Source organism: Carassius auratus, unplaced genomic scaffold, assembly GCF_003368295.1.
Source record: "Carassius auratus strain Wakin unplaced genomic scaffold, ASM336829v1 scaf_tig00027223, whole genome shotgun sequence".
Classification (NCBI taxonomy): Eukaryota; Metazoa; Chordata; class Actinopteri; order Cypriniformes; family Cyprinidae; genus Carassius; species Carassius auratus.
The window spans coordinates 375,118-447,206 of record NW_020525574.1 but is presented as its reverse complement, the minus strand read 5'-3'; the positions used below and the strand labels follow the sequence as shown (position 1 = coordinate 447,206).

General features: G+C 39.8%; 1 protein-coding gene across 1 annotated transcript; it reads right to left on the bottom strand.

Annotated features, from left to right (window-relative positions):
- Positions 1 to 16,639: 16,639 nt before the first annotated feature.
- LOC113079145 (interleukin-8-like) lies at positions 16,640 to 27,242 on the bottom strand. The gene is made up of 5 exons (XM_026251351.1): positions 27,061 to 27,242; positions 26,840 to 26,969; positions 21,578 to 21,646; positions 16,946 to 17,001; positions 16,640 to 16,853 (listed from the first exon to the last, which is right to left on the bottom strand). Exons 1-5 carry the CDS (start codon positions 27,131 to 27,133, stop codon positions 16,720 to 16,722), a joined length of 462 nt encoding a protein of 153 aa, XP_026107136.1. The 5' UTR covers positions 27,134 to 27,242; the 3' UTR covers positions 16,640 to 16,719.
- Between the last annotated feature and the right edge of the window lie 44,847 nt (positions 27,243 to 72,089).

Genomic DNA, 72,089 nt, shown 5'->3' with positions numbered 1-72,089 from the left:
TAATCGTTGCAGCACAACAGAAATAGTGAAATCTCTGCTGACTCAGTGAAATAGTACCAGTATTGCAAAAAAGAAAATGTCAAAGGGACATGCCATTAACTTTGCTGTGTCGTTCAGTATATATCAGATATAAGAAAGCATGAAATATGTTACCAAAGACAACAGATGACATTCTCAAGCACTTGGTCGAGCTCCTCTGAATTTTGAACATCCTGTGAAACCAGGATGAAACTGTGGGAAGTTGGATCCTGGTTCAATTCCAAACAAAGTGTTGATGATAAAAACAGTCCAGTTTTCCTGATTATTCCCAAATGTTTTTCAAGTCAACCACGAAAAATAAATGATTTCACCCTTCAAAATAATATAAATGCATACTTCAGTTAAGTTGTTTACAAACATATAATATAAGGTAAACATGAAACAAATCAAAGGAAAATTCTTTAGAATAGGGAACTCTTATTTACTATTAACTATGATTTTCCCCTCAATAAATGTTAATAATAGCTAGTAAGGTAGATTTTAAGTTTAGGTATTGGGTAGGATTAGGCATGTACAATAAGGTTATCTACAATAAGGAATTAATATTAGCTTAATTACTACTAATAAATGGCGAATATTCTAGTAATATGCATGCTAATAAGCAACTAGTTAGGAGACCCTAAAATAAAATGTTACCGTTAAAAGTTCTTTCCCAAGAAACACACAATACTGGAGCTGAAAGTAATTCCAGAAATGGTGAGGATCAGTCTGGGAAGGATTCCAAAATCAAGTGCTCTTGGCCTCCAAGGAACCAGAGTCAGAGGCATAGTCCAAATCCAGCAGATTAGCAAACTTTCCCAGAGGTAGATGACCTTACAAAATTCCTCCAATAGTATAGCGCTGACTCATGCCACACATGCACCAAGGTCAGTATAAAAGGAATCACAGACCTCTTTTGCATCAGTAAAAGTCACTGGTCATGACACAACTATCCAAAAGACACAGGCGGAAAACAGCTTCCATGAGAGAGTGGTGAGACGAATGCTAGTCAGAACCTCGAGGAGCACAACTGAGATGCTGTTGCCGGATTTGTAAATGAGCCGATCTGATGTCTCTGAACTTCAGCAGTTGTGGAAACAAGAGTGGGCCAAAATCACACCACAGTGCTGACAGCACAACTACTGTAGATAAAGAATGAATAAATAAAAACCGAATATGTTGACTTTATTGTATTGTTTGAAGATCTAAAACTGTTTTGTATGAAATTAATCTGGGTGGGTGCAAATCATTTTTCACAACGACTGTTAAAGATATAGTAGGGATGGAGAGATTCCCAGATTCGCTCTGTGCATCGGCATAAAAAGTTAATGATGCGATGCATCAGTTTAAAAAGTGTTCATCAGCTACAAGTTATCATTTATATCACAATGCGTCATTTCTAACATACTTGCATCAGATTCATTTATATATAACCTAACTAGTAGTGGATGCTCTATACTTTTATTATTTAGAAAGTGAACAATAATCAGCGACCAATATTTCTAATCTCTAAACTGTTTCTCAGGCACATTCTCTCATCGCTGCAGCTGCTGAGTGATTGTGATGCATCACAACACTGCGGAGAATGGAGGAAAACTGGGATTAAAGTCCAAAACCTGACTTGACAAAACCTAACAATTTAATCAGGGCTAAAGCGGTTCCATTAACGCCAAATTAAAATCACACAATCTCACTCATTCCAGCACGATTAATCTTAAACAGACCTTAATGTCGATCATGGATTAAACCATCAACCATGACAAACAGAGAATATATCTGTGCTGTTTAATGCATTTGAGATGTTGTGTTTTCCTCAGTGCATAACTGACATGTGACAGGTATATTTTTAATCTGTAAATGTTAGAAAGTCATGAAAACATATCCATTTTGTTGTCAGGAGTGAGCAAGACTACTGAATGAGCGCTGCTTCACGCATGCGCACTAAACTAACTGAGCACAATCGAGTAGGACAGCAGTAATTCTTAGTAAAATATTCTGATAAAAAAATATATAGTTTTTGGACATTAAATGTGTCTTTTGTAGAATTTAAACAACATATAAAGTGTATTTATATGATAGCATTAACTGTAAATGGACTATTGTAATAGGTAAATCAAAAGCTACAGTACTAATTACAAAGCTTAAATAAGTAAATGTATGTTTCTTATAGCAGTTAAAATATAGTAATTTTAATTCAGTTATTTTATTAGTTATTTATCTAATGGTTAGAGAGTCAGCCTTGTAACCCGAAGGTTGCAGGTTTGAGTCTCGGTGCTGGCAGTAGTAGGTGGGGGGTGAATGAACAGCGCTCTCTTCCACCCTCAATACTCATGGCTAAAGTGCTCTTGAGCAAGGCACTGAATTGCTCCCCGGCGCTGGTTATATAGCTGCCCACTCCTGCGGGTGTGTGTTCATGCTGTGTTCACTTATCATTGCTGTGTGTGTGCTTGGATGGGTTAAATGCAGAGCACAAATTCCAAGTATGGGTTACCATACTTCACAAATGTCACGACTTTTCCTTTCACTAGGAGAAGCTTAACCTGACAGTTTTAGCCTGCTTTAGACCAGATTAGTGTCTCCCAGCATAAGTCCCCGCAGTAACTAAGCTTGATCTAGGCATATGTTAAATTTGCATAACGGAGCCAAATCATTTGACAATGAGTAAGACTAACTGAAATAACCCTGTTTGGTTAACTTGTTTTATGAAACTGGCCTTGAGGCATTAAAAGTATTGTTTTTCAAGTATTATTACTGGTTTTTCAAGTATTATTTTCTCCATTGCATCAAATGCATTGTGTTGAATCAAATCGAAACGTAATTGAATCGCACTGCATCAAAACAGGTGAATCTTATCACATTGGTAGCAGCTTCTTATGTATATTTTATGTATCATATCGTTTGCTATGTATCGAGATGTGTATCATATCGGAGTCATAAGATGCACATGCCTAACATATAGGCTACTACGACACATATAAAAAAAAGTATATATTTGTATATATATACTGTATGACCCTGAAGCACAAAACCAGTCTTATGTCACTGGGGTATATTTGTAGCAATAGCCAAAAATACAATGTATGGGTCAAAATTATAGATTTTTTTTTTATGAAAATAATAATTCACATTTGTAATTGATTGCATTATACTAGGAAGGAGAAGAAAATGATTACTAGTAAAAAAAAAAATATCTATACACACTGTAGTCTACATAAAAACAACTTTCCCTAAAAGATTCATTTTCTTTCTGCAAAATTTTTTAAATATTTATACAAATAAAGCCTCAGGGAGACCACACACACAGCATCTAATCAGTGGAGTCCAATGTGTAAACAGTGATTGCATCATCTTTCCACTGAAACATTTTTGTATAGGCTGCTAATAAGATTAATCTTTCTCACCTCCAGTGTGTTTTTACTTGCTCTATAACTTTCTGTAAGAACTCCAGACATGAAGAGCGGGAAGGGTTTGATGACGTTTGTAAAGTATCAGGGGATGAGTGCGGTTGAAATATGAGATAAAACGCTGTTCTACTATTCATCACAATAATTAGACTCTGCCTCATGACTCATTTTAACATAGAAACAACATTGTTTCCTTACTCAAAATAATATTTCACCTACAAATTAAAGCTCGGTCAAGCTAACTCATCCATGTGGAGAAGCCGTATGCGTTTTTCCCGACACAACTCCAATCCACCTCATCAGTCAGTACTATATTTCCTCATATCTTTGTGTGAGAAATAAAAAAGAAAATTCAAGTTCTGAAACTGTGTGTGTACAAGTTCAGATGGATAAAGTTTTGAATGTTTTGTATTTAACATGTAGTCCTAATCAGGATCAGTATTGGGGAAAGTTACTTTATAGTTACTTTAAAATAGCAGAGTGCATGCTATTTTAACTCTATATCCTTCTCAGCCTCTGTTTCATGCATCTACATAAAATTCAAAATTGCATCTAAGGTCTATTATGTTGTGATAGAGAGGATTTTCAGTGAATAATGTAACTATGGTCCTGTTTGTCACACAAAAAGTATCATATAAATTAAGTAGAACTGGAATAGTGCACACAAATCATTAATTTTAATATAGTCTTACTGACAAACTTGAACAACGTGAGATGAGTCAACATGACAGATTTATCATTTTGGTTTGAACTACTTCCTTGAACACCTCAACCCATTCAGTTGGTTTCGTTAAATATCTTTTTGTTTTATTGTTGTAGTACAAGTTTGTATAAGACACTCAAGGTACTTGTGATAAGGACAGGAAAAACCAATCACAATTCATTAGCAAACATCACAATGACGTCTGTTAACTGGATTTCGAAATTGCAAACATTTTGACAATATGAAGTCAGTAGGAGATTTTAAGATTCTATTTGAAAATTTGTTCATTATTAAAGTAGAGCTAATAAACATACTTAATCTATAAAAAGATTTTATGTGCAGCTAAATTATTTTCAGATAATGTAGAAATTAAGCCAAATAATATAAGAAAAGAATAACTTTTTTCTTTAAAAAAATAGACAGTTTTCATGGATTCATAGTTTCCCAGAAGTACTTCTGGTTAATGTTTGAAAGAGTTACATTGCTTTGTCGTCAACTTGCGCAAACTCCTACATTTCATCCAAAACAACGTCAAATGGTTTCTTCATGGAGCCTGAAGCAGACATGGGAACTGAAAAGGAAGAGTTGGAATATGCCCAAATCACATTTTAAAGAGTCCTGCTTTTATCCTGGAGTGATGAATCAATTGCCCTGTAGCTAAATATCATAGCTGCATGTCACGTCTGTTGATTGCACAAGCAACATATTAATCTTTCTCCGTCAGACTATGACTATGTGAGACTCAAAGGAGTATTTCATATGATACTGTGTTCCACAATCTACAGCTTTGTCAGTTAATATTGCACATTTTCTGCTCATACGTTCTTGTGCATTTCAAGATTTTCTGAAAACCATTGATTTTTATCTGCTATCAAGTTGATATAATCTGAAATATACACTCATGTCTGTTGAGCAGTAGTTAGTTGTGATAAAAAAAAGAAAAAAAAAAAGGTGTGTAGTAACTAACTCAAACACTCTAAATATAAGTGTCCCATAAATTATTACATTTAAATGATAAATTTAGTCTGGATAAGCCTGGCAGTTGTGGAATATCACAAACATGGAGGGATTCTGCAAATTATCCACCACACTGTCATATCGGTCAGGTTCCTCACGAACAGGGGGCGTCTTCATGTTCGCCTTACCCCGAGTGTGGAAACCCGTAAGCATAGGAGCCACAAACATGAGCTGTGTCCCGTCTGCTGCAGGAACTGCATACTACTTCGTACTTCGTACTTCATAGCGAAGTACGTCCCATGTCCATAGTAGGTGGCTGAGAAAGATATAAAAGTTATCAATATCAATTAGTCTGCAAACTCAGTGAGACATCAGTGGTTGATGGTGGCTGGGAAGCTGTTTACTAGACTCTTAATCTATAAAGAAGTTGTTCATCCAATGCAATCACAGTTGTGTCAACACTGTTAGGTTTGTTACTCCCACAGATATTGTGCTCAGATGAACTTCACATTATGTTGTATTGTTTTGTTTTTTGGTGGTATTAGAAATATGTTAGTGTGTTATGTGTATGTCAGGTTAAAGAAATGTTTTTTTAATATGTTTTTTAATCTTTTTTAATCTGGAAGAATGTGTCTGCCTAGCAATTTGAGCAATAAATAGGAAAAGGATCTGCTGCCTGCAGTTGATTTTGATATTCTAGGTATTATCAAATTGCCTGAATTTTGAGAACGCAGCGGACGTGGAGGATTATAACGTAACAAGAGCTTGTTTAAATACAAGTGCTAAACCATTCAGGGCTTTATGAGTAATAAGCAATATTTAAAAAAATCTGTACAATGTTTGATAGGGAGCCAGTGCAGTGTTGACAGAACTTGGCTAATAGGGTCATAATCCTGTTTCAAGTAAGACCTCTAGCTACTGCATTTTGGACTAGTTGCTAGAAATGCTAGAAATGTGGCTTTCAAAGGAAAGATTGCTATAAAATAGCACACCTAGGTTCCTAACTGATGATGAAGAATTGACAGAGAAGCCTTCAAGTCTTAGACAGTGTTCTAGGTTAATACATGCAGAGTTTTTAGGTCCTATAATTAACACTTCAGTTTTTTCAGAATTTAGCAGAAGGAAATCACTCCTCATCCAGGTTTTTATATTGACTATGCATCCTGCTAGTTTTTCAAATTGGTATGTTTCACCAGGCTGCAAAGAAATATAGAGCTAGGTATCATCAGCATAACAGTGAACGCTAACACTGTGCCGCCTAATGATATCTACTGAGGGTAACATGTCAAGCGTGAAGAGTAATGGCCCTAGTACTGAGACTTGAGGTACTCCATACTGCACTTGTGATCGATATGATACTTCTTCATTCACTGCTGCAAATTGATGACGGTCAGAAAAGTACGATTTGAACCATGCTAATACACTTCCAATAATGCCAGCAAAGTTTCCTAGTCTATTCAAGAGAATGTTATGGTCAATAGTGTCGAACAAAGCGCTGAGATCCAATAGCACTAATAGAGAGATACAACCACGATCAGATGATAAGAGCAGGTCATTTGTAACTCTAAGGAGAGCAGTCTCAGTATGACATGGTCTAAATCCTGACTGGAAATCCTTACAGGTAAAAAAGTTCTCTAAGAAGGAATATAATTGTGAGGATACCTTTTCTAGTATCTTAGACATAAAATGAATTGTGTGTGTATATATAACTTGGGACACTCATAGCCAGTGTTGGGGTGTTAAATGCAGTGTCAGTAATTAGTTTCATGTAACCGCATTACGTAATTTATTTACAAAAAAAATGTAACTGTAATCAGTTACAGTTACTAAGAAAAAATGAGTAATTAAATTAGTTACTTATGAAAATTGTAACGATTACAAAGGGGATTACATTTGAATATTAACACACATCCACATACATCTTATTTCTTTCCCAAATTGCACTAAGACAAACGGCCCATAATCTCTGCAACATGGAAAACACATTCTGGTTCGTAGAGTCCAGTAATAAAAAATGGAATCCAGCCTAACGCAGACGGAATATGCCACATTTTGGACGAATAAATCAAAAGTATGTGAGTACATTTGAATCAAAACGCGACATGGGAGTGACTGTGAAAATTAAGCCACAAAATGACAATCTATGAATCCTGCACATTCTGCGTGTCTTTGGAAACCAGGCGCTGACTGGCCATCGGGAGAACCAGGACAATTCCCGGTGGCCTGGCAGACAATTTGGCCCTCTATTTTAATATTGTTATTGTATAATTGCACGTTGAATGTACTAAAGCAAATATTTCAGAATCCGCCATTCGATAATTAAATCTCTAATAAATCATGAATCGGTTAGTCGTGGCTGCAATGGTAGGGCTCGCGTGCTCTCCGTGCCTCCGACGAATGGTTTGGATCAGAGTAATCAATGCAAGAGAGAGAATAGAGTGGACTGTGGAAGCGCACAGCTGGAGCAGAGAAGCTACACTTCTGTTCAGTGTTTCAAGTGCAGGTCAGTTTCATCTGTTAAAATGCTATTGTAGTTTTGTCTTTGTTTACTTAGTCAAGCAGCAGCAGCAGCACATTGCTCACACTCACTCAAAATATTGTAAAAACAACATCATTATTATCTATCGTAATGTTACAGTAGTAATTTAGCAGACAAATAATCATATTTTATCATAGGTTTAGGGGGAGCGAGTGCAGACAAATACACAACCCTTAGGAAAATTAATGTAGCATGTCATGGCACTAACCATTGTTTAACCATGGAATTTGTTGTATAAATAAATACAAGTGGTAATTAATTTGCCAAAAAACAAAAATGCACTTACAAAACATGGTCAAGTCAAATAAAAATCTTCAGTATTAAAGTCATGAGAGGATGGATGGATAACGGAAGTGAAGGTGCAGTTCAGGAGAGAACTCTTAATTATGTTGCATGTTCCCAACCTAAGGATTTAAATCTTTATCATGTCAGGTCCATACATAAAATAGGGTTGTCCATGTTTCAGAATGTGTTGTGGGTGTATGAGTGTGAGATTTCCCAGCCTAATTTTTTTCCCCAGTCCTGCTAATAAAGGGGAAATTAATGGCGCAGACATGCGGTTTCATTTACTACACATAGGCCTACTGAAGCTTGCAGTGTTTTCAGCCTCTGCCGCCTCAATATATGAGTACATGAACACAAACGTAATCTCTACAACTGCTGTGAGTGACTTCATGAGCATTTTACTTATTTTGAGAAACTATCATCATATCATATACAAAGAGACAGCAGTGTTTCAAAAAGACACCAATGTTGCAAGATAACCGTATTTGAGTTTATGTATATATATATATATATATTTTATTAACTATTTTTTTACCAAACCATTGTTAGATGCAGTGTTTCCTGTAGTTATAGAAATATTTGGTTTCAAAAACAGCATCTATAAACTATTTATTTTGATTTTAAATCTACATTGTACTTCAGATCAATCTCAAAGTAAAATGCAGTACTAAAGTCACATTTTGTGGTGGATGTGTTCAAATGTGCTCATCTTAATTCAGGTGATGAAGGATGGTGAAAGTCTGACAGTATTGAGCACTACTTTAAGGTTAAACCTGCATGGTGTAAATGTATGAAAATGTTGCAAATAAATACTCATTAGAAATTTAGGAAAGTAATCAAAATCTACTCAAAATTAATTAGTTACATTACTTTATTAAAGTAATTAAAAAAGTTACATTACTATTACATTTTAAATAGGGTAACTTGTAATCTGTAACCTATTACATTTCCAAAGTAACCTTCCCAACACTGCTCATAGCACAACAGCACTACTGTATATTTTAGCACGCTGCCCATAAGGCTATCAGCATCAACTATTATATACAAATTCTATGCATTATTCGCTGAGGCAATTGTGTGGAAAACTAATTATTTTTATGGTCAAATCATTGTTATTCTCAGCTGTCTGCAAAGTGCGTCTTGTATCAGTCTAACCACCTCATTCACTCCATCCTTCAGTCCTTTTACTACCCATCTATCAGAGCTGATCTGCTCTATCTGCAGGTGCAGTGAACTCACTTTAGAGTACAGCTGCTTCTTTTCATCTTCATTGAGACACCTGATCTCATCACGAAAGATAGTGTGTGTGGAGCACTGGCTCTTATATGCCTGCTGTATTTCTCTACAGGCATTAGACACATTATTTGTGTAACCAATGACTAGAAATGCTTCTCTGCATACTGTCAGGCAACGATGTCACTAGATGCGACTGGTGAGGTTAAGGAATGTGATCTTGATCGAGTTGATCCACTGCGCCCTCTGGTGATTACACTGGTACAAGTGGTGCAGGAGCTGAAAATGGTTAATGTGCAAAATTATGAATGTGCAGAATTACTTTTTATAATGTATGAGTTGGGCAAGTATTAAATGCCTCTGCATTATACAGATTTCTGCTCACCTGTTAACTGGGTATTACCACCAAAGTTGTGCTTTGCCATTGTTTGGAATGCCAGGAAAAAGTTAATCTTCAGCAGAATGAAGTGAATATTTTTGAGATGGTAAAGGTTCGCTCCTTGAACACCATCCTTTACTCCCTCTAAAATGGACTTGGCCACCACATATGGATCCAATCCAAACCTCCTTGCCCTGCAAAGCCCACAAATTTACCTTGACATTGTTGGGAACTCAGAAACGAAGACCAGGAGACTCTTGGGTAATCTTCAGCAGGAACGTTTCACTCTTATTGCGAGTATACGTTTATTTTTGTGTAAAGTGTGTTCATCCCATATGTGTAATGGTTTTTATACTGTACAAACTGTATATTCTATGGCCCTACACCAACCCTACACCTAACCCTAACCCTCACAGGAAACTTTGTGCATTTTTACTTTCTCAAAAAAACTCATTCTGTATGATTTATAAGCGTTTTGAAAAATGGGGACATGGGTAATGTCCTCATAAGTCACCCTCTCCTTGTAATACCTGTGTCACACCCATGTCATTATACAGAGAAGTGTCCTGATATGTCACAAAAAAAAAGAGCACACACACACACACACATATACGGCACATGTGCATTGATTTCACATGCACGTTGAGCAAACGTCGGCCACATATTTCAATGAAGAGAAATGACAAGCAGCAGCTTCTAATTTGTCGTTAACAATTAAGGATATGGAGATAAACATTGCAAGTATCGATAACAGTATTGTTTGTCCTGAAGCTTATCAGTACTCTGGTATCGACCCAATTATGAATCAGAAATGCAAGTTCTCTATACCCATCCCTAATGGTCACCCTACTTTAGATTACTCAGTAGTCCTGCGTTCGTAGTTGGTGCAGAAATGTGTCAGATGAAACAATTAAAATGCAACTTTATAAAATGGTCCTAAATTGTTAATATATTAATGCTAGAAAGCCTGTGCATTGTGCCTGTGCAGCTTTCTCTCTCTCTCTCTGTATATTATTTATTTTTTCTAAAATAAACCATTATATTTCATAATTAAAATCTATTTTCACACTCATCTTGAGTGAGGGGTAGTGAGGGATAGTCAGAGAGATGCTGTCACACCCCTGGCCTGGACTCATTATGTGCGTTTTTGTCCCTGTGACTGAGTTTCTGTCTCCCGTGGTTGGTTAATTTGATTCCAGGTGTGTGTAGTTTCTTCCCCATGTGTTCCGGCAGCACAGCGTGACAGACGCCAGCTCTGGTGTGTTTTCTGGATTGTGTCATACTTTGTATAATAAATAAATAAATGAATTAACTGATAACAAAAAAAAAATATTTTAAAAATCATGTTTTCAATTATCCCTGATTACAAAAAAGTACACTGTACAAATTGTGAGTAAAAAAGGAATGGAATAATTAACAAGTCTCATAAACTTATATTTTATTCACAATAGAATATAGATAACATATGAAATGTTGAAAGTGAGAAATGTTAAAAATGTCATGCCAAATATTGGCTCATTTTTAGTTTCATGAGAGCTACACATTCCAAAAAAGTTTGGACAGGTAGCAATAAGAGGCCGGAAAAGTTAAATGTACATATAAGGAACAGCTGGAGGACCGATTTGCAAAAAAAATCAGAAAGGAGATTTCTCAGAAAAAATTGCTAAGAGTTTGAAGTTATCGTCATCTACGGTGCATAATATCATCCAAAGATTCAGAGAATCTGGAACAATCTCTGTGCGTAAGGGTAAAGGCTGGAAAACCATACTGGATTCCCCTGATCTTCGGGCCCTTAGACAGCACTGCATCACATACAGGAATGATACTGTGATGGAAATCACAACATGGGCTCAGCAATACTTCCAGAAAACATCGGTGAACACAATCCACCGTGCCATTCGCCGTTGCCGGCTTAAACTCTATAGGTCAAAAAAGAAGCCATATCTAAACATGATCCAGAAGGGCAGGCGTTTTCTCTGGACCAAGGCTCATTTAAAATGGACTGTGACAAAGTGGAAAACTGTTCATCTCTTTCAGGGAAGGCCTTGCATTTTTCAACATGACAATGCCAGACCACATACTGCATCAATTACATCAATTGAGCAACTAAAAGCCTGTATTAGACAAGAATGGGACAACATTCCTATTCCTAAACTTGAGCAACTTGTCTTCTCAGTCCCCAGACGTTTGCAGACTGTTATAAAAAGAAGAAGGGATGCACACAGTGGTAAACATGGACTTGTCCCAACTTTTTTGAGATGTGTTGATGCCATGAAATTTTAAATTATCTTATTTTTCCCTTAAAATTATAAATTTTCTCACTTTAAACATTTGATATGTCATCTATGTTGTATTCTGAATAAAATATTGAAATTTGAAACTTCCATGTCATTGCATTCTGTTTTTATTCACAATTTGTACAGTGTCCCAACTTTTTTGGAATCGGGTTTGTAATTTCCTATGCTGGGTCAAACTGACCCGGAGAAGACGATTAAGTATTATTATTATTGTTTGTTTACGAACTAAAAATCTTTTCCTCTTTTTAAAGAGAGCCATCTTTTAAATTTTCAATGGTGCCTGGAAATAAAATAAGTGAATGTTGACTCCCAAGTAGAGACTTAGAAAAATAACTTTTATTAGAAAAAGAAATTAACAATAGTAAACTACAACTCCTCCCAGAGGGAAAAAAAGGGAAAAGAGGGGTACACACAATAAACTGACATCCACCTCCCTACAGCAAATATTTTAACAATTGACTTTTAACAAACTTCATCAAAGTAATTTTCTCCACAGTGGTGTTTTACATAACGCAGAATGTCTCTCCGGTCTCTCTAGTGAAGGAAGGTGTTGAACGAACCACTTCTTTCTGAATCCAGTTAGAGCTAACAGGCTGGACATTTGTGGATTCATTAATTAACCTGCAAAGAGGGATAGAGGAGGGAGTGAAAACAGGGAAAAACAAAGTGAAACACAACAGGCAGGAACAAGCACAGACCATGGCATCTCAACAATACACATGTATCACAAAAAAGAAACATAACCATACACAGTACATTCCAGTGGACATAATTCCAAAATGCCAAAATGAAAATAGGCTACTGTCACCATTTACTCATCCTCAAGTTATTCCAAGCCTGTATAAATCTTTCTCCAGTTGAACATTAAAGAAGATACTTTGAGGAATATGGGTAACCAAAAGTTGCTGGTCCCCACTGGCTTACATCGTATGGAGAAGAAGAAAAAAAAAATGCCATGGATGTCATCAACTGTTTTGTTACACATATTTTCAAATTATATTATTTTGTTCAGGAGATCTTTATATTTATATAATACTTTATATGTTTCCCTAATACCTGTATACTTACATAATAACTAGATGTGTACAGTACATAGCATGCAACCACAGTGTAAGTACACAGTGTTACATACTATCTACAGCTGTAATATTATTACATTAGAGCTGTAGATACTACGTAACAATATGTACTTTCACTGTGGTTGCATACTACGTACACAGTATGTAAGTACATAGGTATCAGGCAACTTAATTTAAAGTGGGACCAAATTTAGTTTAAATAATTTTTTGTCCAGAAATTTTGGTCCAGCCATGACGCATATGAATGCAATGATTTTCCCTTATTTTATGCACATTTTCTCAGTCTTGCTGGTTACAGGTCAACAAAACAATTAAGAAGTCAACTGTATGTCGATATAAACACCACTTAATGGTTTAAACCAGAAACCTAAAAGTTTCATATAGCTGCTTATTATTTAATAAATATAGATATACAAATCTCCAAAGCAAGAAAGTAATGCTCAGAAAACAAGATGAATGGCTATAGGAGATTGTACTGGCCCTATTTACAGTAGTTCATTTGATCAGTCCACTTTATCTGTTACGGCTTATAAAGAATGCTACTTTATACATTGCAGAAAAAAAAATAACACTAACCATCTTTTCACTGTTAAACTGAAGCTATGACTTGCCAGGAATTAACTATGTGAGCACTAGAACATGTTTGTTATTTGCGTAAAATCAGTCTTAATGGCTTCATTTCGAGTTTTGTTTCTGTAGATGAATGAGCACGGTCCTTGTCAAATAAATAAAGAAAAGGTAATAAGTGAATTCAAATCATGCTAATGAATAATTTTAAGACAGACAATCAATCAATCAATCAATCATCACAGACAAGAACTTACTCTGTTAAGAGAGAAATCACCCAGTCTTTAGTAGGATCGAGACACCTCTGTTCTTCCTTCATTGTAGCACTGTAAGAAACAGGTCAAAGTCAGTCTTCATTATAGTCTATTTACACTAATTACACTAATAGCCTGCCTTGTTGGCAGAGGATATTTAAACTAACTCCACCCTCCATGTGTGGCTGGACTATAGGCAACATTACAAAATATGCTTAATAAACATCAGTAGCAGTGATGTAGGGAGTAAGACATAAAGCGGTAACTTTTGACACCATCAGCCCGAGTTCAAATCCCTTTTTGCCCTTTTTGTCCCAAAAAGGTGGCATCCATTTAATAATTTTAAAAAAAATTATTTACACTCATTATACATTATAATGCATACTGGTTTATAATGTACTACAATACTGAGTTGGATATCTGCCACAATTTTCACTAAGTATAATTGGCACTTTTATTTTTTTTAATAGTGTCAATAGAATCTATCACTATATGCACTTAGTGTAAATAGCCGCTGCTCTACTTGATTGTAATTTTTAGCACATTGTGTGGCAATGGTTTACAATGAAACACAGTTCTGATGAAAAATGACTTCATTATTAAAGGAACAGTTCACCCAAAATATACATTCTGTCATGGACTTTAATTTACTTATTTAAATAGTACTTATATCTCAAGTAGTATCTTATACATCAAAAGCGACATTTTGTGATACTTCTACATACTTTTTAAATAGCTTGATGTTGATCACCATACAGGTGCATCTCAATAAATTAGAATGGTTTCCGACAGTATCACAGCACAGAGACAGCACTCATTAAGATTATAAATGATATTCACTTAAATTCTGTCTCTGGCAAAATATCAGTGCTGGTATTGCTAGATCTCAGTGCTGTGTTTTACACTGTCGATCATAACATACAACTAGAGAGACTTTCCGGGATGGTACTCAGATGGTTCAGGTGATTAAATAATTAGAAGGGAGAGGCTATTATGTGAGTATAGGAGAGCATAAGTCTAAGTGGACGTTCATGACATGCGGAGTCCCACAAGAGTCAATTCTCGCACCGCTCTTGTTTAGCCTGTATATGCTCCCACGAAGTCAAATAATGAGAAAGAACCAAATTGCCTATCACAGCTATACTGATGATACCCAGATTTACCTAGCCTTATCTCAAAATGACTACAGCCCCATTTACTCCCTCTGCCAATGTATTGATTAAATTAATAGTTGGATGAGCCAGAACTTTCTTCAGTTAAACAAGGAAAAAACTGAAGAGTGGGTATTACTGTTGTACCATGGTACAGTATGTTTTTCTCTAGCCTTTTTCAATTTGACGGGAGCAACAGATCCTAATCTATTAGAGAAGATAGTGCCCATGTTGCTAGTCATTTCGTCTAGTTCATTTGTATTAATGGGAACACAGAGCGGTTGAGATCAATCAGGCGGGTTATCAGTAGCCAGAGCAAGAAATACAATAGATTTATTTTGCATATCTCAAGTCATTGCATTTGGAAACATACATGAAGTTTTCATGGTGAATGCATACCTTGACTCTAGGGGTCAAACAACTAAAAATCAAGTCAGGAATCTTGGTGTGATTCTGGAGACATACGTGAGTTTCAGTTGTCATGTCAAAGCAGTAACTAAATCAGCATACTATCATTTAACATTGCAAGAATTAGATGTTTTGTTTCCAGTCAAGACTTGGAGAAATTTGTTCATGCCTTTATCACCAGCAGGGTGGACTATTGTAATGGGCTCCTCACCGGCCTTCCCAAATAGACAACTAGACAGCTGCAGCTCATCCAGAACGCTGCTGCCAGGATTCTGACTAGAACCAGAAAATCTGAGCATATCACACCAGTCCTCAGGTCCTTACACTGGTTTCCAGTTACATTTAGGATTGACTTTAAAGTTCTCGTTTATAAATCACTCAATGACCTAGGTCCAAAATACATTGCTCACTGAATATGAAGCTAACAGAGCACTCAGATCATTAGGATTGAGTCAGTTAGAAATACCAAGGGTTCACATAAAAAAGGGGAGTCCACCTTTAGTTACTATGCCGCCCACAGTTGGAATCAACTTCATGAAGAGATCAGATGTGCTAAAACACTAGCCACTTTTAAATCTAGACTCAAACTTATCTGTTTAGCTGTGCATTTATCAAATGAGCACTATTTTACGTATTCACTGTATTCAGTTTTATATAGAATCATTTTTTATTTTTAACTGTTTAAAATAAATTTAAAATACATTTTTCTATCATTTTCAAACTTTTTAAATTACTTTGACATAAATGACATAATATGCATGCCAGGAGCAAGCTCCTCTAGAGGCGTGAGGCCTTGTGCAATCGCACACTTGGCACAGCCCTTGCGACAGTACTGCGCTGTCGTACAGGGTGATCCAGAGCATCCCAAACATGCTCCATGGGTGATATGTCCGGTGAGTTTGCTGGCAATGCAAGAACAGCTTCCAGGAATTGTGTACAGATCCTTGCAACATGGGGCAGTACATTATCATGCTGCAACATGAGGTGATGGATGAATTGCACAACAATGGGCCTAAGGATCTCGTCACGGTATCTCTGTGCATTCAATTGATATGCCACACCTGTGAGATGGATGGATTATCTCTGCAAAGGAAAAGTGCTCACTAACACATATTTAGATATGTTAGATATTTAGATATTTAAATATTATGAACAATATTTGAGAGAAATAGGCCTTTTGTGTACATAGAAAAAATATTAGATCTTTGAGTTCAGCTCATGAAAAATGGGGGCAAAAGTGTTGACTTTTTATTTTGTTCACTGTATAATAAACCTTGGATGATAATTTCTAAGAGAAGAGCATAGTAGAATCTGGCCAGAGTGTGGCAACTTTTTTTGAAGAAGCAGTAAAAAAAAAAATAAAGAGAGAGAGAGAACATTTTGAGTTGAAGTGCACATTAGGAGATGTGTGTGATTCTGAACTGTAGCTTTGCTAGGTTTCACACTCACATGATCTGCTCACTTTTGCATTGTGGTCCAGCAGGTATCACCCTCAGTGAGAGTATTTTTTCAGCAGGAATTGGTGGCTCTGAATAGGTTTGAGAGCACTCACAGAGTAGATTTAAATAAATGGGTGTACCTGCCATGAAAGAGAGAGTTGCTGTAAGAATAGCATGAAAGATTAATCAAAAAATGTCAAAAGGTGGGGTGAATGATTTTTAGTCTGCTTACCCTCTGTTGTGTACAAAAGTGCTTCTGGAAGGACTGTAGTCTTTCGTTTGTAAACCCTGTTTAAAAAAAAATCCCATCAGAGTTTTAGTCCAGGAGTCACTATCTCTAGCTGGACATCCCATACCATTGCCACTCATCCCAGACTCCATTTCCCATAACCCTCTGCCTATAAACTCGTTATCAGACTCCAGCCTTTCTGATCAGGAGGACTAAAAGCGTTGCACACGCACGCACGCACACACACGTTTGTTTTTGTGAAAAGTGGGGACATCCCATAGGCGTAATGGTTTTTATACGTTTTCTTCAAAATATAAAACAACCCATTTTGTTTTAATTAAAAAAATATATAAAACATATGTGGTTTATATAATATGTGCACATACAGTATAGGCCTACTCTGATTATCTTCACTGTATAGCCTATAATAAAATTAAATATGACAGGCATGTGCACTGCCTTTTTTAATGTCAGTTTTAATTAACAATCTAGCCATTATAAAATAATTAGTATAAAATAAAAAAGACTTCTGAAATAGGAAATAGATAAAAGCAAACAATTTGGTCAAATGTATGCAATAAAGTCAGCATTCTATTACGATTAATAAAAACATATTTTATTACACATAACTTTGTGCTCAGCCAAAAATTTATGACCTGGAAGAAATAATAGATTCATGAGACCAAAGATTGTCTGTTAGATTTACGCAAAACAAATGTTACCTCATGTTTAACCACTACAGAGACATCAGAGCCAGTGGAAGGTGAGACTGCTCTCAGCTGATACGTGAGCACTGAGCCTGTGATCGCCTGGATCTCATGTCTCCAAAATCAGTGAAGCAAATTTTCAGATGGACACTATCTTAAAAAAATAAAAAATAAAAAAGGCAGATTTGAGTTGTAACCAAATACATTCTCACTTGAAATACTCTTTGAACTGCATTTCATGACACAAAACAGTAATATTTAGAAAATTATGCGGGTTTTCTCCATCACCATTAACACCCACTGTTTGGTGCGAAATGTATTGGATTTGAACTGTACTTGGCTAGATGTGAACTTTGAATTGGAACAGTACTTGGGTGATGACTGATGACATTTTACAAGTCATCAGGACATGAAAGGTTCAGTAGACTTTTTGCTTTAAATGAATGGTTATTGTCATTGTGTAAAGAACAGAAACTGCTCTTTGTTAATAATTGGTACCACTTTTTCACTTTCGATACCGATACAGATGCCACTACTTTGGCTATTTACCAATTCCGATATCAATCCAATATTTTTATTTTATTCTTGAACTAATACTAATAATAATAATAAAATAAATGGAAGCATTGCTCAATTAGCCACCTAAAAACATCTCACTCAAATGGAGAACAAAAACTTCTCCAATTTATAGTCCACAACAACAGTTGATTAAAAAAGACTGCCACCCTTTATTCAAACACTACAAAAATAAATAAAAATAAAGGTACTTCAGCACTTAAAGGTACCAACAGGTTTGAAGTTATAACAATTTAAACAGCAGCATGGTTGGGTGATGGTTGGGGGGATGGGTAGGGTGTATAGCAAAAATGACAAAATGACCAAAAAATAATTTTTTAGAAATATCATGATTTTATCATGATTCTTTGTCATGTTGGTTTTTCTATTTTGCAAGCTGTTTGAGCATTATAGCCAAACTAATATCCATATAATAAAGATAAAGCTTGTTACATTAAGGTAACAAAATATAAAAAAGTATGGCGAATATTTAGGCCAAAGTGGGAGAATAGGTAAGTGTTCTGTTTTTTATATCTTCATGTACCCACAAAAAAATAGTTTTAAACCTGAATGAGTTTTCTTCTTGTTCACTGTTTTGAAGAAGGTGGAAAACCAAACAGTTGCTGGTTCACAGTGGTTCCCAGAGTATTTGTCCCTACTATCAAAGTCAATGTAGACCAGCAACTGTATGATTATCAGCTTCTTCAAAATATGTTCTTTTGTGTGCAGCACAAGAAAGATATTTTTGAAGAGTTTTTCATTTTCATGCCCACTAGTGTGCTCAGAAAAAAAAAAACGCCCCCCCCCCGCATGCCACTGACAGCACTGCCACCCCTCGAAACATTTGCGTTGCAAATTTTACATTCGACCGTTGGGAGTTTTTTCCTCTTTAAGGTTAAAATACTTCCACACCGCTGGCATGGCTATTCTGTAAGTTATAGCTGACTCTCATACTCATGCGACTATAATTGGCTACTACTGTTATCACGTGACAGGCTGCGTGCTGAACATGGATGTCGCAGCAAGGGAAATTATTATATTCAAGCATTTAGGCGATGGTTTAAGCTAGATTTTCCCATGGTTTATGTTGGATAGGTATCGGATCATATTTTTTTCTTCCCTCTGATCTCCGATCTAGCGTTCTGGGCCAGTATCTGAACAACACCGATGTCATGGATCGGATCGGGACATCCCTGAACAGGATACAGGTTTAACTCATTCGAAATACTTATGCTTAATGTTACACTGTCAGATATGCAAAATAAATCTATTGTATTTCTTGCTCTGGCTACTGATAACCCGCCTGATTGATCTCAACTGCTCTGTGTTCCCATTAATACAAATGAACTAGACGAAATGACTAGCAACATGGGCACTATCTTCTCTAATAGATTAGGAGCTGTTGCTCCCATCAAATTGAAAAAGGCTAGAGAAAAACATACTGTACCATGGTACAACAGTAATACCCACTCTCTCAAGAAAGAAACTTGTAGTTTTGAGCACAAATGGAGAAAAACTGACTTGGAAGTTTTTAGAACTATGTGGAAAATCAGTATGTCCAGCTATAGACGGGCTTTAAAAACTGCCAGAACCGAGCATATCCACAAACTCATTGAAAATAACCAAAACAATCCAAGGTCTTATATAGCACAGTGGCTAGATTAACAAATGACCAGATGCCACCTGATCTAAATATTCCCTCACAGTTTAATAGTAATGACTTTATGAATTTCTCCACTGATAAAATAGATAACATTAGAAATACAATAGATTCTACAGTGTCTAATACTTCAGCTTCATTCACCGCATCCAAAGATAAAATGCACTGCTATACAACTATATAGGACAGGAAGAGCTAAATAAACTTATCACTGCATCTAACTTGCATCTGATTTGAATGTTGTTCCAGGATCAACAAGGATGTTGTACTTTGTGAAATCACGCACACCGTCTTTCAGCACGCTCTTCAATCCGCAGACTGCGATGGAGCAGCGCCGACTCAAACAGAAACAGAGGACACAGTTTGTGTTTATCAATAGATTGTTGAAATATCTGTATCTGTGCAGTTCTTTGTCATAAATACAGTTTACAAAAGGTCACAAAAGAGCAATCGGTTTCCCATCTACTGTAAAGTTTTCACTCCGTTCGGCGCTCATCACACTACAGCGGTTTCCTCCAGCGATACTTTGTTGTTGTATTTTGTTGCTACTTTATAAAGAATGACCATACAGTCATTCAAAGAACTGATTAAAGACAGTGACAGACAGGACTCATTTGAACTAAATATTTAGTGATTGACAGAGATACAGTAGAAACATTATGTGTGGTTCTGTATTAAATAATGACTCAGATCATGAAATACATAAATTAGCCTTAGAGTAAGGGAAGCATACCTTGGGAAATGAGAGCATCCAAGGAGCGTGTGAATGCTATGGATTTATTTTAAATATTTGTAATCCATCGGTTTTTGTGTTTTTTTTTAAATTTTTTAAATTTTAAATTTTTTTAAGTATCAGTTCAGGCACTGTTTAGGAATGGGTACCATTTTAAAAGGATTAATACGGCACCAGTATTGTAAAAAACAAAACAAAGAAACAATCGATATCCAACCCTAGTAATTCTCTTTTTAAGAAACCACAAATAGATCCTAGTTAACTGGCAAATGACAGACCTTTTTCAAATCTTCCATTCATGTTAAAAATTTGTGCTCCTTCCTGCAAAAAAAATAATCTCTATCAAGAATTTCAGTCAGGTTTCAGGTCCCACCATAGCACAGAAACTGTACTTGGTAAAAGTAATGCAAATCCAAGCTGATAATGAACATGTATTTGCGCAGCTTGTCAGTTAACAACAGCTCTGTGTAGTAACAGCTGCTCTATGTGAAATCATGCACCTGATGGAATTTACCACTGATTAGATAACGGTCTTTACTGACGAGATCGCATTAATCATCGGCCGATATTTATCGTGCATCACTAGTCAATATGACTTGCTTCTTGCTTCAGTTCAAGGCTGCATCTCATTGCTAGTTTAACTTGATCTTAGCACTGCGTTTGACACCATAGATCATGACATTCTAATAGATCGATTACAAAACTATACAGCTATTAGAATACAAGGGGAATGTCTAGAGGGTATTGTATTGTCCCTATTTGCAGAAGTTCTTTTAGTCAATTCACTGTCTCGGTTATGGCTTCAAAGGAATGCAACTTTGTCCTTCTAAGAACTGGGTCACTACTCAGTCTCATTTAAATTTTTATTTATGTTAAGTAATGAGGACTGTCCCTGTCAAATAAATAAATATAAAAGTATTCATTAGCATCATTAGAATTCACTTAAGACAGATAATCAATCATCACATACAAGAACTTACTCTTTCTCGAGAGAAATCACCCAGTCGTCAGTTGGATCGAGACACAGCCATCCTTCCTTCATTGTAGCACTGTAAGAAACAAATCAAAGTCAAAGTCGAAGTGTTCACCCAAAATTAACATTCTGTTGTTTAAATTATTTAATTTACTTGTGTAAATTGTATATCCCCAGAACAAATGGATTCTACGGCATGTCAAAAATGACATTTTGTGATACTTCTGCATTGAATAGTTTGATGTTGCCATTTAAACTGTCATTATGGATGAGCATGTTTTTTTTATCTTCATTTGTGTATGAGATAATATATACTTGTAGTTTTTATTCTTACTGTGTAACATACAATCAAAGTTTAATATGCAAGGGCTGAACTACCTCTTAACTCCTATGTTTCTGTCACACTGTGGTGAGTACACAGACTAGCTCGCGCTCTTGGTACAAGTAACAACAGTCTGACAACGGACAGAGAAACACGGGGAATTATAAAGGGAAGAAATTAGAAGAACATGGAGATCAGGTGGCGAACAATTAAGGTTAACAACGGAGAAACAAGTAGGGCGGGGAAAAACTCAAATCAAACAGGTAGACGCAGTGAGCTGTCAAACCATCCAAACACACACACACACACACACACACACACACACACACATACACACACACAAAAACATTCACAACCCCAAAAGGCAGGTGATTAGCCCAGAGCCCCGACAACTTCTACATATTGTAGAAACTTAAAAAGCGTTACACAAATAAAATTTAATTACATTGAATAAATTGAATAGTAAAGACTGTGAAAAGATGGACCAGCGAAACAGAGCAGGATTTACAAGCTTGTTTTGACCTCACTGATTGGAGTGTTTTTGAAGCTGCTACCACAGATCTGGATGAACTCAAAGAGACTGTACATCCCATATTAGTTTTTGTGAGGATATATGCATTCCTACCAGGACTTATTTTACATTCAACAATGATAAGCCATGGTTTATTGTAAAACTCAGACATCTTCGAAAGGTCAAAAAGGATGCCTACAGAAATGGGGAAAGAGACTTGTACAGTCAGGACAGGAACACACTACACTGTACAAAGAGATTAGAGTGGCTAAAAGGACCAACGCTAAAAAGTTGGAAGACCAATTTAATTCCAACGACTCAGAGCGGGTATATAAGGAGCAACGTGAGCAACTCGCATTCAAGTCTTCGCTGAGGAGCCGAACCAGTAACCCGGCCGTTCAGCGGAACAGTGATGTGGCAAGGGGACATAACGTCTCCGTTCCCTCCTTCAGGGAACGAGGGTTACATACGTAACCAAGACGTTCCCTTTCAGTCAGTCACGTTCGACGTTACAAATGGGGTCCCTTACAAAACGCCACATGGCTGTCTTCCAGCAACCCGTGTGAGTGATAGCACCCTGCCGTGAGGCCAGCATGAGTGAGGGCCTATAGCTCACACAGAATACACTGGGTAGCATATTCCAGCTGGACGTATGCTAGCAGGCTGCTTGCCTGTGGGAGGACTTAGAGAAGGCAGGTATCTACCAAGGTGGTGATACATAAGAACTCTGAGGTACCCAGCCCGCAGGGTGGAAGTTTCAATGACAGAGCTGGCAAGGGGCTTGCCAAGGGAAAGAAACATGCTGCGGAGAGACTTACTGTGGACATACAAACATGGGATTACCCAGAAAAGGGGAATCACAACACATGGATGCACCTAGTCCCACACATGGCTGACCAAGGGGCATGTACGCAAGTGTTGGAAATCAGCAGTGCTGGAGGAACCCAGGGTTCTGACTGAGGAACTCACCTGAGGGGAATAGCTCACGCATCCAGTCCGCGGAGTGGAATGGCGCAGCAAGCGGATTGACACCGAGCAGGTCCTTACTGGCCCGAAGGGGCGAGTACCCGGGAGGACACGGGTTCTACACGGAGATTATAAAATCTCGCGAATGTGTTAGGTGTCGCCCAGCCCGCAGCTCTACAGATGTCTGCTAGCGAGGTGCCATGCGCCAGCGCCCAGGAGGAATATATACCGGCTCTGTGGGGCGGAGCTCGCGATGCAAATCCCGCAGACCTAGGTACTTTGTGTACCATTGGCTTGTTTTGTACCACTCTAAGGTGATTGGGCTCTTGGGCGAGATCCCCATTCGTAACGTCGAACGTGACAGACTGAAAGGGAACAGTTCGGACTGCTGAAAGGATTATTGGTGCTCCCCTGCTCACCCTTCAAGAACTGTATACATCCATAGTGAGGAAAAGGGCTCAGAAAAATCCCTCTGTATCCCTCTCATCCAAGTTACCCCATCTTTGAACTTTTGCCATCTGGCCGGCGCTTCAGAGCCGCAAATACCAGGACAGTCAGGCACAAGAACAGATTCTTCCCCCAGGCAATTTATCTCATGAACAGTTACATGTTCCCCAATTACGCAATGAAAATCTGCAATATCCGTATATTTACTTGTTACCCCTCCATCCCAGTACATCCCTGCATCTTACTCAATTCTATTCCATGATAATCTATAACACAACTGTTTATACAATTAATTTATTTGTCTCCCTGCACTGGAAGCTTATGTGACTAAAACAAATCCCTTGTATGCACAAGCATACTTGGCAATAAAGCACTTTCTGATTTCTGATTTCAGAATGCCACAACATCTAGACTTCAACTGAAAATTTTATGAAGTTGCCCCATCCATTTGTTGTTTAATCTAGCATGGTCAGAATAACAGAGATGAGTTTTGTAATAATAAAAACTTCCTAATCATCCGGAAGAAGGAGGCGGGAACCGGCGCACAATCAAAACATCATTTAATAATTCAAAATAAACACAAAACAGCGCACCAGCCCCTCACGGATGACTGGTGCGCGCAAATAAAAAGCAAAACATAAATTAAGATCCCAGGCCTGGTCCTCTCTCGTCCTTCGCGGTCGTCGCTCCAGTTTTATATCCTTCCATCTCCTACATGGGACTCGAGACAGGTGGTGGGTCGCAGGTGTAGCTCATCTCCAATCACTACACCTGGCCTCCCTCCTCGTGCCCACGTCTCTCGGCCCCGCCCCACTCGTCACATACCCCCATCGCCCCTCGCAGGCCGGGGGGTACCCTCGAGACTGCGCTCTACTCCCCCCCCCCACCCTCCGGGGGGGCTGCTCACGGGGACCTGCGGGAACCTGGGGGTAGGACAGACGAGGCGAGAGAAAAGGAGATGGAAGGAGGGCCGACAGGGACGAGAGAGGGGAGAGAGGAAAAAAAAAAATTCCGGTTCCCAGACGCACTGCTGCTCGGCCCTCCACCAGCTGGGTGATCTCCTCCGCGGTGCCTGGCGGTGGCACTGGACGGCCCTCGGCGGATGGCACGACACTCCTCCGGTTTTGGGCAGCCGGCAGGAGTCCCCCGTTCCCTGCCCCTCCGGATTCCTTCAAGGAGGCAGCAGGCTCCGGCCCCCTGGCGAACAGCGCCAACTCCTCCGCTCCCTCACGGACGGCAGCCACCCCTCCATATCGTGGGCGGCCGGCAGCGAGCTCGCCCGTCCCCGGCAACTCGCTCTAGCCCACCGCCTCGAGCGTCCATGGCGGCACACTCCTCGCCAGCTCGATGGCACCGCGGATTCACCACAGCGGCGAGGGATCTTCAGCAGCGCGTCCCTCCTTCTCCCGGGCTTCGGCACCACTGTAATAATAAAAACTTCCTAATCATCCGGAAGAAGGAGGCGGGAACCGGCGCACAATCAAAACATCATTTAATATTCAAAATAAACACAAAACAGCGCACCAGCCCCTCGCAGATGACTGGTGCGCGCAAATGAAAAGCAAAACATAAACTAAGATCCCAGGCCTGATCCTCTCTCGTCCTTCACGGTCGTCGCTCCAGTTTTATATCCTTCCATCTCCTACGTGGGACTCGAGACAGGTGGTGGGTCGCAGGTGTAGCTCATCTCCAATCACTACACCTGGCCTCACTCCTCATGCCCACGTCTCTCGGCCCCGCCCCACTCGTCACAAGTTTCTTGAAAGAAACACAAAAATATCTAAGTTTTTCTATCTTTTATTTTTATTTTTTAAAGATGACTCAGAACCTTATTATGCGTAATTGGATTATGTAAACCTTACAGTTCCAGGTCAACCATCTTCATTGGTCCTGTCACCCATAATTTAAAGAAAAGAAAAAAGACTAGAGAGACAAGAAATATACTTGTGAAACCCAAGTTATGATATAAAGACCAATAAAAAAAGCAAAACTGGTGGCTCAAATGAGTGAAGACTGTTAGTCCACACTGAGGTAACGGTCTCTAGGCTACTTGTTGAAGAAAACTTTGCAGTACATTTAATTATATAACTTCTGTAAAATGTAAACGATTGCACATTTTATTTGTACAAAGACGCACGTGTATTTTGTTAAATGTTTGCATCTGCTTTTAATTTTATTTATTAACTAAAGTATCATTCATACTGGCCAACTGAACAGAAATGTATACATTTATTGTATAGTGTGAAGTATTAAATTTGCTAAATGATTAAATAAAACTCGAAATAAAACTGAAGATGTGTGTCCCATTGGTTAACCAAAAAAAAAAAAAAAAAAAAATGGTTACCACACTGACTTGCGGTCAACACTTGGGCCAAATACAGAATATACATCCTGTTATTAGACACGTGGTTAAGTGCAAAGACCGCAAGTATGGGTATCAGTAGAGGCCCTGAAGCTTTGAAGCAATGTATCAAGCAAGCAGCATAATGTCCAGTGAAGCACCATATCAGTCATGTATTGGTTTCACAGAGAAAAAAACAACAATTAAATGTATAATTTTATTAAGCAAGGATGCAATAAATAGATCAACAGTGATAGTAAAGGCATTTATAATTCAAATAAAAATTCTGCCTTGGTGAGCATTAGTGACTTTATTTAAAAATAATAAATTGCAATTATTCCAAATGTTTGGCCTTATTATGTCTTATTTTAATTTATTTTTTATTATACATTTTTATTAAGAAAATGAAAATGGCAAATGTTGCCTTGGCAACTAGCTGAAAGTTAAAAAGTTTGTTGAAGTTTAAGGTTAATTATTTCACATTTTAATTTTAATTTTACTTAACTATAATTAACCTGGGATGATGATTACTAAGAGAAGAGCATTGTGGAATCTTGTCAGAGGGTGGTGTCTCTTTTGACGAAGCAGTAAAAAACAGGAGAACATTTTGAGTGGTAGTGCACAGTAGTGTTAGGCTACGTGTCTGATTTTGAACTGTAGCTTTGCTAAGTTTCACACTCACATAATCTGCTCATTTTTGCAGTGTGGTCCCGCAGGAATCAAGCTCAATGAGAATATTTTTTCAGCAGGAATTGGTGGCTCTGAATGGGTTTGAAGGCACACACAGTGTAGATTTAAATGAATGGGTGTACCTGCCGTGACAGAGAGAGTTGCTGTAAGATTAACATAAAAGATTAATAAAAAATATCAGAAAATTTGATGAATGATTCTTAGTCTGCTTACCCTCCGTTGTGGACAGAAGTGCATCTGAATGGACTGTAGTCTTTCTTTTGTTAAGCCTGTTTAAAAATCCCATCGATATTTAGTCAAAATCATTTTAGATTAGAAATTCACTGAGTTTTAGTCCAGCTGTCACTATCTCTAGCAGGAATGCCCATACCTTCGCCACTTGTCCCAGACTCCATTTCCCATAACCCGCTGCCTAAGAACTTGTTATGAGACTCCAGCCTTTTACACACACACACACACACACACACAAACAGTCTTGCTTTTGGATCCTCACTTTGTTGTCTTGCTCCCTTCATTACAAAATCACCTGGCATACCTGGATCCAGCAGCTTTTTGAGCTATCCAGGCCAACCACGTTGACCAGCCACTACATCTTTTCGGCAAGGAGTCTGATCTATTGAGGAGTGTATGCACCAGTTCTGTGAGTTGTCTTACCAAGTGCTACTTGATGAAACACTTTTAGTTTTGTACTCATTGAGTCTGTGAAGTCATGGTTTCCTGGAGGGGAGTTCAAAATGTTCTTTGAGAGACTTTAAGGACTATGCTCTTTTGTTACATGGTTCTCCCTTCACTGTGGGAGGAGTAGGATCCCTTCCCAAATGACTACCAACCCAGAAACTTTTTACAAGATGGCTGACATCATAGAGTTTTTTCCCAAGATGGCCACCAGCTCAGAGTCTCTTCCTAAGATGGCTGCTATCTCAGAGTATCATCCCATCATGGCCACAGTTCCAGAGTCTTGTGCTGTCATGGCCACCATTACAGATTCTCGTCTCATCATGGCTGCCTTTTCAGAATCCTGTCCTCTCATAGCAGCTGTTTCAGAATCTTGACCGGTTATATTGGTCATGCCTAGAACCACCAAGACAGTCCCGAGGCATTCAAGACTGGCATCCAGAGTGGAGGACCAACCGTTGGGGTCAGTGTGAGCTGCCGGCATTCTGGTGAATTCAGCACTCTCAAGCGATGCAGTTTCCCCAGAGGAGGCAACACACACCGCCACAGTTTCCCTAAAGATAGCAGCTTCCACTGCAGAACCTCTCGAGGCAGTGGCACCCACTCTAGTCCCTGATTCCACCCCAGAGAGTCAAAAATTTACTCCTGATCATCTGCAAGTTTCTTCTATGAGAATGTTCTAGTTCCAGAGTTTAGCACAGAGAGGGCTTCTGTTCCCAAATTCAATGTTTGTTTCCACCCCTGACCTCGGTCTTCTGTCTACGTCAGCCTCTAATCAAATCTTAGTGCTCGCTCCAGCGCCTGAGTCTAGTGAAGGCTCCTACCCCTAATGATTAATTCAGCTCCTGACTACAGCACAAAGACGGCTCTATTCCAAGAATCCACTCCAGAGCCCTCTTCAACCCATGTGTCTGCTTCAGTGTCCACTTCAATGTGTCCATTTAAGTCTATGAGTTTGATCAAGAACCCACTCTAGTTCAGGAATCCACTCCAGATCCCTCTCCCATCTATGAGTCTGATCCAGCATCCACACAAGAATGCTCAGTCTTTCCTGCTTTGGCTAAGAAGCCCATTTCTGAACTCTCAGCCTGTCGTGGCCTGGAAGGCTGATCTCTCTGTTTTTGATTGATTGCTGTCTGCCCTGACCTTTGCCTGTCTTGTGGATTAAGCTTTGTTCTCTGCCTTGGATATTATTGTTTTCTGGTGTTTAACCCTGCCTGTTCTGACTATGCTCTATGGGAATAAAGCCATGCTCTTGAATGCCCACTTCATTGTCATGCTCTTTTCATTACACCAGCCATGATGCATATGAATGCAATGTTTATTTCTCATTTTAGGCAAATATTCTCAGACTTGCTGGTTACAAGCCAACAAAACTATGAAGTCAACTGAAAATCAATATACTCAGCCCTTATATGTTTAAACCAGAAACATAACAGCTTTCATATAGCTGCTTAATTTTAAATAAACATAGACTTTTGAGTTGGACAAATGTAATGAAAATATGCAAATCTCTAAATCAAGAAAGTAACACTCAGAATAGAAGAGCAATGTCTAGAGCCCCCTTCCTCAAATCTTGCCCTGGAGGTCCAATGCGCTGCAGAGTTTAGTTCCAACCCTGATCAAAGTCACCTGCCTGTGATTTTCTAATGATCCCAAATACATTGATTGGAATTGATTAGCATGCTCATGCGTGTTTGATTAAGGTTAGAGCTAAACTCTGAAGGAAAGTGGATCTCGAGGTCAATATTTGAGGATCCCTGGTCTAGAGGGTATTGTATTGTCCCTATTTGCAGAAACAATTTTATGCTGAGTTCACACTGCACAATTGTATACAATAGAAAGAATCGCTGACAACTCTGGTCTGCAAAGTATGTTCACAACAAAATACAGGCAAGAAGTGATAAGGAAATGGAAATAAAAATATTCATTAGCTCATTAGAATTCACTTAAGACAGATAATCAATCTTCGCAGACAAGATCTTACTTTTCCTTTAGAGAAATCACCCAGTCGTCAGCAGGATTGAGACATATCTTTCCATTCTTCAGTGTAGCACTGTAAGAAACAAATCAAAGTCTACATTATCGAAGTGTCTACAATAATTGCAAATAGTCTTCCTTGTTGTTAGAAGATATTTACACAAATAACTCCACCCTTCATGTGTGCTTGGACTTGGCATCGAATCTGAGTTTGAATCCCCTGCTGAATTTGTTCTTCTCCCTTTTCCCATGTCATATATCAGAAAGGCATTTATTTTTAATAAAAATTAAGAGAATATTTGAAGTGGAAATAAAGGTCCCCATGGGTGTTTATAGGTAAGGGTAAGGGTAGGTGTAGAGAGGGCTTTATTGGTTTAAAAAGATGGCATCAAAACTATGAAGTATCAAAACTATGAAATATGATGCCACATTTTTATGAAATATCATTTTAATGAAAATGATATTTACACTCAATACATTATTACTGCATACTGCTTCATAATTTACTAAAATACTGAGGAGGATATCTGCCATAATTGCATGAAATGGCATCTTACTACCATTTAGATTCATAGATATCTATTTAGATAAAAAATGACTTCATCATAAAAAGAACAGTTCTCCCAAAATGTACATTCTGTCATTTACTCATTTAATTTACTTGGGTAAATAGTACAATTAACAAAATTATAAACGCAACACTTTTGTTTTTGGCCCCATCTTCATGAGCTGATCTCAAAGATCTAAGACATTTCTATGTACATAAAAGGCCTATTTCTCTTAAATATTTTTTAAGAATCTGTCAAAATCTGTGATAGTGAGCACTTCTCCTTTGCCGAGATAATCCATCCCCCTCACAGGTGTGGCATATCAAGATGCTGATGAGACAGCATGATTATTGCACAGGTGTGCCTTAGTCTAGCCACAATAAAAGGCCAATCTAAAATATGCATTTTTATCACACAGCACAATGCCACAGATCTCGCAAGTTTAGAGGGAATGTGCACCTGGTATGCTGACTGCAGGAATGTCCACCTGAGCTGTAGCCCATGCATTTAATTTTCATTTCTCTACCATAAGCAGTCTCCAAAGGCTTTTCAGACAGTGAGTGCTTCTATCCACATTCCAAAGTGTGTACCCAGAAAGAGATGCCTGTCTCTACAGCCAACATAATCAGTGAAAGGGAGATGAGAAAATGGCCTTATGTTGAGGATGTAAAAATTCCCCATATAAATGCTGATGTTGACCTGTTAATTGGCACAAAGGCCTCCAAGTTGATGGAGCCTTGGGAGGTGAATAACAGTTTTGAAGGCGAAGGACCCTATGCGATCAGAACCCTAATGGGATGGGTAATAAATGGTCCGTTACGGGGAAGTAACAACTGTGGAAGTGACCACCTTTTTTGTGGCAACAGAATTGCCATTGACAGAATTGAAGAACTGTTAACCAGCCAGTACAACTATGACTTCAATGAGCAAGCTTCTGCAGAACAGGAAGAAATGTCAAGGGAAGAAAAGAAGTTTGTGGAGATAATGAAAAGCTCTGCTCAGCTTAAAAATGGACACTACGTGTTTCAAATGCCTTTCAAAGGGAAAGATGTTTCAATGCCAAACAACCTTGGTGTTGCCATGCAACGTGTCTGTGGTCTAAAAGGGAGACTTCAGAAAGATGCAGGCTTTCATGAAGAGTACAACAACTTTCTTGCTGATTTCATTAGCAATGGCTATGCTGAAGAAGTGCCAAAGCATCAGTTGGAAACGCCAACAGGGAAGGTGTGGTATATCCGCTCAACAGTCAGCTCTTGCAAAGACCGAACCTCACCAGCTCGTTGGTTGGATTTCTTATGAGGTTTAGACAGGAACAGGTAGCCATAATGGCAGATATAAAGGCTATGTTCCACCAGGTTAAGGTGGCAGAGAAACACTTGGACTACTCCGCTAAAATCACCATCACCTGCTTATAATTGGAGTGGCATTTAATAGACAGAGCCGTAGATTGCTGACAAGCTACGCCATATCGCGTTCATTATCGAAGGCGATTCATCTGAGAAGGGTCTGGCTGCAGACTTGCACTTGCACTCTCAGACTTGCATTCTCAGACTTGCAGTCTCAGACACTTGTGCTTCCGCTAGCAACGTCACTTGCAGTCTTTATTTTTTATATATTTTGTTCTATTTATTGATAACTTTTTGTTTGAATCTTTCAACATTTTACAACAGTAGCCAGGTGGTGAAGACAAGAAAAAAGAAACTAAATTACAATGTCACTTGCAATCGCTACTTGCATTCTCAGACTTGCACTCTCAGACACTTGTGCTTCCGCTAGCAATGTCACTTGCAGTCTTTATTTTATTTTTATTTTTTTGTTCTACTTATAACGTTTTGTTTGAATCTTTCAACATTTTACAACAGTAGCCAGGTGGTGAAGACCAGAAAAAAGAAACTAAATTACAATGTCACTTGTGATCGCTACTTGCACTCTCCGCTACCTGTGACGTCACTTGCAATCAACACAAATCGTGCATGTTGCCAATGGAGACAAGACGCTGTGGTGGTGATTAAACTATTAAAACTAAATTAGTAGGCCTACTACTATAATGTACAGGGTCCTGCAAGAAAAAGACAAGACCGGCAAATCCGTGGCCACAGAACAGCAGAATATGAATATGGGGTGGGGTTGGCGCAGTGGTGAGAGACCCGGGTTCGAATCCACTGTGAGGCACCAATGTGTCCCTGAGCAAGACATTAACCCCTAGTTGCTCCAGAGGCGTGCGACCTCTGACATATATAGCAATTGTAAGTCGCTTTGGATAAAAGCGTCAGCAAAATGAATAAATGTAATATGAACGCAATGCACCAAGTCTTTCGTTAAGCGTTTTCCTCCTCTAGAAAAAAAAACAAACACTTAATATGGCATAATGTATTAGGATACGTTAAGTTCAATTAAAAGACCAAATTCGAGATATAGTTATTATTTAATGTACTACAAGGCAAGCAGATGGCTATGAACACAATGCGAACATTTAATGTGACCTAATAACAGACTAAGATGATAAAGACAATTCAGTAGGCCTAGCCTATATGTCTTGTTGTTGACTCAACGTATATACAGACCAGCAAATATGAACGTGCATTATGAAATGCATTAAGTGATTTTAAAAGGATCAGCTCCGTACAGGCAAGCAGACAAGTACAGAACGCAGTGCGTTAAATTGTACATAACGTTTTCCTCCTAAAGAAAACCATTATAAATAAAACACATAATGTAGCTTAATGGACAAAGACCGTGATATAATCGAGTTGTAGACAGTTTATTCTATATGGAAAAATGCTTAACGCGAAACTTTGCGCGTTGCGTTTATTCACCACCACAGCTTCTTGTCTCCATTGGCAACAAGCAAGATTTGTGTTGATTGCAAGTGTCGCAGGTAGCAGAGAGTGCAAGTAGCGATCGCAAGTGACATTGTAATGTAGTTTATTTTTTCTTGTCTTCACCACCTGGCTACTGTTATAAAATGTTGGGAGATTCAGACAAAAAGTAAAAAAAAAAAAATCATTTAAAAAAAACAAAATCGCTAGCGGAAGTGCAAGTGTCTGGGAGTGCAAGTCTGAGAATGCAAGTCTGAGAGTGCAAGTGCAAGTCTGCAGCCAGACCCTCTTGGTTCATCTGCGATAATGAATGCGATATGGCGTAGCTTGTCAGCGATCTACGGTCTGTCTATTAAATGCCACTCCGATTATAAGCAGGGGATGGCGATTTTAGCGGTGATCACGGAAGCAGCTTTACTGATTAGATGCGCATGATCATATCGTTAGATATATCGCCCAGCCCTACCTTCCCTGATAAGAGAGGTCTGGTATGTGTGGTTTGTTTGAAGACCAAGACAAACATCATTGAATGTTAAGGATTTGGTTATCTCCTTTTATACAGTTTACTTTAAATTTTTCATATTTAAATGATTTATAATGTTGTCTATTTTGAATGTGTATTGTTTAATCGTTGGATTTTTTATTTTTTATTAGTTTGTAGATTTGTGGTAATGAGTACTTTTATTTTGAAATTCATCCACTTAAGCGTATATATTGTTGCGTGCTCAAAGCATTGTAGTAAGGAGCGCAGCTACGGCGCACATGGTTGATTCATCCAAAGGCATACGGTTAAAGAGAACATCAAGGATTTAGCTCCTGGTTTAAGTGGAGAATAAGGTAAAAATTGACTAATCTGTATAGTTTTGGATTTCTTGTTTTATGTAGTGTAATAATGGGTATTAGTTTGTATGGGATTTGATATATGTTTGTTTCATGGTTTATTTATATTATGTTTTGTTTGTTTTCATGTAAAGCTCTTACGGTGATTTCGTGATGTCTTATGGCACTTAACGGTGAATACTGCAAATCTACGGTGACGGATCTTTAATAAAGCTCATTATGAATCATCAGTGAATCATTTTTAAGCCAGGAAGCTACATTGAACGACCCATAACTTAAATATGCTTGCTTAATGAAGCTAAAGAATAATTGGCTCCCATTTCATATGAGCTATATTTTTGGTATTTATGGCTCTTTTGAATTTGGTGTAATGACTCGTACACTGCAGCCCCTGATTGCGTCTGCCAGAGCAATGTTAATTTTGTATTATTTTATGTAGTTTTGTCCTGTGCCACTAGGGGGCTGTATGTGTTTTGTGGCCTAGCTGATCTCGGATTAGCCCGGGTACACTGTAAAAAATTACTGATGCAAAAAGTTGTACAAATGAGGAAATACATGTTGGCTCAACATAATGGTTGTGTCAAAAAAGAAAAATATGTTTGGTCAATGATTGCATGATTTCCATGACTGTTATGTTATCTTATTTACATGGATTGTACATGGAACCTCGGTGAGATTTTGATTATGGTGTTATTTTATTGTTTCAATTGGTATGGATAACAAAATGGACAAAGCAGTCAACTGAGATCAACATGTATGCATTAGAAAAATATTTTGGTGTAGTATTAATCTGTTTTTCTCGTATCATATAGCTCCGTTTGACTCATTTGGCTCATTTCACCATTGGTCAATCTTGAACAGCCTCATGAAAGTCACCTGACATGCTTTTGGTCAATATAACTGAACAAAAAACAGCCAATGAGCGCACAGCATGTTTGAGATCTATTTTAGGACTGTTAGAAAACCACTCTCAGTATCTTACCCAAGTAGACTCTGGGAATGTTATTCCAACAGTCTTAAAGGGATATCCCACTGACATTCTTCTAAATATCTTCCTTTCTGTTCAGCAGAAGAAAGAAATTCATACAGGTTTGAAACAACATGAGGGTGAGTATATGATGACAGAACTTTCATTTTTCGGTGGAGTATCTCTTTAAGGGATCTGTAGACTTGCTGCACTTGTTAGCTGATTATCCCCAGCAGATCTCAATTTAAACAGCTGAGTCTTTATTCATTTTCAAAAAAAAGTGCTTTTTCCCCAGCACTTGACCAACTAATACTAACAATTACCTATCCTATTCTATTCTATTCTTAAAAACAACAACAAAAACAAAAGCAAAACAAATGTGTACTGTGCTAGACTAACTGAGACTTGTCATGGCACTTGTATACTGTTATTGTTCTCTTGTTAGTCTGATTGCTTCTTTTGTTCTCATTTGTAAGTGATGATTAAATGTAAATGTAAATATACAGGTGCATCTCAATAAATTAGAATGTCGAAATAAATGAAAGTTAATTTCAGTAATTCAACTCAAATTGTGAAAAACATGTATTAAATTCAATGCACACAGACTGAAGTAGTTTAAGTCTTTGGCTCTTTTAATTGTGATTATTTGGCTCGCATTTAATAAAAACCACCAAATCACAATCTCAACATATTAGAATATGGTGACATGCTAATCAATTCAAAACACCTGCAAACGTTTCCTGAGCCTTCAAAATCGTCTCTCAGTTTGGTTCTCTAGGCTACACAATCATGGGAAAGACTGCTGATCTGACCGTTGTCCAGAAGACAATAATTGACACTCAACGAGCCACAAACATTAATTGCCAAAGAAGCTTGCTGTTCACAGAGTGCTGTATTCAAGCATGTTAACAGAAAGTTGAGTGGAAGGAAAAAGTGTGGAGAAAAAAAATGCACAACCAACAGAGAGTTGCAGCCTTATGAGGATTGTCAAACAAAATCGATTCAAGAATTTGAGTGAGCGTTACAAGGAATGGACTGAGGCTGGAGTCAAGGCATCAAGAGCCACCATACACAGACGTGTCAAGGAATTTGGATACAGTTGCAATTAGGGATGCACCAGTATCGGGCCCGATACTGAGCTCCTGTACTCGTGCTCGTTAAAATGCCCCGATACCAAACACTGATACCACATAGCATGTGATAAGTGCCATATTCAGACGAAGAAACAGACAACAAAAAGCAGAAAGCAGAATGGAGTAATTAGAGATTAAGGTTGTCTATGTAGGATATCTCTGCAATAAATATAATGTTAAACATTCAGTATAAATGCATGTACAGCTGACGTGAGTGGATTGAGCATGCAGTGGCAGAGATGCACAAGCTTGTCAAGTGAACATACATTTCATCACTGGAAAGTTTGTAGTTCGCTCGGATATGTCAAAAACAAGTTAAATAATGCACAAGTTACTTAATGGTAGGGAGGGAGAGAGAGAACACTCACGCACTTCTGTTGTGTGTGTGTGTGTGTGTGTGTGTGGGTGTGCTCTTGTGCTCAGAATTTGTTTTTTTGGAAAGTAAAAATGCACATAGTTTCCTGTGAGGGTTAGGTGCAGGGTTGGTGTAGGGCCATATAATATACAGTTTGTACAGTATAAAAACCATTACACCTATGGGATGTTGCCACTTTTCACAAAAACAATCGTGTGTGTGTGTGTGAGAGAGAGAGAGAGAGAGAGAGAGAGAGAGAGAGAGAGAGAGAGAGCAAGATGGTCTTTGATATTCAATCACTTAGCACACGCATATGGATTAAAACTAAAAAGACAATTTATAGGGGCATTGTGGCGAGTGGGGCGGGGCCGAGAGGCGTGGGAACGAGGAGTGAGGCCAGGTGTAGTGATTGGAGATGAGCTGCACCTGCGCCCCACCGCCGGTATCAAGTCCCACGTAGGAGATGGAAGGATATAAAACTGGAGCGACTATAGTGAAGGACGAGAGAGGACCAGGCCTGGACAATATTTTATGTTTGCTTTTTATTTTGTGCGCACCAGTCGTCCGTGAGGGGCTGGTGCGCTGTTTTGTGTTTATTTTTGAATTATTAAAATGTTTTGATTGTCCGCCGGTTCCCGCCTCCTTCTTCCGGATGATAAGGAAGTTTGTATTATTACAGGCATTTACTATAAACATTGTTTATTTTCAACCTTAGGCATACATGACATTACTGGCAGAAATTAACCTAGCAGCCTGTGTGTAATGTGCTCGGCAGTACGTTACTACTGTCCCTCTCGTTCTGCAACAGTACAAATACATGCACACGTTGCACGAGTGGTTCCTTTCATTATTACAGCAAATCGCGTCATTACAGTAATAAGTCGCTGCAATGGAGCAGCTCTAATGCTATTAAATTACAGGTGAAGAACCACAGAGCAAAAATAAAATAAAATAATAATAATAACAAAGAAAGTAACAAAAACTTGTAAAATACATTTTAATGGGCATAATTAATTGTGAAAATAACCGAAGTATATACAGTCAAACCAAAAACCAGATATAATTTTATACATTTTTTTTTTTTACTAGTGGGTGTAGGACACTATAGTTCATTTATATAAGTAAGGTTAGCAAAATAAAGTAAACTGTGACAAATTATACCCAAGAAATTCTTAAAACAGTGGACTACCAGTAAAACAAATTTGGGACCAAAATGTTTTCAGACCAAGTCTGCATGAACCTGAATGACAGCATGGCAAGGAGACTACAGGCAATCATTAATGTTTGCCTGACTAAGTATTGAGAGTTGTGTAAATATTGTCATACTAACAGCTGTCTGAATATATATATATATATATATATATATATATATTGGTTGATTTTAATCCATTACATACCTTTTTATCAAAGTTATCTAACATTATCAAGAAGAATTTGTTCTTACACAGTTTAACTCTAAGTTCTTGTGATATTTCATTACCATTTGCTAAATTATAGAGATTAAACTGTGATAATGTAATGTTATAGGTGAGTACTGAATACATTTTGGTTTGACTGTATCTACTTAATAAATTAAGTTAACCACCTAACATTATACATACTCTTTTGGTTTCTCTACCCAATATAATTTTTTTTTACAAATGCAATAAAAATATCGGTAATCGGTATCAGCAAGTACCAAAAAATAAAAGTATCGTATCAGGCGAGTATTGGAAAAAGCGGTTTCGGTGCATCCCTAGTTGTAATATTCCTCTTGTTTAGCCACTCCTGAGGCCATCTTACCTGGGCTAAGAAGAAGAAGAACTGGACTGTTCGTACAGTGGTCCAAAGTCTTCTTTTCAGTTGAGTGCAAGTTTTTTTATTTCATTTGCAAACCAAGGTCCTAGAGTCTGGATGAAGGGTGAAGAAGCTCATAGCCCAAGTTGTGCTTGAAGTCCAGTGTTAACTTTCCACAGTCTGTGATGACTTGGGGTACAATGTCATCTGCTGGTGTTGGTCCATTGTGTTTTTTGAAAACCAAAGTCACTGCAACCGTTTACCAAGAAATTTTGGAGCACTTTGTGCTTCCTTCTGCTGACCAGGTTTTTGAAGAAGCTGATTTCATTTTCCAGCATTTGACAGGTTGTAACGAGTGTTGCAATTCATAAAACAACAGTTAACCTTAAAAGCTTTGCATAATAAACTAGACTTTCTCATTGATGGAGATGCAGTGCTGCCAAGCTGTACTTCATGGTCGCATTGGGCAGAAACCTTTTATCCACATATTTCAAGTTATTTTTCCATGAATTGATGCTCTTCTAAAATTTCAGCACATTGCCTATTTTCACCAGTAATCACAGTTATAAAGGAATGGTTTAAAGTACTGTACTAGTGCTTGCATAGACTAGTCGAGCGCTGTCGGAAACAATCAACTACTCCAGCATGCATTAACCATAATGCATGAGAAGTGTTTGCAAGTACGACGTGAATTTTAGGATTACAATATTGCGTGAAGCTGTTACGATATGACCTTATCTATGTTGCATGTAAAAATAAAACATGTAATGTAATAATTAGGGTTGTGCCTGAAGCCGAATACCTTATTCGGAATGGCATGGATAATGGCTTAAAAACGAATAACGGACAAGGAATAATTCTGCCTGAATACTCGACTGAAACTGACACAGTCTGGTGTTTGCTAGATAACAGGTGAGCCAGGGAATCAGTGCCAGAAGTGAATGAATGTAAACTTTATGAGTGAAAAGAGTGCAAATCAAGCACCGCATTGTTGTCGCCTCTATGTGCATCTCTCAGAAATCAGAGCCTTGCAAGAGTAATTTTACCTATAATAATACATCATACACGTTATATTATTTGTATATATTTAAAAGGCAAATATTTAAAGCTTAGGCTACGATATGATACGAATGAATGGAATAAGCACTGCGCGCTCACCAATCAAACAGCTGCACTGCGCGTCTCAGTCTCTCAAAAACCAAACCAGTTCTCTCTCAAGAGTAGGCTAATCAGCTTAGATATGGATACATTGTCTACTCGTCCTACATGTTTGCATCTTTATCTTTTGCTGGTTTGCGCGGAACACACACATTTGTTTAGTGAAGTTCACTTAACATTATAGACTCGCTCAAAGTGTTCTGCGTAATGAAAATGTGCGCATTGAAAGGATTCAGTCGTGTTCAGATGATCACTAAACATTTGTCGTGACATCTCTCTGCTTGCATGATAAATATAAAAAGTCATAACGGTCTTATCAAGTAACGTTAACTGTATGACGTTGTATCCGAATGCAGATAGGAAAAATTTTGTGATTGTTACAGATACAAATACTGGCTGTTACATGAAAATGTAAATATGTAAAATTTACATATGTAACGTTAATTGATGCATACGGCTATACATTAATAAATGCAAATGTGGTTTTGTTTTGAAGGAGACATTTTTTAATGTATTTTTTTGCTGGACTCGGTCGAGACCAACTAGAAGACTTGGCGAGTCCAATGGCCAAGTCCGAGACAAGTCCGAGTGCAAATGCAACGAGTCTGAGACAAGTCCGAGACGATAGAAAAATGTCTCGAGTCCGGAGTCCAAGACCGGACTCGAGTACTACAGCCCTATTGGCAGGCAGTTGCGAGTGGAATCTGAGAGTGGACCTCGACCGGCAGCTCAGATTTCCAACTGAGATCACCACAACCAACCTTCACCCAGACTTCATTCTCTGGTCTGGCACAGCCCGGGCATTAATTTTGGCAGAGGTCACGGTCCCGTGGGAAGGAGGAAAGGAGGCAGCGTTTGAAAGGAAAAAAGATTGGTACCTCGACTTCATAGCCGAATGCAGAGAGGTAAGGTGGTCAGCTGTCAGCTATCTGGTGGAAGTCGGCTGCAGGGGTTTCGTGGGAGCATCTACTCAGTGCTTCCTGAAAAGCATGGGAGTTACCGGCCCCAAACTAAGAAAGGCTCTGAAAGGCCTGACTGAGGAGGCAGAGCAGGGAAGCTTTTGGCTTTGGTTAAGAAGGAAGGACCAGGCGTGGGGAAAGCATGGTTCCTAGGGCTAGCTGCAGGAGGCGGCAGGGAGACGTTCCTGTCGTTGCTCCACCACCGTGATATATTCTGGGATTAATGGAGCGAAACCTCAATGAAGGGTGGCTCCCGGCTGATGACCCTGCAGATACCTGCAATGGCACCGTCGGAAGTGCAACAAGCAGAAATGCTTAGCAGGCAGTCACTTGCCTGTGCTACTATCCGAGTTTTAATTTTTGTTTACAGACGTTAAAATATGTAGTTTCCAAAAAAAAAAAACGTGAAACAGGGTAATTCCAGTGAACTGTAATCTGCGCTGCTGTGTTTTGTTGCAGAAAATGCATTCACGATACTTCCGTGTGTCGGCGAGAACGGAGCACAATCCAACACTTTCTTAGAAAAGTATAAGAAACAAAGCAGAAAAAATAATACAATAAACAAATGTGTCTCATTTAAAAAAAAAAGAATGACATTTAGTTCAGGAAGAAATGTATTTTTGCAATGGTTAAATATATGTTCAGCAATATCTTCAAAAGATTTCAGAACTGTGGCAAATTTTGTTTGGAATAAGGTGCGACCCACCTTGTTCCATCCTGTGACCTATAAGTGGGTCGTGACCCACAGTTTGAAAACCCCTGAACTAAATAATTCATCTAGCTGCTTACTTCGCTCTCCATTTTTTAGAAGATCAATATAAAATTATTAAAGGTACACTAAGCAATTTTTGTCGAAACAAACACACCCATAGGCCACCAGGACCTCACCCCTATTTTGAAATATCCACCCTACATGTACATACACAACCATGGCAATGACAATCACGGAAACAAGTAATGATGCACAAGCATATTCAAACAAAAGCCAACATGGATAAGTTGACATGAAGCAAAATCAACATTACTCAGAAGAACAAAAACAAAGCAACCTCTACATCTGATTCTCTCCACGGCTGGAAACCTGCTCCAATATTTACACGGGTCCTACCTCTGGCCTGATTGTAACCCTTCTTTTTAATGTTTTGTTTCTCTGATATTTTTCTTGTGTACTCTCTATCTATAGTCAATCTGCTAATATCTGTCCTGTTCATTCAAACTGAGCACTCCTTTCTCTCTGTCATTACAAGACATGACCCCCTTCTGCTGACTTTCTAAAAGTGTGTCCTGGGACTTGGTCCGAAGCTCAAAATTGTTTTTCAAAAATTGCTTAGTGCACCTTTAAGCCACGCAGACAGTATTTTAAAATCTCCGAAATGGTAGAATAAGCTGTACCCTGAGTGCAATAAAGTTCAAGAAAAGAAGATCTATTGAATGAGATAAATTTTAAAAATGTATTATCCCTTAAGAGACCAGAGCTAAAGGACCATTGGTGATGCTTTGGAGTTACTTTTAGAAAGCTATAAGTTCAACAGCTGGTGAATGATCAGATACTACTATATTTTCATATGAGCAATCCTGAAGATAAAGATCTAGAAAAAAAAGGCAAGTGCATCACAATTACTAGTTATGCAGGAAATACTGAATAATCGCTGCCAAGAATTAGAATGACACATCTGCCCTTATGAGCTGCAATAACTTGTGATCCTGCAAATCAAGTTATTTACCAGAATGCCACAACCCCTAGAATTCAACTGAAAAGGTGATAAACTTGCCCCATCGATTTATTTATTTAAAGAACTAGAAGAAATAATGAATCCAAACCTTATTATGCCTAACTGGATTATTTAATTTACTGTCTAAGAAAAAGTTAATTTAATATATAACTTCTGTAAAATGTTGCACATTTTATTGGTACAAAGACGTATTTGTGTATTTTGTAAAAAGTTTGCAACTGCCTTTTCTCACTTTAAAAAAATTAAACTAAACTAAACTAAACTAAATTATCATTTATAAGTGCCAAAGGGAATACAAATGTACAAGTTTATTTTAAAGTGCAAAGTTTTAAATGTATTAAATGAGTTAATAAAACTGTAAATAAAATAAAAAAGTGTGTCCCATTGGTTAATCAAGAAGTTAATCACGCTGACTTGCGGCATTCAATACTTGGGCCAAATACATGAAATACATCCTGTTATTAGAGACCTGGTTAAGGGCAAAGTTCACGAGTGTGGGCATCAGTAGAGGCCCTGAAGCTTTGAAGCAATGTATCGAGCAAGCAGCACAATCTCCAGTGAAGCACCATATCGGTCATGTATTGGTTTCACATGGAGAAAACAACCCAATTGATAATTTAATTCAGCAAGGATGCATTAAATAGATCAACAGTGATAGTTATAATTCTAATAAAGGCTGTTCTTTTGAACTTTCTATTCATCGAAGAATCCTGAATTAAAATGTATCATAGTTTTTGCATTTTAAAATATGTGACCTGTGCTGGCAAAATGAGTCTCAATGAGCAAATTTTCAAAGTTAGCTATTTTTATCATCATATATATCACATCATATCATAATCTCAATTAAAAGACCTTCTAAATGATATATGATTTGCTGGAATCAGACGAAAAATGTCTGAACTACACTCGTTTGAACTGCATAGTCAGTAAAGTTCTTTCTGAGAAAAACCAAGTTCAAGTTTTCTTAAGGTTCCAGAGCAACATCACTAACATTGCATTATTTCCTCCAATTCTTTTCTTAATGTCCATTACTATATTAATTATCAGAATATAGCTATTTTTAATTGATCTTTGTTATTATAAATAATTGTTAATATAAATGAAAAAAACAACAACAACAACAACAAAACAAACAAAAAATAGCAGAATAAATAAGAAAGAAACAAATAGTGCATTACTTTTTTCATTTTACATCTAACCAAAAGCATTAAAGCTGCAGTAGGTAACTTTTGTAAAAAAGTATATTTTTTTACATATTTGTTAAACCTGTCATTATGTCCTGACAGTAGAATATGAGACAGATAATCTGTGAAAAAATAAAAATGAAATACACCGCTCCCGTTAAGAAACAACCAATCAGAGCTGCAGTCTGTAACTTTGTTTGTGTTCAAAATGTAGAAAAATGTATATAATAAGTGAGTACACCATGAATCCATTTTCCAAACCGTGTTTTTTGCTTGTCCTGAATCACTAGGGTGCACCTATAATAAGTGTTTATATTCAGACTATTTTAGATTGCTTCGGTGGTACCGCGGCGGAGTAACCCAGTACCTTTGTGATTCTTCATAGGCATAAACAGAGAGTAGTTCCGGCTACAATGTTCTTCCGCAAGACGCAAGCAGTTCTGTTTATTAACCGCTAGAGCGTCAAAAGTTACCTACCGCAGCTTTAAGCAAGTAAGAAAACAAATAATCAATGTTTAAAAAATCCCTTTAGTGTGATCATTACAAATAAATTGATTATTAAAACTACAAAAGAAGTTAGATTAACATTCATGAGAAAGGTGGCCTATATATTAAAGACCTAAAGTACTGCACGGATCTAATGTAATGTTACATTTCAGGTGTTTTTCCCCTACAGTTCCCCAAACGTTCACTTAAGACATAACTAATTATGTTTGCATGAATAGACTTAAATATTTTGTGTATACAGTATGTGTATGTATCGGCTGGTTAAAGCGACTTTGTGTGTGATATGTCAATCAGTGGCAGCGTGAGAAGCAAGCAGAGAAAAATGGTACTCCTCTCAGAAAACGTACAAATAAAGATTATTTTCATGCAGTATTTTCACCTCCTAAATTACTACACTACTTTTGCAGTCACAATTCTTTAATGGTATGATTTACTCAGGCCAACTACCTTTTTTTATGACATTAAAATTGTATTTAGAATAATTATACATACTGTAAATAGGTTAAGCAAACTCCAGGCAGACATTATGGTACAGCAAGCCTACAAATATTTTTGTGTAGATATGCGAAAAAGTAAAAGAAAGGATAATGAAAGAGCAAAGGCAGCACTGAAAAGGTCAGTAAAAAAATAAAAATAAAAGCATAGCTGTAGAAAAATATAATGAATTACAAGTCATTTTGAAATCCTGTGCTGACCAGCTGGCCCCATCTTCACACAGATCTTCAACAGATCGCTGGAGCTGTGCGAAGTACCTTCATGCTTCAAACGTTCCACCATCATCCCCATCCCTAAGAAACCCAAAATTTCAGGACTAAATGACTACAGGCCTGTGGCTCTAACGTCTGTAGTCATGAAGTCATTTGAAAAACTGGTGCTGGCCCAACTGAAGGACATCACTGGGCCCTTGCTGGATCCTCTTCAGTTTGCCTACAGAGCAAACAGGTCTGTGGACGATGCAGTAAACATTGGACTGCATTATGTTCTGCAACACCTAGACAGACCGGGAATTATGTGAGGATCCTGTTTGTGGACTTCAGCTCGGCCTTCAACACGATCATCCCAAACCTCCTCCTGCCCAAACTAAATCAGCTCTCCGTGCCCACCTCCGTCTGTCAGTGGATCAACAGCTTCCTGACAGACAGGCAGCAGCTAGTGAGGTTGGGAAAATACACATCCAGCACCCGTACAATCAGCACCGGAGCTCCCCAGGGCTGTGTCCTCTCCCCACTGCTCTTCTCCCTGTACACTAATGATTGCACATCTAAGGACCCCTCTGTCAAGCTCCTGAAGTTTGCAGACGACACCACACTCATCGGCCTCATTCAGGACGGTGACGAGTCTGCTTACAGACAGGAGGTAAAAGAGCTGGCTGTCTGGTGCAGTCTCAACAACCTGGAGCTTAACAGGCTAAAAACAGTGGAGATGATCGTGGACTTCAGGAGAAACCCCCCTGCACTCCCCCCACTCACCATCATGAACAGCACTGTGACTGCAGTGGAGTCATTCAGGTTCCTGGGCACCACTATCTCTCAGGACCTGAAGTGGGACATTCACATTGACTCCATCGTAAAAAAGGCCCAGCAGAGGTTGTACTTCCTTTGCCAGCTGAGGAAGTTTAACCTGCCACAGGAGCTGCTGAAACAGTTCTACTCCACCATCATTGAATCCATCCTCTGCACTTCAGTAACTGTCTGGTTCAGCTCAGCTTCTAAATCTGACCTCAGAAGACTACAGAGGGTAGTCCGGACTGCTGAACGAATCATCGGTACAACCCTCCCTTCTATTCAAGAACTGTACTTATCCAGAGTGAGAAAAAGGGCTGTCAAAATCACTCTGGACCCCTCACATCCAGCACACTCCCTCTTTGAACTGTTGCCATCTGGTCGACGCTACAGAGCACTGAGCACTAGAACGACCAGAAACAGGACCAGTTTCTTCCCTCAGGCAATCCATCTTATGAACAGCTGATAACAACTGCGAACACACTACACTTTATATTTATATACACATACACTTATTTATCTAACACACATACTTAGTATACACTTAAATTTTGCACATAATATACATGTACATACATAACTGCATTTTGTAAATATACCTGCCTACAATTGCCAATTTGTATATTGACATTCACTATCTACTTATTTGTATTTTTTTTATATTTTTTATTCTTTTATTATGTGTTTTATGTTCTGTCGATGTCATTCTGTTGTACTGCAGAGCTTATGTCACGAAAACAAATTCCTCGTATGTGTAAACATACCTGGCAATAAAGCTCATTCTGATTCTGATTCTGATTTATTTTTTTTATCCTGTAAATAAGCCTATTTGCAATAAAAAAAATCTGAATAATGAAAAAAAAATTATCAAGTATAAATATGCAAATCACTTGTCTGCTAGGCATTTCGGCCTACTTTTAAAAGCATCATAGTTCAGAGGAGGTGCTAAAAACTATTAAAAAACTATTAAATTGAGAGTAAGTAATGGATGACCAAGCTTCAGCTTTCTAAGCATACAGATTCAGCCACCTTGTGTTGTTTATATACAGGAGCTTCAAAAAATTATTTATTAAACTTCTTATATGCATCTGTTATTATTAAAATAACTTCAAATACCAAGTGCCATATATGACACTTATAAATTAATACAATTTATGAACACACATAGTGAAAAAAGTAAAAATCCCTACTAGAAAAAAGTAGGGATCTTTTATCTTTCTGAAATACTGAATTTGGGATTTTCCTTAGTTGTCAGTTATAATCATCAAAATGAAAAGAAATAAATATTTGAAATATATCAGTCTGTGTGTAATGAATGAATATAATATAAAATTTTCAATGTTTGAATGGAATTAGTGAAATAAACTTTTTGATGATATTCTAATTATATGACCAACACCTGTATTTATTTATTTATTTTACACATCTATTTACTCTTTTTTTGACCATCAAATGTCAGTCACTTTCGATGCCAACTGGCAGGAAAACTTTTAAAATTTCAATAGATAAAGTGCAGACAATTCATAAAACTATTTCCAAAGTTACTACTCTGTGTGACGACAGACTCCCCTCCATCCTGAACTTCAGACTACTAAGGCTACATTTACAGTAGTGTGTTTTAGTTTAAAATGAATAACCTTTGCCACGGTTATGCTTGTTCTACACTACTCTGGCATTTTCAACCTTCGAAAACGTGACATGAATTTTTGGTTGTGTAGTGTAGATGGAGAACATTTCTGAAACACACTAGATCCCTTCCCTACAGCTCTGGTGAAAGCTAATATTTCTGTTATCAGTCCTTTTATCACTATGATAATAAACCAATCAATTCAGTCTGGTCATGTACCTTTTGTTCTAAAAACGGCTATAATCAGACCACTACTCAAGAAACCTACCCTGGACCCTCAAACTCCTGCTAATTATAGGCCGATATCCAACTTACCATTCCTTTCAAAGGTTTTGGAGAAAGTAGTTGCCAGGCACCTTCACGATCACCTCAAGTACAACAACCTTTTTGAAAAGTTTCAGTCTGGCTTTCGTTCCGCCCACAGCACAGAAACAGCCTTAGTGAGAGTGACAAATGACCTGCTAATGACAGCTGATGCGGGTTCACCATCACTCCTTGTCCTCTTGGACCTCTCTGCAGCTTTTGACACCGTTGACCACGGTATACTTCTTAAACGGCTGCACCACTCTATTGGTCTCAATAACACCGTCCTGCGCTGGTTTGAGTAATATCTCACAGATAGATCTGAATTTGTGGCCATGGGAAGCTCTAGGTCCCGTTTACACGCTGTTGATTGCGGGGTTCCACAGGGCTCAGTTCTTGGACCTATTTTGTTCATTCTTTACATGTTACCCCTCGGTAAAGTCATCAGTCGTTTGGGAATTTCATTCCATTGTTACGCTGATGATACACAATTATACATCAAAACTGACACTCATTCATCAACTTCATCAACCATTTTATCAACAGTCACTGCCTGTTTGGAGGAAATAAGGGCATGGATGACTCATAATTTTCTCCAGCTGAATAGTTCAAAGACCGAAGCTATCCTCATTGGTTCCCCTCATCAGATCAGATCATCTTCCATAACCTGCATTACATTCTCTGGCCAGGATATTCCCCTATCATCATTAGTCACCAATCTTGGTGTCAAGTTTGATCTTCATTTAACCTTTGAGGCGCACATTAAACATCTTTGTAAAACATCTTTTCTCCACCTCAGGAATATAGCCAGACTCCGCCCCACACTTACCCTACATGATGCTGAGAAACTCATTCACGCCTTTGTCTCCTCAAGATTGGACTATTGTAACGCTCTTCTCATCGGGATTCCTAGCAAGAGCATCCAGAAACTCCAGCACATACAAAACAGTGCCGCTCGGATCCTGAGGAGAGTGCGTAAATATGAACACATCACACCAATTCTTCGATCTTTGCATTGGCTTCCCATTTCTGCCCGGATTGAGTATAAAGTCTCCCTTCTCACACATCAGTGCATCCATGGCAATGCCCCCAGTTACCTTCAAGAACTCCTAACTCCACAGACTTCAGTACGTTCCCTCCGCTCCACAAATACCCACCGGCTCCGTCCCCCTAAGACTAAGTCCCGTACAATTGGGGACAGAGCCTTCTGTGCCGCGGCCCCTCGGCTCTGGAATGCTCTTCCTGAACACTTGAGGGCTCCACAAAAGACAAATGGTTTTAAAAAGGACTTAAAAACGTATCTTTTTAAAACGTTTTTCAATGTTTAAAACTTTTTTTTTTTTTTCATGTTTAATTTTGTTAGTTTTAGTTGGCAGTTGTTTTTTAACTTAATTTTTAGATTTTTTTTTTTTCTGCTTTTATTGTAGCACTTTGAGATTTTCTTTAAAATGTAAAGTGCTTTATAAATAAAATGTATTATTATTATAGTGTAAAGAGGGCTTGAGAGACTGTTGACTTGTGTTATTGCTCTCATCTGAGCTATTCTGCAAGTGTCTGAAATTCGCGGTCTTTTAATTAATAATAGCGCTCCATTGTGATAGCTGTTGACAATAAAGCTGCGTTTCCACCGCAGGAACTTTACCCAGGAACTAGGGACTTTGGGCTGGTACTCGTTGTGTTTCCACCGCAGGAACCAGGAACTAAAAGTTCTGGGTAAAAAAATGCCCCTCAGAAAGTCCCTGCTGGCGAGGTAGTGCTTTTTCAAAGTTACAGAACTTTTCGGGGTGGGACTTGGGCGCTAAACATCATTCACGCTGCATTGTGATTTCAACCACCATTTATTCGGATCATTTTCAAAATATTACTGTTATTGTGTCATGAAATGTAATTTTAGAAGTATTTTAGTCGAGAATGTAGTTGTTTAAAACTCAAATATGTGGTTAATGTATAAAGACAGTTCCTATTTAAAAAGTGATTATGTATCCGCTGAGAGCAGTCTCAACTTGGCTTGTCCTTCTGGTTTCTTTAGTGGTTAAATATAAAATATAATTAATTTTGGTTAAAACTAACAGGTTATCTTTGGTCTGTATTTAATTTATCTATATGTTAAAATGAAAATAAAAAAGGCAATTGATATAATATTTTGTTTCATTGTAATGGCTGTATAAATAGCAGCAGAAATGTACTAAGTTCAGGAAAATGTCTATTATTATTTTTCAATGAAAAATGAAAGGAGGCAGTAGTATTTGATATCCTATTTCGTTTTATTGTAAATATACAGAGGGGAAAATTGCAGAAGCCAAGACGAGCTGACTGATGTTATCAAGTACGCTGCTGTTTGCAGAATTACTGGATTTGCATCATTGCGGACATCACACTCTCGAGTCGAATGCGCAATCCTACATCACCAGTCTATTTTCCTAATCTTCGTGGTACTTTAAACTGTCGTGGAAACACAGAAAGCAACAGGTCTGGGGGGAAAATAGTTCCTGGGGAAAAAAGTTCCTGGTACAATTGTTCCGGGTAATTTCGGTGGAAACATGGCGTAAGCTTAAAGGGGACCTATTATGCAAAATTCACTTTCCCTATGTTGCTTGGACATAAATGTGTGTTGGCACTATGTGTACACAACCACCCTATAATGATAAAAATCCACCCAAGTAAAATCCTCCTAAGTAAAAAGTAGTGTCTCCCAACTACATGTTTTCAGCATTGCTTCTAATGTGATGTCACATTAGCCATAAGCCCAACCCACGAAGGTTGATAGACACTGCCGTTTACACACAGAACTGCCCTGAGTGAGTTCACAGTGAGTTGAACACAGTCAGCCAGTGATGCACTGATGAGAATGTATCTCAAGTGGTTTAGGTGTTCTATACCTGGATGTATGAATCCACATAGCTCTCTCCATTTTATCCCAAAATATGAGCTGCTGAAGACTGAGCCGCTGAGTTGGATTCATTTTGTTTTTGAAGAAGATGCTCCCTCAACTCAAACGAAATTAATTTATGTCTGCGCAAATCATTTACACCGGACTGCTTTGTGAATGTGGGTCAATACAAAGCAGTTTTTGCACAAAGGTTTCTCCTGAAGGATGGAGCAGTGCCAACTGTTCGTGATCCAGCTGCACCTCCAGAAGTAGTACCGTATTTTTCGGACTGTAAGTCGCACCTGATTATAAGTCGCATCAGTCCAAAAATACATCATGATAAGGAAAAAAACATATAAGTCGCACCAAACGCGAATAGAGTGTCTGGCGCGAATGATTTCAATGTTAAGTCAATGCAAAGGCATGTTTACGTGTGTCTGGAGGTCTCGTGGTGCAAATGAGGCGTTTTGCACGGCGCGGAAGACGCAAATTCTCCTTGTTCGCACGAATGATGCGAATTGAGCGTCTGGCGCATTACGCGCGAATTGTGCTTTTGTGCATTTATGTGTTTGACGCGAATTCGCGTCTGCCGCCCGAGTTGAAAAATTTGAACCTTGGCGTCAATTCGCGCCACGTTAACCAATCAGGAGCCAGCTCAGGAGTCACTCATTCAACATGGGGGAACGACTGATGTTGTCAGTTAGCAGTCAACCGGAGCTTTATGACACTAGTATCACTCACAAGTTCATATTTCAGGAATAAAAAGGACCTCGCTTGGAAGAGTGTGTTGTAAATACACATTTCACTTTTGAGTCACGTACACGTTTATCGACCCGTGGCCTTCCCGTTGTTTTTTTACAACTATTTTCCCCCTAATATAGCCTACAGCTACTTTTCGCTAACAAGATAATGCGTTTATTCAGAGAACGTATGCAGGAAAAAGAGGAAAAGACCCGAGTGCTCGATCAACATCAGCCATCTTGCAAACAGACAAGGGCTAGCACTTGCCCCTCCCACAAGAAGCATATTTCGCCTCAGAGGCGCGTCAATTTTTCGTCTATTTCGCTCTAGACGCGCGAATGCATTCGAAATGTTCAAACGGCAAACTAGAAGCAGTAAACGCAAATTTGATGCTCTATTGGCGTTTGGTGTGAACACAGCATTAGTCGCAGGACCAGCCAAACTATGAAAAAAGTGCAACTTATAGTCCGGAAAATACGGTAAGTATCACACATTAGTTTTCAAAATTGCCTTTCTGAAAGACCTTCTTGGCTCTCTGTAAGGCTAATGTTACAAAAGCTATCATTGTCTGTCTTTTTTAACTGATGCTGAAGATAACAGGCTAATAACTACTAATAGTGGAGTGTTTATTTGCAAAGGCTAGCACCGGTATTGTTGGAGCTTGAGCTCTTGATGCTCCGCCCTCTTTCCCGGAGCACCAGCTCATTTGCATTCAAAAGGCAAGAAACTAAAATTTTGGCTCATAGCCTAAAAGTTTTAACAAGCTATAAACAATGATCTGTAAAGTATTTTGAGTTAAAACTTCACATACACAGTATTGGGACATCAGAGACTTATTTTACATATTTTTACATTACATTATTCGTTTAGCTGAGGCTTTTATTCAAAGCGACTTACAATTGCTATATATGTCATAGTGTGATAAAGCGAGAACCACCACTCGCTAGGAGACATTGTGAATGTCCGTAAAATATGTTAAATGATGGCTCAGCCCGCAATAGCACTTATGTGCAAGTGAAATTTACTTACAGTGCCAAAAAATAAATATAGTCCAATAGCAAAAAAAATATATATACAGGTGCACAAAGTACCAAAGAAACAACAAACAGAAAAATAAAGAGGGAATAATCCAGATAAGTATCTACAATATACAGGAGTTGGAAAGATCGCTTGAGGCACCACAGTTGCACTCTCGCTCCGACTTGGTAAAAAAAGTGAAGAGTTTTAATATGGCCTGCCCTTATATAGGCCAGACTCCACCCCCTTCACATGGGACTTCTCAAATGGGTAATAACAGATGGTACAAACCCACTACTTCAGGCATTTCTAATTCTTTTACACAAATAATTAATACTAAACACAACCTCAAACACATAATCAACAAATAAAACATTAAACACAAAAATAATACATTTAACCATTTAACTTATATACACACAAAAACAAGGTACCCCCTACTAATATAAAACAAATGGTTTGGCTGGTTTCCGGTGCGCTGCGGCAGCGCGGCGCAGTCAGTGACATCATAACTGATCGCCACTCGATCGCTCTGTTTGGCAACTTCTCACACCGGAACACCGACCATCGCACGCCCAATTCAATATAACAAACACTGACGAGACAAGACAACATGAAACAACGCGCAGTGTGAGTGTGTGAAATGTCCGGGTTTATGAATGTTGACGGATGTGGAGCGGAAGATGAAATAATGCCCAACGCGTATGTGCCATCAGGACCGCATGTGCACCCGCGTTGCCGACGGTAGAACAGCAGGAGGGAAACGAGCGTGAGTTATTACAAAGGTAAGTATTTCTGCTTAAGTGTAAGTGTGTGTGTGTGTGTGCGCGTGTGCGTGTGTGTGCCAGTGTTGCCCAGCAGTGACAATTAGGTCACATTACCTCACCCCTCTCCAAGCCACGCACTGACTGGGAACATTACCTCACATTACCTCACCCCTCTCCAAGCCACGCACTGACTGGGAACCGGGACAGGTAGTCGGCGACCACATTCTGTTTGCCAGGTTGATGTCGTATCTTGAAGTTGTATGGTTGCAGGGACAAGTACCATCTTGTAACTCTGGCATTATGGTCTTTCATCGATTGGATCCAGGTCAATGCTCTGTGGTCAGTTTCAAGATCGAATTCTCACCCATGGAGGTAGTACCGTAAGCTGTCAAGGGCCCACTTGATGGCAAGACATTCCTTTTCTATGGTAGAGTATCGGGTTTCCCTGGGCAACAGCTTGCGGCTAAGGTAAACAACTGGTTTTTCTTCTCCTGAACTTCCTTGTGCCAACACTGCACCAATTCCTGTTGCTGAAGCATCCACTTGTACAAGGAACCGTTGTGAGAAATTTGCACTCCGTAGGACAGGGCTGAAACACATCTTTTCTTTCAGAGTGTTGAATGCTGTCTCACAATCCCCAGTCCAAGGAACTGGATTGCTTACTGACTTACTCAGTAAGTCCGTCAAGGGTACTGCAATTGAGGCAAAGTTTGGCACAAATCTTCTGTACCAGCCCACTAACCCTAGGAAAGACCTCACCTCCTTCTTTGTTCTGGGTCTTGGGCTCCGCCGAATTGCCTCCACCTTGTCCACCTGTGGTCGCAGCTGGCCATTGCCTAGGTGGTATCCAAGGAATCCAGCTTCTTGACGCGCCCACTCACATTTATTTACATTCAGTGTCAACCCAGCTGCCTGTATCTTCTCCAAGATTTGTCGCACATGCTGAAGATGCTCAGGCCAGGAGTTACTGTGGATCACCACATTGTCCAAATAAGCAGCAGACCATTCCTCGCAGCCCTGGAGGACTCGATCCATTAACCTCTGGAACTTGGCAGGTGCCCCATGCAGGCCAAACGGAAGGACTGTAAACTGGTATAACCCCAGTGGGGTCCGGAACGCTGTGTATGGTCTGGAGGCTGGATCGAGGGGCACCTGCCAGTAGCCCTTGCACAGATCCAAGGTGGTGATAAACTGAGCCTGTTCAATTTTCTCCAATAAATCATCCACTCGTGGCATTGGGTAGGCATCAAACTTTGATTGCGAATTCAGTCTACGAAAGTAGATGCAGACACGCAGTGTCCCGTCCTTCTTTGGTACGATGACCATGGGACTACTCAATTCACTCACCGAGGGCTCTATTACTCCTAGTTCCTTCATCATCTTGATCTCTTCCTTTAGAGGTTCCACCAACCTTTCAGGAACACGGTAAGGCCACTGTCTTGAGGGTGCTGGGTCGGTCAGGTGTATGGTGCGTTGACACATTTCAGTCCGCCCAGGTCTCTGGCGGAACAAAGCAGGAAATTGGTTCACCAGCTGCTGTAGCTCTTCCTTTTTCACGTCATCTAGGTGATCCAAGCTCACCACTGATGCCTGTCTCTGAGCTCCCGCCTCTGAACCTTCATCCTCCACATCCTCCACCTTCCGTACTAGAAGTGACGTCTCTGTTGCCTTACTGGTCGACTCTCTCCACTCCTTCAACAGGTTTATGTGGCAAGTTTGTTTAGCTTTCCCTTTGTCAGGGTGGTGGATCTCATAGGTCACTGGCCCCATCTTGCAGACCACGGTGTATGGCCCTTGCCACTTGGCCAACAGCTTATTCGATGATGTTGGCAATAGGAGTAGAACTTTCTGCCCCGGCTAGAACTGTCAAAGTCTTGCATGCTGGTCATACCATCGTTTTTGAGCTTTTTGTGCCTCTTGCAGGTTCTCTTTGGCCAGTTCCCTATACCGCTCAAGTCGATCTCTCATCTCTAGAACATACTGCACTATGCCTTTCTCCTCAGTTCTGGAGGCAGGGTCTTCCCACCCTCTTCTCAGTAGGTCCAATGGTCCCTGCACTTGCCATCCATAGAGCAGTTCGAATGGTGAGAACCCAGTTGAGGCTTGAGGTACTTCTCTGTAGGCAAAAAGCACAAAAGGCAGCCACTTGTCCCAATCCCTTCCTGTGTCGGCAACAAACTTACGTAACATGTTCTTAAGGGTTTGATTAAAACGCTCCACTAGACAATCTGTCTGAGGGTGGTGTGGGGTCGTCTTGATGTCGTTGATACCCAGCTGCTGTTGCCCCATTAACCGGGAGGTGAAGTTAGTTCCCTGGTCTGTCAGGATCTCCTCTGGAATGCCTACTCTGGAGAACATTTGGACGAGAGCATGGATGATTTTCGGCGTTGTGATGGATCGGAGTGGAAACGCTTCTGGATATCTTGTAGCGTAGTCGCTGACCACCAGGATGTACCGATGTCCTGCACTACTTCTTTCAAGTGGGCCTACGATGTCCATGACGATGCGTCTGAAAGGAGAAGAGATCACAGGGAGAGGATGCAGGGGTGCTTTGCCCTGCTGGGAAACAACACTGGTCTTTTGACAGATGGCACATGTATTGCAATATGTCTGAACATCTGTGTATAGTGTAGGCCAATGGAACCGTGAACTAATGCGTGCATATGTTTTCTGCTGTCCTAGGTGGCCAGCCCAGGGAACAGTGTGTGCTAAATGTAAGACAATATGGCGGCAACATGTTGGAACAACTAAACGTGTCACATCATTTGTCTGCAAATACAACACTCCATTCAACACAACATATTTTTCATTGCACAAATTAGCTGCATTTTAGCCTTCTCAAAGAGTGATTTTAAAGACTCATCCTCCCTTTGTAATTTCGCAATGCCCTCCGGAGTCCTCCAGCCACTAACATGAAGACCATCCACAGAGGTCTAAGAGACTGGGGTGCCCATGTACTTCTCTAGACGCCGCTGTCGGCGTGACTTCCTAGGGCCCTTAGTGCCGCCCTGCAACAGACTACTGTCCAAGTCCGGCAGTGGCTGCAGACCTGCCTTGGCTTGTGCCGGGGTGACAACAGGACATGACACTTCAACAGTGGCAGAGGGAGTAGCAGTTTCAGAGTTTTTGGTGGTTTGTAACAGATCATTTAGTACTGGTAAGTCTTGACCCAAAATCATGTCAGCTGGTAAGTTATCAATTATGGCAACATTTAACAAGTACAATTGATCCTACACCTCAACAACGACTTCAGCTCTAGGGTACTGCTTTACATCCCCATGTACACATTGAACAGTGGTAGTGTTTACATAATTTACATTTGGCACAAACATGGTTTTAACAGAGATAGAGTGCCACCAGTGTCCAAAAGAACTTGCAAAGAATGTCCATTAACTGTCACCTTACACATATTTTGACTCTCCTCTACAAAGTCTCTAACATTGTCTTCCTCTCTGGGAACATAACAAAATCCAGTCAATTTTGCTTTTCACACAGGACACACTGATGCTTTGTGTCCGGGCTGTTGGCAATAAAAACAAATTAGTCCCTTGCCCACAAATGATTTTTGCCCTTGTGCATGGTCTGTACGATCAGCACGACTTTTCTCAGCTTCAGCCCCAGAGCGATCAGAAACAGAACGTACAGTACCTCTTGGTGGTTGAGTGTGCAGGCCTCCCCTGTGAGCATTCATGTTCTGTTGAACCAGCTTTGCTGCCACCAGGCCTGTCATCGGCTCATGCTCCCGTACCCATGTGCGAGTATCATACAGGAGTACACGAAGCTGCTGCTCCAGGATAATAGCCTCACCAATCTCCTCTTTAGTATGCTCCTCAGGTCGTATCTATCGTTGATACAGATTCCTCAAGCAATGGTAAGTTTCTATTGGTGACTCTGCCGCTGGAACAGATGACACTCAGAAGCGCTAGCGGTAAGTTTCTGGTGAGATGTTAAATTTTTCCAGCAGTGCCTCCCTTAGATCAGCATATACCTCCGCCTTTTCCTCATCCATTGCTAAGTATGCCCTCCAGTGCCTGCCCTGTCAGCAACGGGACAAGTCGAAAGCTCCACTCCTGCTCAGGCCACCCCCAGGTCCTGGCCAACCATTCGAACCGCCGAAGATAGTTTTCGATGTCTTCCCCCTGCTGGAAGGCTGGCATCTTTGATTCAGACCGCTGCATTGGCTGACTTGGTGCTGGGACATTTGTGGAGTCTAGGACATGTGCTTGCCTGTCTCGTGTAGGCCCTCTCTGTGCTGCCGGAGTTGGTAGGTCCATCCGCAGATCATCCATGTCATACGAGGTCTCTGCAGGCCGTGCTGACTGTACGATGGATTCTCGTAGACCACGGAGCTCTCGCAGATATCTCTCTTCCCTCTCCTCTTGGGCGTCCAGGAATTTGTGCATCAGAGACACCATTCCTTCACCAGACATTTCACCGGCTGTGAAGGGCTTGGTCTGTGGTGAACTGGCCTTTGCTGATGCTTCAGGAAGCCTTGTAGCTGCCTCTTCATCCTCCATAGATTCCATTGAATCCCAGGCCACATCCTTTTCAGCCACCACCTTCCCCTGGGACCGCAAATCTGTCCTGGGTTTTTTACCTTTTGAAGCTGTCTTGAGGATTGCCTACCCCCCCGCTGCCACCATATGTGATAAAGCGAGAACCACCACTCGCTAGGAGACATTGTGAATGTCCGTAAAAGATGTTAAATGATGGCTTAGCCCGCAATAGCACTTATGTGCAAGTGAAATTTATTTACAGTGCCAAAACATAAATACAGTCCAATATCGAAAACAATATATATACAGGTGCACAAAGTACCAAAGAAACAACAAACAGAAAAATAAAGAGGGAATAATCCAGATGGGAAAAAAAGTCAATATACAGGTAAGTATCTACAATATACAGGTCGCTTGAGGCACCACAGTTGCACTCTCGCTCCGACTTGGTAAACAAGTGAAGAGTTTCTTCTTCTTCTTCTTCTGCTTATTGGCGGGTCATATCTTTATGATATATACCGCCACCTACTGGACTACTACACAGGAGTGTGTAAAAGGACGTTGGTAGCTGATGCACTAAATCATAAAATAATAGTAAAACCCCCACCCACCTCAAAAAAAAAAAAATTAAAATTAACGGTTTATACTACATATATAATTATACCCAGCTAAATTCTTCTACTTAAACCAGTATCATTAAGATACGTAATAAAATACTTGCTTCTTTGTCCCTGCATACCTTGCTCCTGTAAAATATTATGAATGCCATTTTCTGCATCTGAGTCTTTCCACTTCTGTCTTAGTTGATCAAATTTCTTACATCTAAATAATACATGGGTGACATCCTCCAAGACTTTACATTCAGAGCATATTCCATTACTTTTACCTATTAATGATAAAGTGGAATTCAGGCCTGTGTGGCCCAACCTCAATCTGGTTATAATACCTTCTTCATGCCTATTAAGACCCAATGAGGTGATTCTTTTCCCTCCAACACAGTTCTGGTTCCTATAATAGTGTCTGGCATTACTCTCTGAATCCCATTCATCTTGCCATTTTAGTATAATCTGTGATTTAATTAAAGCTTTAGCATCTCCTTTACCCAATGGAATGTGAATTTCTACTTGATCTAATTCCAGAGCTTTTTTAGCTAACTTATCAGCAATTTCATTGCCATCTATTCCATAATGGCCTGGAATCCAACAGAACTGCACCGCTAGTCCAAGGCTTATAATATTTAAAAGATGATGCTTTACTTCCAATACCAAATCTTCACGTATAGCATTATCTGTTATAAAACTTTGTAATACTGCCATAGAGTCAGTACATATAACTGATCTAAGAGGTTTAGTCTCTTCAACCCACCTAAGGGCAGTTATTATTGCAGTCATCGCTATTGAATATACTGATAAATGGTCACTCACTCTATACCCATATCTTTTTTCAAATTCTGGTATATATATACCAACACCACAATGACCTTTGAGTTCTTTAGAGCCATCTGTAAATATTTTCAAATATCCATAATATGAAGTATTTAAATAATTTAAGCAGGCTTCAGTAAAACTTTGCTTAGTGTGATGTTCACCTTTTCCCGCTAATAAATCAATATTTACCTCTGGAACTGGAAGCAGCCATGGAGGAACACTACTTAAAGCTAATGCTGGGCCGTACTTCAACTCTTTTAATCCATAATGATTCACTATATTGTCAATATTCCAACCAAATCCATTGGACTTTTTAGAATATTGCCAACAATCACTAAGTACTGACAGAGATGGGTTATTGAAACTTCCTTTTAACCTTACCCAATAAGTTAGTGACAATTTCTCATACCTTAAATTAATAGGGGTTTCCTTCGCTTCAACTAATAAAGCACTTGTATGAGTTGTTTTAAAAGCACCCAGGGCAATTGTCAAAGCTTTAAACTGCATTCTTTCAATTTTCTTAAGGGATGTCTTACATGCTGAGCTATACATTATACAACCATAATCAATAGTTGATCTTATCAATGCTTTATATATGTTAATCAGAGACAACCTGTCAGCTCCCCAACTATGCCCAGTGACCATTCTCATAAGGTTAATTACCTTTTTGCACTTTGTTTCAATATAGTCAATGTGATATTTCCATGTAAGTTTTGCATCTAACCATATTCCTAGGTACTTAAATTTTTCACTTCTTTCAAGTTGCTGATTATAAAGCATAATTTTATAAGTTTCAGGGACTTTTTTCCTAGTAAAATACACCACCTGTGACTTTGAAATAGAAAATTTAAAACCCCAATCAATTCCCCACTGTTCCAGTACATGAATGTCCTTTTGAATCTTATTATTAACATGTGAAATATTACGTCCTCTTCTCCAAATGACAGCATAATCTGCATATAATAGACCTTCGTTACTATCTCCCAGTTTTTCATATATGTCATTAATCATTATGTTGAACAAGATAGGACTGATAACACTGCCCTGTGGAATCCCATTCTCAACAATAAACTCATCAGACACTGCATCTCCCACTTTGACCCTGATGGAACGTTGAGAGAGAAAGTCAAATATGTAATTATACATTTTCCCATTAATTCCCAATTTTCCTAATTTAATCAATAAACCTTCTCTCCACATTGTGTCATAGGCTTTCTCAATATCCAGGAAAACTGCCACCATTACTTCTTTCATTATTAACTACTTTTCAATTTCATTGCATACTTTGACCAGAGCATCTGTTGTTGACTTGCATCTCCGAAATCCAGTTTGATACCCTTTAAGTGGATTTATGTATTCTAGAAAATAATTCTATCGCCCAACTATAATTTTTTCCATTAATTTTCCAAAATGTGAAGTGAGTGCAATAGGCCTATAATTTCCTGGGTCACTTGAGTCTTTACCTGGTTTAGTAAATGGAAGGATTCTTGCCCATTTCCATATGCTTGGTAATTTACCTTCATTCCATACTTTGTTAAACAGCTTAAGAACTTTCTCCAATATATTATCAGCCAATTTTTTAAACATAGCATAACACAGGTTGTCCGTCCCTGGTGCAGAGTATGCAGTATTGCTTAATGCCCTTTTAAGTTCTAACATATTAATTTCAGAATCCATAATAGACATATTAGACACTTTGGTATTTAATATATTCCTGTTTATTTTCATTATCTCTTCTTTCCTTTTCTTATACCTCTCCTCCAGGTGGCTACCCTTGTGTATGTCTGCAAAAGCTCTAGCAAGCATATTGGCTTTTTCCATATCTGAGATTGCATGCGTGCCATCTTTAATTAAGACAGAAACCTGGGGAGGCTTAAATTTGCCTATCATCTTCTTAATCATCATCCATACTTTATTTAAAGTGGTCTCTCTTCCTATTGTTGAGCAAAACTGTCTCCATGAATCTTTCTTAGCCTCTTTAATAACCTTCCTGGCTAATGTCTTCATTGTTAATGTTCTACGCAGATTCTTAAAAGCTCTATTCCTGTCCTTGATAGCCTCAGAACACTTATCATTCCACCATGGACCATTGGTTTGCTTCTTTTGATTTTGACTAACAGGAATGCTTTGGCTGGCAGCATCCAATATAAAAGAACTGACACTGCTATTTATTTCATCAACTGTTTGATCATTATTAATTGATATACTTTCCCCATTCCCACATCTTTCTACAAATTTCTTCCAGTCTGCTTTTTTAAAATTCCATCTTTGGGGCACATAACTCTGTTCAATCTTAAATTCAATATCAACTGCACATGTAATTGGGAAGTGATCACTACCCATGCTTGTGCTTTGATCTATTTCCCATTCACATCTACTGGCAATTTTCCTATCTACTAGAGTTAAGTCTATACAAGAAGTTTCATTTTTATAAACATTAATTCTAGTACCATAACCATTATTTAAACACACTAACATTCTATCATTCGTCATTTCTTCCACTGCCTCACCATTCAAATCTGTCTGTTTACTACCTCATAAACTGTTGTGAGCATTGAAGTCCCCACACCAAATCTCTCTGTGGCTTCTCTTAACTATACTTTTTAATAACTCACTATTTAATACTTTACATGGATTATAATAGTTAATGATAGTAAAATTACCACTATCTTTATTAAATATTTCAATTACCACACATTCATGATCATTGGTATTAATAAACCTATACGGTATTCCTAATTTAATAAATGTCATACACCCTCCTCCTCTGCCTTTTCCTCTATCACATCTAATGGCATTATATCCTTTCAATACAAAATCAAGATGTGGTTTTACCCATGTTTCTTGAATGCATATGACCTCAGGTTTTTCTTTCAGATTATGTATATATCTCTTAAATTCTTGACCATTTGCAATTACACTTCTGGCATTCCATTGAAGAATGAAAAGTACCATGAGGCTTTTAATCACTATTTTGACCCTCATATTTACTATTCAGTATTTCTTGAATCTTACTAGCTTGTGACATAAATCCTAAGAAGTCATTTGCAATATCCACAATTGCTTTTACCTTATTACTTCCCTGAGGAAGTTCAGTTGCTTTACTGATCACTACACAAATGAAGGCAAGGAAGTCATTTTTCTTGACCAACAATGTTTCTTCTGACATTTTCTTTTTGAATTCACAGCACTCTGATGGTTGAGAATTAAGTCTGGGCCTACTGACCTGTTGGACTATCTCGTTTGAATGGATCTTTTGGTTTACTCTGCTTATTGGGTTGCTAGTATTTGTTTCCCGAGATTACTCTAGTGTATAGGGGGGGACAATTAGGCTACTACCTTTCTTTTCCATTTCAATTTTCTTAACCGCCTCAGCATAGGAAACTTTATGAATAATTTTACATTTCTGGACATCTTTTGCCTCTTTGTGCTTCTCACAACCTCCATAAGCTGCACTATGATTGCCACCACAATTACAACATTTTAATACAGCATCTTGTTCACATTTACCATATAAATGTTCTCCTCCACATTTTGCACATCTAGTTTTTCCTCGACATTGGCTAGCAGCGTGACCATACCGTTGGCAATTAAAACATCTTAATGGCGGTGGAATATATTCTCTCACGGAGTATGACATGTATCCCATTTGAACCCTGTTGGGTAGTTCTTTTTTTGAAGCCTACTAGAATAGACAGGCTTTCTATTTTATCTTTACCTTTTGTCAATCGCTTAGCTTCAACTAAATCATAATCTTTTAAACTTTCCATGATCTCCTCTATTGTAACTGAAGTTGGTATTCCAGATGTTACTCCTCTGACCTTAGATGCTGCTCCCGGAATATGTGACGTTACCTTGAGGTTGTTGAGTGTCTTTTTTTTTGAGAATATTACATTGTTGTTCTTTGGAATTTGCAAAGATCAGCATCTTCCCATTCCCCATGAAACGGGCGTGATTAATCTTGCCTATTTCCTTCTCTATTGCTTTCGTGATATGTATTGGATGCAAATCTGGCCCCCCCTTTTTATCAAACACCAGAATAACTTTCCAAATGTCAGCCTGAGGCCTCAAGGCCCTGTTACCATTTGTTTTGGTCTTTTTCGCCACAACTACTGATTCTATGGAATCCCCTTCACTCTCTGATCTTTGTCGTACATTCTGCTTGTTGCTATTATTAACAACCTCATCCCAAAACATTTTACCTTCATCAAGCATATTATCTAGGCTTAACGATGTAAAAGATCCACCAGATGTCTCAGCCATTGTCCAATTTACATTCACTGTGAGTAGTTTATTTGATTTTACCGTCGACTTTCAGACTTTAAGACTTTCAGACTTTCCCACATTCAGAGTTCCCAGCTCCACGTCGGTTTCGTCCCCTTTCAGATCAGATCAAGTGAAGAGTTTTAATCTGGCCTGCCCTTATATAGGCCAGACTCCACCCCCTTCTCATGGGACTTCTCAAATGGGTAATAACAGATGGTACAAACCCACTATTTCAGGCATTTCTACTTCTTTTACACAAATAATTAATACTAAACACAACCTCAAACACATAATCAACAAATAAAACATTAAACACAAAAATAATACATTTAACCATTTAACTTATATACACACAAAAACAAGGTACCCCCTACTAATAGAAAACAATGGTTCCCTTTCATAGGTCACTTCGATGCTGCGGTGACGTCACCTGCTATGGGAACAACTTCGGTGTGACGAATGTCTGAAGCCCTATATCATCCCGCCAATCCTATTGGCCAAATAGCGCTTGGCACCGCCCTACGCATGCGTACGCATCGTATACCTGGGTGCCGCGCACCATTTCGCTCAGATTTCATTCCTTCAGGGAAGCGAATCATCTGTGCCCTAAGAATCATCTCGCGTTCTCCAGCGGTTTCTACGAGCAGTGTTTAACTCCTCTTTCGCGGACGCTATGAGTCAACGAAAGGTAAGAGCCGTATAATGGGTTTATCACAGGGAGGCACTCATGAGAGATTCGTTAGCAGCCTCTCTACATGTTCTCTCTGTGATAGCCTACGGCTATGTTAAAAAAAAAAAAAAATCTATTTCTTAAGTCGCCTCGCGTCTAACCCCCACCGTTCGCTTCTGCGGTCGCCGAGGCCCTGCACGAGGTGTTGGTTAGGGGCGATATGTGCGGCTTGACTATGAATACAGTGATGCACTGGAGTTTTTCCACTTGCTCGCTCTTCCCCACTCGAGCGCGTTAATCAGAGCAGATTTGCTTTATACTATGTTTGTCTCACTGCGGCTTCGAACTCAGAGTAGGCTCTGGCCGGCATACGCGGTTCTCTCCCTCCGAGCGGACAGGAGAAACGCGCCTCCCCTTCCTCAGTGTGCTATTTATGTGGCTATCCGCGTGGTGGATAAACTACCCTTCTCACGGACCTCCACCAAGAGGTTTCGAGGTCCTGGAAGCAGCCTTAATCAGCGCATATCACGAACGCCGCGGGTTTCGCCACGATTAAGTGACATGGCGGACTGCTATTATACAGCGATGCCGTTTGACTACCTCTCTAGCCGAACAGATCGCGCCGAACTCCGCCGCGGCCTAAGTCTCGTCGAAGACGTATCGAGTCGTGTCTAATTTCGGCAAATTTTATTCTCTTTATGGCGGTTCTTAACGAGAAGCCTCTCGTTCTTAACCCCCACGCTCTAACATTGACTGTCTCGCAGCACAGGCACTTCGAGCGTCATTGAACTGAGCTGTTATTTGAGCGCCCCCTCAGACACTGCACAATTCAGTCTTCAGAGTTTGAGGAACGGCATAAGAGACTGGCGAATATGTCCAGTTTATGACGGCTCACACAGCTGCCGCGTTCTCGCTAGCGGCGTGGCCCTATGTTTATCTTGTTGGATTAAATCCTGCCGTGGACACGCTTCAGGATTATACACAACGAAACGCAGCGAGTTTGACGCATGCGCTTTCCTTCATGTTTGCCAGGGACTGTGCCCTCCACTATAGAGTGCTGTTGGACCGCTAATGCACATCCAACACTCTCACTGCCGTCCCTACGCTCTAACATTGACTGTCTCGCAGCAAACAGCACTTCGAGCAGCATTGGATCGGGTTGTAACGCCAAACGTAAAAAAAAAAAAAAAAAAAAAAAAATCCCTCAGACACTCTGCGCAATCCAGCTTTCAGAATTCGAGGGGCGATTCAAGGGTCCTACACAGACGACCGTTTATGACGGCTCGCACAGCCGCCGTTTTTCGTTAGCGGCAGAGCCCGATGTTCAATTCGTTGGCCTAATTCCTGCCGTGGACACGTTTCAGGATTATACACAACGGGACGCAATGACTCTTATGCATACACTTCCCCTGTGCACGAATGCCGCAGGTTTTTCATGCACGGACATTTAACGTGTATGACAGCGTTGCAGAAAGCGGAAATTTTGAGACCGCTAGTATTGTTTCGGGCCGTGTGGAACGCTTGCCCGGCATTTCTCAATGGGTGTTACGCACAATTTGTCACGGATACACCATTCAGTTTTTAAGAGGCCCGCCTCTTTTCCGCTGAATTCTTTCCACGGTGGTAAACTGATGGAAATAGCGGTGTTGCGACAGGAGATGTCAACTCTGCTGAGCAAAGGGGCTATAGAAGACGTACACCCCTCTCAGATGGAGGCAGGGTTTTACAGCAGTTATAAAAAAAATAAAAAAATAAAAGACGGCGGATTTTGACCCCGTACTTCTCAAAATGCATGGATGCAGCTCTGGCCCCCGTTGCGGCTCCAGGGCGTCCGTGTTTGAACCACTTAGACGATTGGCAGGTTTTAGCGCAATCGCAGACTCAAGCACACTCTCATCGGGTTCTTGTGCTGAATCACTTAAAGAGCCTGGGCTTACACACGAATTTTCAGAGAAGTGTTTTAATCTCCTCTCAACAGATAACCTTTCTGGGAATAGAATTGGACTCTCGCGCGATGACAGCAAAGCTTTCTCTCCCGCGCGCTTCACTTCTTCACATGCTCCCTTTTCAGTGGTGGGCGAAAATACTAAATATTTCACCCCGTTGTCTTCTGCATCAGACGATTTCGGTGACACGGAGTTGTGTGATGTCGTTAAAACTATGGATGCCAACCGAATTTCTCCTACCGGGGTTCGGCTGGGGATTTGTGCTTTCCCAGAGACCGTCATGACGGATGCGTCTTTGACCGGTTGGGGAGCTGTTTGTCAAGGACGACCAGCCCACTGAGAGTGGACAGCGGCACAACGCAGTTGGTATATAAACAGGTTGGAATTACTGGCAGTTTTTCTGGCTCTCCAGTATTTTGCGAATCTGCTGATCGGCCGTCATGTGCTGCTCAGATCAGACAACACAGCGGTTGTGTCATACCTGAATCATCAGGAAGGATTACGCTCTCGCCCCCTGTGCAGGCTGGCGAGACATGTTCTTCTTTGGTCTCAGAACAAATTTCTGTCGATCGGAGCTGTTCATGTCCCCGGACGTTTGAACTTCGGAGCGGATATGCTATACAGACAGGCTCTGGAACAAGGGGAATGGAGATTACACCCCCAAACGGTGAATCTCTTATGGCCTACGCATTGCCCACGATGCTTCTCCCTATGCCCCATCGCCCCTGGGCTTTGCTGCGTTAGCTCACAGTTGGCCCAGGACCAGTCTGTATGCTTTTTCCCCGACTCATTTGATCCCAGCGGTATTATCCTAAATACGGCTAGACAGAGTGGAACAGCTGCTGCTGGTGGCTCCGCGATGGCACATGCAGCCGTGGTTTGCGGACCTGATCAGTCTGTTAGCGGGCTCTCCATGGAGTTTCCCCTCAGACTGGTTTTATTATCACAAGTACAGGGACTGATTTGGCACCCGAGGCCAGATCTGTGGAAACTGTGGGCGTGGCCTCTGAGCGGAGTGAGTTAGTATGTCCCGGTCTTTCTGTTGAAACTACCGAGACTATACTGAATTCTAGAGCAGCTTCTACGAGACGCTTATATGCTTTCAAGTGAAGACGGTTTACGACCTGGTGTGAAAATCGTAATGTGGATCCAGTTTACTGCCCAGTGGCTTCAGTGCTGGAGTTCCTTCAGGATCGTTTTTCGAATAGAGTGACACCAGTCACTCTAAGGTTTACGTGGCAGCTATTCAGCTTACCACAAATATATAGACGGTACCTCAGTGGGCCGTTATCCACTGGTTTCTCGTTTCATACAGGGTGTGTGACGGCTGAGGCCTTTCCACCCCGTGCGAGTTCCTTCATGGGATTTATCCATTGTGTTGCAGGGCATCTGTTGAGCCCTTGGAAACTGTACCGGATAAATCCTGACTCTGAAGACACTTCTTCTTATGGCTTTATCCTCCCTAAAGAGAGTTGGAGATTTACAGGCTTTCTCTGTCTCACCCTCGTGCATGGAATTTGCACCGGGATCTGTGAAGGTGTTGTTGCGACTGAGGCCTAATTATGTTCCTAAGGTCGCATCTAATCCCTTTCGCAAATGGTCCTGGAGGCTTTATCCCTTTCTGACCCCGCCTCAGCAGATCTAAGTCTTTGCCCCTTAGGGTTTTAAAGACTTATGTGGATCGTACAGCCCCATGGCGTGAGTCAGACCGGCTGTTTGTCTGTTTGGACATAAGAGTAAGGTCATGCGGTTACAAAACAGCGCATGTCCCATTGGCTGGTGGAGGCAATATCTTTAGCCTATGAGGCGCGCAGACTCGCTTCGCCCTTAGGAGTTAAAGCTCATTCCACTCAAGCTGTGGCTTCTTCTCAAGCTTTTCTCACTGGATCTTTTATGGATGATATCTGTGCTGCGGCAGGATGGTCCTCACCGAGCACTTTTATCAAGTCCTACAGTCTAATGTGAGGATGGCTCCTGGCTCCCGGGTTCTCTCCGCTTGAGCAGATGCTTCCTCGGATCCCAGCTATCAGGTACGTCAGGCGTTTTGGTATAGCGTTCCCATAGCAGGTGACGTCACTGCAGCATCGAAGTGACCTATGAAAGGGAACATCTCGGTTACATATGTAACCATGGTTCCCTGAATAGGGAACGAGATGCTGCGGTCCTGGCCGTGCCATACTTTGATAGCATTCTTCTTCTTCAGTCATGAAATCTGAGCGAAATGGCCCGCGGCACCCAGGTATACAATGCGTACGCATGCGTAGGGCGGTGCCAAGCTCTATTTGGCCAATTGAGATTGAGGAGTCACGTGCCGATTTGGGTTGATTTGGGAGGGGTCTGAGCCGGTTGGCCCTGATGGCAGGATACGCTATCTGTTGCCAGGGGCAATGCCTTCAAAACTTCACAGAGGAGGGACTAAACATTTCAGAGCGCTTTCATTTTTGCGCATTTATTTTGTCGGCGGAACAGTTCGAGACGGATCTACGAATACGCGAAAGAAAAGCAAGAAAGTAAAGCAATGCAAAAACATAAGGCGAAAGAAAGGGGACCTTACAGGAACAAGCTCACACCAAGCGCAAAACAGCGGTGTTTGGAGAAGCTCTCAGGCAGCTCCCTGCAGCGGCACAGAGACCTGAACAATTTACAATTTAATTTATATGGACATTGGGAATTATATTGTTTACAATGTAAGTCACTTTGCATTCACGCTGTTAATGGCTTTAATCTAACCCGGACATTTACATCTCGCAATCACACATTTAACTACCCTAGCTAACCCAGAACTGGTTTGTCCACTTTGCAGCCCCCAACAAAAAAAACCTGGTACAGTATGTGTCATTGGGTTAAAATCAAATTATAACTAAACATACACCGCTTTAGCTTACATCAAAACATGTTGGAAACGTTCGTATACATTGAACATCTCGTTACAATCTAGTGTTCAGTCGTAGTTAATTACTTTGTCATTTTGGTCAAGAAGTGCATTCTAAATGCAATGTAATTACAATACGCTAAAACGCATGTGAATAAACTTACTTTGGCCAGTACAACACTGTTTTCTTCACCTGCTGTAGATGGACCCAGCCACAGCAGAAACTTTCCAAAGACTTGTGGCTTTTAAACTCCTGCATTGTGTAGTAACTTAAACCAAAAAAAATATAATTCCCAATGTCCATATGTGTGCATGGACGTAAATGGTCCAGGTCTCTGTGCCGCTTGAGAGCTTCTCAAAATACCGCTGTTTTGCGCTTGGTGTAACCTAAAAAAACTGTATTCCATTGTTCCTATGTTTTCCATATGTATCGTGTGAGGTACTGCAGCAGTTTTTAACGCAGCAGTAACTTCCAGGCATGGTAAAACAGTGCAGAATTGTGAGAACCTCCTCTTAACAACACATGTAAACAATCCTGTTTCGCCGCCGGTATCCTTCCAACATGGCGGAGACCGTGATATCGAGGGAGGGGCTTTGTGCTATGACGACAACTTCTCATTCTCAATAGGATTGGCGGGATGGTATAGGGCTTCAGACATTCGTCACACCGAAGGTGTTCCCATAGCAGGTGACGTCACCGCAGCATCTCGTGGCAACCATGGTTACATACGTAACCGAGATGTTTGGCTGGTTTCCGGTGCGCTGCGGCAGCGCGGCGCAGTCAGTGACGTCATAACTGATCGCCGCTCGATCGCTCTGTTTGACAGCGTCTCACACCGGAACACCGACCATCGCACGCCCAATTCAATATAACAAACACTGACGAGACAAGACAACATCAAACAACGCGCAGTGTGAGTGTGCGAAATGTCCGGGGTTCTGAATATTGACGGATGTGGAGGGGAAGATTAAATAATACCCAACGCGTATGTGCCATCGGGACTGCGTGTGCACCCGCGTTGCCGACGGCGGAACTGCAGGAGAGAAACGAGCGTGAGTTATTTCAATGGTAATTATTTCTGCTTAAGTGTAAGTGTGTGTGTGTGTGTGTGCACGTGTGTGCCAGTGTTGCCCAGCAGTGACAATTAGGTCAGCTTTGTCACACATAGGTTGCACGCCTCTGGAGCAACTAGGGGTTAAGTGTCTTGCTCAGGGACACATTGGTGTCTCACAGTGGATTCAAACCCAGGTCTCTCACACCAAGGGCATGCGTCTTCTCCACTCCGCCATCAACACCCATCACACTACATCTTGTGAAAAGGGGCATAATATGTCCCCTTTAAAATGAACGCTAATTGACCCCTCCACCATAATGTCAACTGTTTATAGGCACTTTTTTATTTTTAAGTTTTACATTTTTATTTTTCAATGTTAAAAGTACATCAGAATGCACCATGATAATTTTTTTTTATACTTCTGTATTTTTAATAGTTACACATGTTTAGTTTAAGTTAACTATGATAACCGGATTTCTTACTTTTCTGAAAAAAGCAATAATAAACAATATTTTGATTGGTAGAGCACATTATGTGTCTGTATTTGAATTGCTGATTTGGTAAGTTTCACACTCACATGATCTCCTCATTTTTGCATTGTGGACCAGCAGGAATCACCCTCAATGTCTGTATTTTGTTAACTGGGATTGGCCTTGAATATGTTTTAATGCACTGACAGCGTATAACCATGCGTCTAGCTCTACCTGCAGTAGCACAGAGAGACAGTTGCTGTGAGATTAGCTCAAAAGATTAATTGAAATAAATAAAAAAATAAATATATGGTGGCCGAAAGAGCTAAACGTGCTGCAAATAAATAAAAAAAAAAACACCTGCAAACTAAGATAACAACTTCATCAATTGACAACACATGTGCTGCAAATGCTCACAACCAAATAAAGAAACGTGATACAAATAGAAAAAAAACACCTGCAAATTAAGAAAACAACTTCATCCATTTGACAACAAATTTGCTGCAAATACTCACTACCCAGGCAAAAAAAGAAAAGCGCTGCAAATAAAATTCTTTATTTGGTTGTGTTGTGAGCATTTGCAGTGCGTTTCTTCATGTTTGCATTGTGAGCATTTTCAGCACTTGCTGTCAAACTGATGAAGGACATGCTTTTTCTTTTTGCATGTTTTCTGAAGCAGCGCGTTGAGCTCCCTCGGCCAATGTAAATAAATAAAAATCAGAAAGCATGATGAAAATTAGTCTGCATACCCTCTTTTGTTGTCTGCAGTGCAGCTGTGCAGATCAGAAGCATGAAGGCAGATGCGCTGAACTTCATCATTCTGAGTCAGTATTGTGTCAGTGAAGGTATGAAGAGACTGTCTGCTGTAGTCATTCAGTTGTGTGTCTAACAGCGGCCTGCACTCTTACTTTTAAAGACTGACACTCCCACACAACATGCAAGAGTTTATTGTGCAATTACTGTTGCTGTTGCTGTTCTGGTCTGCCTGGAAGAGGAGCCATACCCGCATACTCACCTAGTCTGGCCTGGAGTTGCCCTGTCGATGACGTGAGTTACCTCTCCCTTGCTTTCCCTGAACTGTCCGGAAGAGGAACTGTTGACTGTGTACTCGCCATTAATTGGCCTGGAGCTGATCTGTTGAAGTTGAGAGACACCTCCCCCACCCCTCTGTTCCTTGGCCTGCTGGAAGAGGAGCCCCCCCACCCCCCCCACCCCCCACTGCCTGTCTAACATAGTCCGGTTGGGAGCTTATCCATTAACAAAGTGAGTTATTACCTCCTTGTTCACTTAGCCTTACTTGAAGAAGAGCTATTATTTATATTACATATATACATACATATTACATATGTGAGCGGTTTGTTCCTTGTTCTGAACCATTTTAAGGAGGACCTGTATTCACGTGTTTACCATAGTACAGTCTAAAAAGGGGATATTCCAGTTATCTACTTACCCCATGGTACATACCTCGACTGGAGAAGAGGAGCACCAGGATTCTGAGGAGAAGAGGTCGACGAGTGATGTTTTACTCAGGAAATTACTTGTAATTAAATAAAGACAAACTTTGTACCTTCTTTGGGCTTGTCTCGTCTCTGGTGTACTCTGGAATAGCTCCTCGAGGTGGTGCAGGGTATAGGGGCAGGATGTAAGGTTCCGGTCTGCCCCGGCCTGTGCTTATTATATATATATCATTCAGAAGTTTTATTGCATGTGTCATCTCGCAGTTCCTTTTAAGAGAACCGTTGCAGCATAACAGAAGTAGTGAAATCTCTGCTGACTCATTGAAAAGTACAAATATTAAAAAAAACAAAAATGTCAAAGGGACAATGTTACTAAATCCAAAATCTTTGAAACTGCTTGAATAATGGGGTTCAAGTTGGTTAAAATGGTAATACCTTAGAATAGGGAACACTTATTCACTATTAACTACAACTTTTGCCTCAAATTAAAAATTTGCTGTTAATTATTAGTTAGTTAGGTAGTTGTTAAAGGGGTCATATGATTTCAGGTTGTCCTATCTCTTTGGAGTGTTACAAGCTGTTGGTGCATAGAGAAGATCTGTATAGTTGCAAAGACTAAAGTCTCAAATCCAAAGAGATATTCTTTATAAAAGTTCAGTGCCTTGCTCAAGGGCAACTAAGTCATGGTATCGCCGGCCCTAGACTCAAACTCACAACCCTAGGGTTAGGAATCAAACTCTCTAACCACCAGGCCACAACTTCCCTCTCGGAGAGGCATGGCCGTAGCCAGGCTTTGAAAATTAGTGAGGTCCAGGGGGTTTCTATAATAACCCCCTTATTATAGAAGTGTGCTATAATAACCCCTATAAATACAACTAATTATATACACTAACACTTGGAAAGAAACATAAATGTAGATGTTTTTGGAGGGATGCTCATTTTCAAATCATACCCTATTTATTGCATCAAAGTTTGTTAATACTATATTTAAAGGGGTGGATAATTTTATCAGTTGCAAAAAATGTATTGCAACCATTCCAAGATTACAAAAGACATGTCATATGTCGATATGTTATCGTCAGTTCCTGTGGCGCAGACGGTAAAGCGCGTGTCACACATATTT

Excerpts from the sequence above, each read along its gene's own strand:
- LOC113079145 (XM_026251351.1), bottom strand. The coding sequence starts at position 27,133 with ATGGGATTTTTAAACAGGCTTAACAAAAGAAAGACTACAGTCCATTCA. Across the intron at positions 17,002-21,577 it reads GTGATTTCTCTCGAGAAAGA|GGTTTACAAACGAAAGACTA; the intron begins GTAAGTTCTTGT and ends TTTTTTAAACAG. Across the intron at positions 16,854-16,945 it reads ACTTTTGTACACAACAGAGG|GTACACCCATTTATTTAAAT; the intron begins GTAAGCAGACTA and ends CTTTCATGGCAG.